Source organism: Ciconia boyciana, chromosome 4 (genome assembly GCF_034638445.1).
Source record: "Ciconia boyciana chromosome 4, ASM3463844v1, whole genome shotgun sequence".
Lineage (NCBI taxonomy): Eukaryota > Metazoa > Chordata > Aves > Ciconiiformes > Ciconiidae > Ciconia > Ciconia boyciana.
This window is the reverse complement of record NC_132937.1, coordinates 20,301,194-20,373,282: the sequence shown is the minus strand read 5'-3', so window position 1 is coordinate 20,373,282 and position 72,089 is coordinate 20,301,194.

Here is a 72,089-nt window from a genome sequence, read left to right as displayed (position 1 = left end):
CAATAAAGTTTAACTTAAAGGCATAACACTTGAGAGAGCTCAACTGTTTTATTGTGGTTAGATATAGCTATAGCTAGCAAGATAGATATATCTAAATGTATATTAATACATGCTTCTTGGGAAACAGACGGCATATGCATTCTTTGTCTGAATACTCTCAGAATAATGCTGTTGACTGTCATAGAAATTCAGAAAAACTCAGTTTATGGGACTAAAACTCTTTCTGATGCAGAATTGCAAGATTTTTTTTTCTCCTTTGTCTTTTGTTTGCATTAAAATTTAGCTGTCTTTTGCAGTGATGTTTGTGCAGAAGAAAACTTTCTTATCCCACATAGATTTCATCAATACAGGAAGACATGATTATTCTGCTGAAATTGAATCTGTGTTTGTCATTCTCTACTGTCCTTGATCCAGGGGAAGAGTATTAAACATGATTGTATGTCAGCACATGGTCAAAACTAAGCCTATGTTTAAGTATGGTCCTGATAAGAAATACCTTAAGTACGTGTTAATTGCTTTCGATGACCCTCGGTAATTAGCCTTAGTTATAGATCAACTAATGTTACCTAAAAAATTTCTCTGCCTCCTCACTGTTTACACTCTCTGGTGGCTCTGATGGCTCTGTGTATTTTTGTAGCTATTTTTCCCTTGGTTTTCACTGGGGATTAGGAATTCCCAAAGACATGATTCAGTTAAAATGTTTGACCAATTAAATGAACAAACAAACAAACAAAAAACCTCTCCAAACCTTTGTTTATGTAGATGTATTTGTAATTACTTATTTGAACAAAAAGGGTCTGATCTACAAGCTACCAATATCACTGGAAAAACACTTCAGCTAGGTTCAATCGCACCCTAAGACAACAATCAGACTTTTTATTTTCATTGCTGAAATTCAGAGTTCATAAATTATGCACATCTCTGATATAATGGACATTGCCTAATTTCTCACATTGGCTGCTTGATTGTCATTTTACTTTTAAATCACTAGGTTCCCCAATTACAAGGCAAACCAATTTATAAAATATTGAGGTCTTGAAGAGACCTGCTTGTAAGAGTTGAAGAAATGTGTGTCTAATTTTAATATGCCACTTTCCCCTTTCCTAAGAGCATGGACAGTACCAACAAAGACAAGCAAATGACTTTTTCATCCTTTGTTCTCATAAAAGGAAATATGAAGTTGTATCTGTGCCTGTATTAATTTTATATCTTATAAATAAAAATAGCAGTTATATTGGGCACTGTTAAAGACAATGTTTTTATAAATCAAAGTTAGCCTGTGGATCAAGTAAGATCAACCTTGATCTTACTCAACTTTGGGTAAGATCAAGGTTTCGCACTGGTAGTTGATTCATTTATTAGATTTAAAAGAGAAATAGTTTAGAATCTAGGCACTCAAAAAAAAATTAGGAATCAGGTTCAAAACATAAACAAAAGACATGGTTCTTCATAGGGCATGAAATTTACCAATGGATCTCTCTGGCATAAAATCCCTAAGTTTCCACAGACTCAAGGGAAAACTGGGCAAATTTCCAGCAGATAAATCTGTTGCAGGTTAAAAAAATACATAGAAACCATCTCTAGGTCAGGAAGTCCCCATGCCACAAGTTCTTCATTGCTGTGAGAATTTTCAGTGGTAGTATCATGTCTGCTTGCTTCATTTTTATATCTTACCCTTAGATATCTGCTTCTTGGGGCCACAGCCTACTTACAAAGCTAGATGGACTTCTCACTGATTCAGTACAGTAACCAACATGTTTCCATAGCAGAGGGAAACAAGTGTTAAGTTCAGAAAAAAAAGTATTGCTACTCTCAATTTGTTAAAACTGTCCCCAAGAATAGAGAAGGTAAATACTGAAGGTTAGTCAGTAGCTGTTAAAGTTTTTCAGCAGTTTTCATATCTCGCAGATAAAGGCAACAGGTACATGGATAGAATATAGCCGACCTCTCCAAAGTGTTTGATTTCATATTTATATAATTATTTCTCTAAAGTTTGCAATATATGAGATTTCCAGGGAATATATAGGATAGACCAAAACCTGTTTTGCATCTTAAGAGAGATCTTTTAAAGGGGAGAACTCAATGAGTACAGTTGTTTGCAATATGCTCCTACAGGGTTTGATTCTTCATCCTGTGAAATTTGGGTTTGTTTCATTGTTTATTTTTGATATCATTCTGTCCTGGTTTCAGCTAGGATAGAGTTATTTTTCTTCCTAGTAGCTGGTATAGTGCTGTGTTTTGGATTTTAGTATGAGAATAATATTGATAACACGCTGATGTTTTGGCTGTTGCTAAGTGGTGTTTACACTAGTCAAGGACTTTTCAGCTTCCCATGCTCTGCCAGGTGCACAAGAAAATGGGAGGGGGCACAGCCAGGATAGTTGATCCAAACTGACCAAAGGGCTATTCCATACCATATGATGTCATGCTCAGTATATAAACTGGGGGGAGTTGGCCGGGGGTAGCGGTCACTGCTCGGGGACTGGCTTGGCATTGGTCGGCGGGTGGTGAGCAGTTGTATCACTGTTTTTTTCCTCCCTTGGGTTTTGTTCCTCTCTCTCCCTTGTTGTTTTCCTTCTCATTACAGTTCATTATTACTATTTTTTTGTTCCAATTATTAAACTGTTCTTATCTCAACCCACGAGTTTTCTTACTTTTGCTCTTCCGATTCTCTCCCCCATCCCACGGGGGGGGAGTGAGTGAGTGGCTGCGTGGTGTTTAGTTGCTGGCTGGGCCTAAACTACAACACATTCTAAACAGTGACTACAAATCTTCACTCATAAAATTTATAAATGAAATTAAATTGTGAGACAAGCAGTGTTCAAAGTGAGAATTTTAAAACTTTAATATGAACATTTAAAAAATGCAGCATCAAAATGTTTAAGTCCCAATAAATTGTTTATTTTCAAGTTTCACTTTTGTGGAAAGTGCATCCATACCTCCTGAAGTAATGTACCATATATCAGCATTTACTGGCATGTTTTAACTGCTGCTAGCAAATTAGTATGGGACAGGCTACTCTTCAGAAGCAATCATTTTAAATGATCACAATACAATTTATGCAATTTAATACACTTCGATGAAAAATGCTGTGTTAGGAAATCAGGGAAGTAGACCATACTTCCAAGAAGCAAAGAATTATTCTATAAAACAGGGAACCCAGAAGAAAGTTTTAGGGTCCTGGGAGAGAATAATTTCAATAAAAGGTCTCCTTGTGATACAGTCAGATGTATCTGACAGTAAATAAGCTGTTAGATGTGAATTCTTTCTTTCCATCTGAATGGAAAAAAAAAATTCTATGAAGTACAGGCAAGACAGTGGCCTGTCTTTTCTGTATAGGATTTTTTTAATGGTTGACTTAGAATATGATGTCTACTTTTAGTGTTCATGGTTCAGGGATGCTGAAGTATCAAAAATAGTTCAGAAGTGCATATACATGCACAAAATAAAAACAGACAACAGACTGGAAAATGAAATCTACAGTATGACCACCAAGGACTCAACTTATTCAATGGCCTGAAAGAAGAGCAAGGAGGTGACTTACAATAACTTTCACACAGGTACTTAAAACTGGTAAATATCTGTGATTTAGTCAAGGGTAAGAGCAGCAAGCAGAGTCTGCCTATTTCTGATATGGGTAATATTGTCTTCAGGTCTAAAAAGACCCAGAGGAGTGTACTAATGCTTGCCCTGGGGTTCTCATATCATTGTAGAGATCAGAAAACTGCTGGACTATGCTAGGACTTTCATCTGACCTTTAGTTGGAAACCACAGTGTGTGAAGGAGCTACTGTACTCCTGAGTATCTCTCTGGGATGCAATGAGGATGTAGACAGGATGTGCACCTGGATGCAGGGACTCAGAAATGCAAAGTCAGTCCAGCAAGCAAATGCGTGAAACTTTAAAACAATGTCCCACTGAAAATGGTTGATGCATTATCACTTAAAGAACTGATGGTGATATCACATTATTATTTTATTTTTGCAGAAATAAATGCCTTGATCTCAGTTTTAAGATAAATTCATTATTTGTGGAGATGAGTGGGAGTCCCCTGTTCATCCACTGTTTCCATAGGTACTTGGGAGGACAAAAAAAAAAGTTTGCATTGTCTTTGGTAGGCTTTTAATACTCAGATTTCTGCATAAAGACGCTATTTATAAGCTAATACCACACTATAGACAAGTACTTGGCAGGGTCAGAAGGATTTTTTCCTCCAGTGCATCATATAATTTAAAAGCATGTATTTCACACACACACAAAAAAAGGCAAAAACCCCTCAGTCTGAGACTGGCCATGACTGGAAGTGTAATATAAGTAGTACGCAGTGACAGAGAATCCTTTTAGGCACTTGTCTAGCTTGTTGTGCTCAGGCTGAAACAGGGATCAGAGTCCTCATGTTGCAGGGACTCATATACCGACAGTGTTTTAGTCTCTCCTGCCCTTTACCTGTGATGTAGGCTTCCTTAAGGCTGACATATTCAGCCTCATTATCATTGGGTTTTATAAAAGTTTTTTTTTTTTTTGGGGGGGGACACACAACTAAAATCTAAAACAAACATACAAAGAAACTCTGTGAGCTTGGATATACAGAAAATGAGACTGAGATCAAATAGTTTCCTTTTGACTTTTTTGTGACTTGTAGTTGTGTGAGAGAGAAATTCTCTTTAACATATTGTCTAAAGCAGACAGATTCCAGCAGACATTGTATATCTGTGTCCTATAGTATATGGAGGGAAGGGAAGAAGGGGAAGAGGAAGGGGAAGAGGAAGGGGAAGGGGAAGGGGAAGAGGAAGAGGAAGAGGAAGAGGAAGAGGAAGAGGAAGAGGAAGAGGAAGAGGAGGAAGGCAGGAGAAGGGGAAAGTAAAAGGCAGGAGAAGGGAAAGGGAAATGGAATGGGGAAAAGGCAAGGGGGAAGGGGGAAGAAGAAAGAGGGAAGAGGGAAGAGGGAGGAGGGAAGAGGGAAGGGAAGGGAAGGGAAGGGAAGGGAAGGGAAGGGAAGGGAAGGGAAGGGAAGGGAAGGGAAGGGAAGGAAGGGAAGGGAAGGGAAGGGAAGGGAAGGGAAGGGAAGGGAAGGGAAGGGAAGGGAAGGGAAGGGAAGGGAAGGGAAGGGAAGGGAAGGGAAGGGAAGGGAAGGGAAGGGAAGGGATCTGTTTTTCTTCCAACCAGTGCATGTATAAGCACATAGAAGAATCCTATCATGCCCCATAGTGGTAGAAAAAGATTGTGATTTGGCTTTGTCTGTTTCTGCGTCGGGTAGTTAAGTGTCACTAACACCAGAACAGTGATGCTTTTAATGTCAGATGTCTCTTTAATAATGACAGCTCTCAAGCTGCACAGAGAGGCTGTGAAGTCTCCATCCAAGGAGATTTTCAAAATCCAATTTTATGTAAGCCCTGAGCAGCCTGTTCCATCCCCAGAGCTGACCCTGCTTTGGGCAGGAAGTTGGTGTACAGACTTCCTGAGGTCACTTCCAACCTCATGGACTTGTGAATCTGGGATCATATGGATGCACAATGACTTGATAACAAAGTTAATGAAAGATTGCCATTTGGAAGCCTCCTAACATGCCTACCTGTCTCCATTGATTCGTTAGGGGAGTAAGTATTTTAGACAAACAACTCCATTGGACATAGAGTTTAAATTTTAATTCAGAATACAGAGCCTAAGATGTGTAGGCTGGACCCCACCTGTCCTTAACAAAATAAACATTCATTGTTCTTTCTTTGTGTATGGAAAAATTTTATCCTTTTTCTGCAGAAAAGTTTCATCAAACTCTGTGAAAATTCTGATACCGATACATGGACTCCAGGTCTCCTGACTTCAGCAGCAGCAGCATTAAAATAATTTTGATTGCCCATATTAGCAATTTAGCATTACTTTGACCTCATCTGGCAGGCAGCAGCATAAGCTTCAATATTGGCTTTAAAGTTCTTCTGTGTCATTCACATTTTCTAGGGTCTCATCTATATGTACCTAGATAATATCTTGATATGATCTCTTCTAGCCTTTACGTACAGAAATTTTAGGTATAGCTTAATTGTTGTTTGGCTTGTTTTGCAAACTCTGCCAAATCATACTTCCACATCCAGAAATGCAAGAAATGCATGATTAAAGTCTAATCCTAGAATTTAGATGAAAACCAAAGATAGAATTCAGACTCCATAGATTACAGAATTTCAGCCCATTACTTTGTGATGAAGGATGTAGCACATTTTTAAGGTTCATTTATTTCTTTATGTACTGTTATGTTCAATCTCTGCATCAGTCTGAACTATTCTCTACCTTTGGTGTTCCTACTTTCAGTTTGTTTATAAATAGCTGCTTGATGTTCTTTTTTTCTTTTCCCTTGCCTAAGATTACATATACAAAAAAGTTTTCTCAACAATAAGAAAAGAAGTTAAACTCTGAAACAGATTGTCAAATGACATTGTGAGGTCTCTACCAGATTTTTAGAGAAGTTAAATAAACACCTGTTCAGATCAGTGGTGAGTTAATCCTTATTTTAGGATAGAGGGATAAACCTTATGTTCCCTGAAATTGTTTAGCTGTTTTTTTCTCCAACAGCACAGGCCCCACATGGTGACTGGTGTACTAATCTAATACAAACTAAAGACTAGAGAAAAACTGTTCAATTCTTTTCCTTTTGCATCACTCTGTATTTCATCCTGATGCTTCTTTTCTCTTCACACTTCTTTTCTTCTACTGATTGAATGTTATCTTCTCTGGGATTAATAAAGATACACTCCAAAGCTTATCTTTAATAGAAATCATATTTATAATAATAATTTAAGAGTTTTCTTCTGGGAAGAGAAAAGAATTAAAAAGCAGAGAAAGAAGGAGTTTTAATAAATAGGAGAGTGGGAAAGTGCTGATATTTCACTTTAATCTCTAACCTGGAAGCACAGATTCAATGAACTGTTTAATTAGTTATTATTTGTACAATGTTCTGTAATCAGAGAAGTAATATAATTGTAAGGACAAAAAGTAAGATGATCAGGAGTAGCAGAAAACATTTTTACTTCTCTAGCTCCAAGGTCCATTTGGTCTCTAGGCAAAGACTACCAAGAAGAGTGACAATTAATGGTAATTGCTATTCTGGATTTGGAGATGTCAGTGTTTGTCCATTAAGGCCTATAACTGGGAAGAAATTATTTTCTGATAAAGCTTTTCATTTCTCTGGAGTTAACCTGGTGCTAATAAAGATGACACAGAGGCAGGTTTAAAATTTCAAAAAAGACAACTGATGTGTGAATGCCTGAACACAAGGGTTAATTCTCGAGACACTCTTATGAGGAAGGTGATTGCCAGGATTTTTAAATATATTTCAAAATTAAAGCACCTCGTTTCACCAATTCCCCTTTGAAAAAATAGGTTTCGGTGTTGGTAAAATGAAGCAGGATTTTCAAAATTTTCTGATTATATTGATGTTAACTCCAGACAGCTATTCAGTTGCCTGCTACAATAGCAAACCCAGCCTTTTTCTCCTTGTTATCACCACTAGTTCTATTAACAATTACTGATTTTAGTGGGAACTCTTGGTGTGTAGTATCCAAAGAGGTGAACAGTCTGCTTTGAATAAGCAAGTGTTTCATGCTGTCGCGGATGGAGTGAGAGTGCACTTCACTCGCAAGAGAGAAGTAAAAATATAGTTTATTGATACAGAATAGGGAGTTAACAAAGTTCAATGCGACAGTGTTTTAACAAGATTCGATGGCGAGGCACACTTGATTATTTACTGCATAGAGGACAGGGTCAGACAAAACTGTCAGGGAGACCCTCCCGTTGAGTCATGAGGTTCGGAAAGGATCCCCTTGCTTTCTAAACTCCTTCTCAGAGAGGAGTCTAGGTGCGGCTAGATCCAGTCCTAGTCCCAGACTTGGTCAACGGTTTATATCTAAAGGATTATATGTGCGCAGTCAATCCTTTATATCACTTAGCTAAGATTTCAAAGTTTAGCATGCTGTTAGTCACTTACCGAGGATCTGTTGCGGCAAGGAATCTCTCAACCTCGAGGAGTAACCTTGAGAGGCGTCCCTGCCCAAGGGGAGATCCTGGCGTGCAGCCCGCTGCCGTGCAGGAGAGCTCAAAGGGCCCTGGGCTGTCCACTATTTAAGGAGTAAGATGATTGACTTATGGTCATATTTGCATATCAGCAAGAGGTTTAGATCCTTGCTTCAAAGCAGCCAATGGCTACTTTGTTGCCATTTGTCCTCAAGGTCCAGGATAAGCTGGACGCAGCTATCAGGATGACTCCCACTGATGGTTACTGCTTGTGCAGGGAGCTGGGGAGCTGGGGGGGGGGGGGAGCACACCGCCACACTCCACCCCGTGACTATAGTCAATTCATCTTACCTTCACAGAGTGGTGGTACGGTCACCTCTTGCCTCTGTGCCATAAATAGTATATTGATAGTTTGTGCGCTTATAGATCCATGGTAAGTAGACAGTGAAGCACTGCTATTTGTTATGCGTTAATTTGTATGTTTTGGGTGGTTGAAGTTGGGTTATCTGTTTTATCATGTGCCAAACCTTTATATACAATATAATTATAAGCAATAGACACACTAATGTTAGAGTTAGTAAAATGACAACTGGGTGAAGCATAAGATTGAACACTCCCGTTGCTGTCGGTGACCATCCAAGAAGAGTTTCCCACCAATGGTGTTCTCCATCCTTCTTCACTCTTTCCAAGACATGGTGTATTTCTTCTGCATCATGATGAACGGTGATTAGAGTTTTGTGTCCATTGTTTCGTATGCGTTCTAGCAGTTGACACAGGTCATCATGTTGTAGTAGTTTCTTCACCAATGTAAGATTCATTCCGATGGGGGTAGACAATAAATCTTGACTCAATGTGTAGTTAGATTGTAACAATTGATAAGACGTAACAGGAGCTGAATAATTGAAGTCACATCCCACAATTTTAGTAAAGTTACAAACACAAATATTTGAGCGATTGCTTGTATCTACAGTAACGTTATCTACAAATATAACATCACAAAGGGTTCTCATACAAACACATCCTTTTCCAGTATACACAAGTACAGTTTCAGGGGCTTCATCAGGTCGTATTTCAAAATGACAAACATTTTGTTCAGTGTCAAGACAGATGTCTTGGGCTTTGAGGGTGTTACTCTCACAAATAAATCCTTGTTGTTCCCGTACAACGCATGCATTAACATCAACAGTTTGCCATTTGTTTCCATTTTGGTGGGCCCATACTCTATGTTCTAATGGATAGAGTACAGTTCCATTGTGATTCAATCCCAGCGCAATGATTGGGTATATGGTGTATACCGAAGCATTGTGAATTGTTAAGACAAAAGCTGTGGCCTTATTGCTAATGGGGTCATAAGTGAAATTGACTAAATACCACCAGGACTGGAATTCTTTCTCAAATTTAGTTGCATTATCCCAAATTACCTTTCGAATTTCAGTGGGTAAGGTGCCCTCTTCACCTTCTCTTATAATTGCTGCTACCATAGATTGCATCCACAGTTGAGCTTGGATACAACTAAGAGCTAGAGAAACATTGGTTTGGGCTACACCAAGTGCATCCACAATCAGTTGGTGGTCCCTTTCATTAATTCTTTTCCACTGAGGTAATATATCAGATAAGAGCCATTGGTTAGTTCCCAATGCTAATAGAGAAGACCGTAATGGGTGTTCTAATTTGTTCAAATCACTTGTTGTTGTGCTCAGTTTGTTTACGAGTACTTCGGCATCGATACTATTTAAGACTCCCAATCCTGTCCCTATGATACCGGTCACATCTCTCCTTGTTCGTCTTGGAGAGGTGAGGGTTCGCCCATGTAACCATGCTAACCATCCTGCATAGGACGTACCTAGGAATGGTGAACAGGTCGGTTTGATTGCAGACATATTAATTTGCATTAGTAGTTCTACTCGTTTAAGAGACCATGATGGATTAAATAACACTTGTTGTTGGCCTGTATTTTTGATCACATACGGTCCAACTTCAGAAACCTGTGGGGATAGAATTGTCTCATCCTTTACAGTCAGGGCGGATGTTGTGCTAGGCTTAATAATGTCTATTTTAAATTTAAAGGATAATCCCACACGATGGTGAGCCCAGAGGCAGACTACAAAAACAGGTCGTACTAAGGTAAAATTGTACCAACAGTCCAGTTTTTCAAAGGCGCAAAGTTTCGTATCTTTGGCTATTGGTTTTGATGTAATGTTGTACACAGAAATCTGAGATGCCTTCTCATGGGTAGACCCATTGATCATCCAGCATCCTATTTTAATTTCTTTCCCTGCTGTTCCTCGGAGTCGGGGAACTTTATCATCTTTATCCCAGCTCCATTCATTTTCTAAGTATGTTTCAGTTCCGTGCATGACCACGGTGGAAAGCTTTAAATCCCCTTACTAGAGTGTATTCCCATACTTCCAGTGTACTTAACACGAGCTTGGGACCATGGCCATTCTAGGGTTCTTTGACCACAGGCTAAGAAGAGCAGCATTGTTAGGGTTTGGAATAGTAACATGAACACAGCATTTCCATCTGCCATCCTGTGGGGTGCTGTAAGAGAAAATAGAGACTTGTTTCGGTGGGGAGAGTCCGAACAGGTTACCCCATTAAGAAGAAGGAAAAATCCATCGTGAACTAATTCTGTGTTTTGCACCACTGCTATCAGTAGCTTCCCAGGCAAGTGGGCCACGAGGTTTAGTTAAAGTCATAGGCACAGTACCGATAGATGGCAAATTGACCATCACAGGCTGTCCTGGCTGTAATGTCATTGGATATTCTCTTTTCCTAGTAGGTGGAGCGCTAAGCTCAGTTTTTGCAAAGAATGCTCGGCTTACAGGGCTTCCAGTAGGCCCATACCGATTGTTTAATTGATGGAGTACTTTGGGAAGTCTCGTATCCCATTGAGCTTCCTGTGGTTTGAGACTCCTTTTCAACAAGCCATTAGCTCTTTCTACCATCCCATTTGATTGAGGGTAGTATGGGGTGTGGAAAACCCATCTAATTCCCTCTTGTTTTGCCCAATCTTGCACTTCCTTACAAGAAAAGTGTGAGCCATTATCACTCTGGATAACATCAGGAGTAGGTAGATTTGAGAACCAAAATGATAGCCCTCGCACTGTGTTTCGCCCATCGGCCTTCCGACATTTAGTCGCCATAAGCAAGCCGGAGACTACTTCCACTCCTGTAAGGATGTATCGATATCCTGCAGAGGATTTGAATGGTCCGATATAATCAATTTGCCATGTAGACCATAAAGTTTTCCCTTCATTGATATGTAAAGGTGGTGCTTTGGCAGGATGATCTGCTTGTAATTTCAATCTACACTGAGGACATTCTGTAAGAATAGTTTCACAAGTTTTTCTATTTATAGGCCAGCCTTTACTCTGTGCAGCAAAGTAAAGTGCTTCTTTACCTGTGTGGCCTAGGTTTTGATGTAACCATTCTCCCAGTCGATACCACTCAGGATTTAAGGTGATTTTCCTAATTTTAGTTAGCTCATCTACCTTTTGATTCCACTTTGTGGCTGGTTGATTATCTTTAGCATGAGCTTTTACCCATCCCATCTTGAAAGGTGTTTTCCTGGCTATATCTAGTAATAATTGCCAATCTTTGTTTCTCCAAACTGGGGATCTATTTACTTCCCAATTCAAGGTTTCCCATTGACAGAGCCACTGTGTGGCACCGGCCCACACAGCATAGGAGTCTACATATATGATTTTTGCTCCATTCTGTGCTGCCAAAACAACTGCTCTTATTTCTCCTACTTGTGCACTGCCTTCACCTTCTTCTACTACTTGTTTGCCAGTGGTAATGTCTAATGCAACAGCCTTATATTGCCATTTACCGTTTACCCTTTTTGCTGAAGCATCTGTAAACCAAATGTTTTCTGTTGGTGTACGCTCAGTGAGGGGTGGTGCATCCAGAATGGGTGAAGGTTTAAAAGGTTGTTGTAAAGCTAAAGGGTCTGTGTTTATGGGCATCTGCAATTTGGAAACCTTAGTGTGTCCTTCAGTTAGTTGCATATTTTCTGCAACTCCTGTTAGGTAGGCATACCATTTTTGGACAGTGGGTTTTTGTGCAACTCCTTCTGGGGAGCAGTCCCTTTTAGGATTGCTTCTAGTAAATTAAATGGTCCTCTAGTTTGCACAGGTTGTCCCTGATGTATTTTCTCAACTTGTTTAACTGCTCGGACTAAAGATAAAAGTCCCTTTTCCCATTCAGAGTATCGTTGTTCTGTTTCTTTAAATGCAGTTGAGCTAAACAATAAAGGTCTTTTTGGCCCATCGGGTCCAGTTTGGAACAGGTTACAGTAAGTAGCATGTTCGGCGAAACCCCATTCGGCTATAATAGGGTCGCGGGGTGTACTGGTCCCAGTGACTGATATGTTTTTAACTCTTCAGTTAGAGTTTTGACTGCCTCTTTATGTTCTAATTTCCACTCCCAGGGTTTGCCTTTCCGTAAGAGTGAGTATAAGGGACGGGAAATGATAGAAAATCCAGGCACATGTTTCCTCCAATATCCTAAAGTTCCCATTAATTGTTGTAACTCCTTCCTTGATTGGGGCATTTGCAGCTCTTCAATTTTTCTTAAGGTATCTGGAGGAATCACTGCACTGCCTGCTATCCACCAAGTACCTAAAAATTTTACTTCTTTACTTGGTCCCTGACATTTTCCGGGTGGAATCTCAATTTCTGCTTTATTTAGTGCTTGCCATACTGCTGCTGCTGCTTCCCCAACCTTTTCAGGGCAAGTTCCTCCAATCAGAATATCATCTATATATTGGTACAGTTTCACTTCTTGGGGGAGTAAGACTGTCTGTAAAAGTTCAGCAAGCGCAGCATGAGCAATCGTGGGTGAATGTTTATACCCCTGTGGGAGTCTGTTAAAGGTGTATTGTATTCCCTCCCAAGTGAAAGCAAACTTCTCTTTATCCTCCTCCTTTAAGGGAACCATAAAGAACATATCCTTTACATCTAGCGCTGCCATCCAGGGATGTGCAGCTGCTTGCAAAGTAGCTGTTAAGTTGGCAATGCTTGGCACAGCAGCTGTGAGCGGGGCTGTATTGGCGTTCAGGCGCCGATAATCGACAGTTAAACGCCACCTCCCGTCTGGTTTCCGGACGGGCCAGACAGGTGAGTTATATGGGGAGTGCGTTCTGGAGATAATTTGTCGTTTCTCCAAATCAGCTATGACTTCAGAAATTCCATTTCGTGCCGCAGCAGAAATGGGATATTGCGGTACGTTAGTGATTTTTGATTCTGGGAGCGCAGGGGCTGCGCGCAGTGCCCGCACTGCAGCCTCCTGATTTCTGCTGGGGTTGGGATCGATGTTCGAGCCGAAGGACCACGTGCTGCCGTTCGGCAGGCGCCAGGTTCGTCCGTTTAAAACATCGAAACCTAAAATATTTTCATGGTGATCTTTAATTGCAAAGCGGGTACTCGACATGCGCTTCTCGCCCGGGAGCCATAAATTGACCTTGGCAGTTTGGCACTGAACACTCACTCCGTTCACGCCGGTAATTTTAACTCTTTGCCGTCTGGGTCGTACACCCAGCTTCTCGGCATCTTGTTGTGTTAATAGTGAAATTTGTGCTCCCGTATCTATTAAAAACTTTACCAATTGTCTTTGAGGACCAACTGGAATTAGAATGTATGGGCCGTTATCATTTATCCACTGATAAGCCTCCACTTTCCGGACAGGCAGGCCCAATTGCCTTCCGGACACTACCCGTTTTTTGACTTCATGTCCTGCAGTTCCTCCCTAAGGGGGAGGAAGGGGTTATCTCCCCTTCTGGGGTCTGGTGCAGGAGGAGTTGAAATATGGTCCTTCCTTTCACCATTATCTCGTTTCTGGAATGCTTCAATTAGACTTAAAATAATGCCAGTAGGTTGACCTTGAATCGCAGCTCTGGGAATGCCTAAAGCTAATGCATTCCTCCACAACTCATTCCTCTGTTCTCGAGATTCTGTTTGGGGGTTTTTAAATTTGTTTCCCTTCGATCTAGTTTCTGTTCCCTGTTTTATGGGTCTTACTTTGTGATCTCCTCCCCGGGGCTTCAGGTTTTGTTTTTCAGCTGGTGCATCATCCCAGCCCATCTCACGGCTGTAGTTCACAATGCCGTGCATCAAATCTGCCCATGTAGGGAGCTGCTTGTGGGCATTTTGAGCGTTGTCACCTAGTCTCTCATTGTGTTCTGTGTCTTTCTTGATCTCATCTCGTTTTGCAACTAAATGGGATTTAAGAATTGCCGGGGCTCCTCTAATCAGTGGTTTTAACATTGCAAAATCTACTGTAGCAGACAGTGGGACATCATGGGACCCTCGTTTGTGCATGGCTTGTATACAGGCAGCTTTTGTGATGGCTGTAGAGAGCTCACTTAAAGATTTAATGGGAATTATGGAGGGTTCACCTCGCTCCATGCTGTCTATTCCTCCAGCCCAATAAGCTACTCGGCTGGTGATAGAATGAGGTGTATTTGTCGGGTCAGGCCCTAAATTTAAGAAAACTCCCGGACCCCAATAGCCGCTTGCTTCGTCCTCACTCAACATTATTCGGTCACCGCCACTGAGGCATACTCGCCACAAGTATTCCGTTTCAGTTTCACCTGGTTTTCTGCTATATCTCTCTTGCAAATTTGTCAATTGCAACGGATCCCAGGGGATGGTTCGCGTAGTATGTCGCGGATGAACACCCGAGGACCCACAGTTCTTTCTGTTTTAACAATGGGTCTGGCTTCGTACTCAGGAGGATTTGTGGGGAACAAAGGGTCGTCGTCTTCTGGCTCGCTATCATCGGGATCACCCCAGATGTCTCCATCCCAATCTTCAGGGGATACTATTAGTTTCCTAATCTGTACAATGTCGGGGGGGCGGGGAGCCTGTATAAGCATCATCTCGACCTTTTCTCCCAACTTTTGTCTTTTTCCTTTTCCTCCTGTAACTGTTTCTGCAGTTGTTCAATTTTAAAAGATAGTAACAACTCAGTTGCCTTTCTACCTTCTATTTCCTTCTCTAGGTCCTGCTCCCTTTTATTTCTGTTATCTCTTTCCTGATGTGCAGCTTCTAAACAGGCACCTAGCATCTTGCAGATAATTCCTTTCCCTTTTCCATCTTTTGTGTGGCCTCTAGTTACTTTTAGGTGTTCTTCAATGGCTTCCCAATTATGCCAATTGTCACGAGTCCATTCTGCTGAGAATTTGGGACTCGGATTCACTCCATGCCTCTGTAAATAATCAGTGATACTACTTGCCATCCTGCCGACTACGCCAATTTGTCGCGGATGGAGTGAGAGTGCACTTCACTCGTAAGAGAGAAGTAAAAATATAGTTTATTGATACAGAATAGGGAGTTAACAAAGTTCAATGCGACAGTGTTTTAACAAGATTCGATGGCGAGGCACACTTGATTATTTACTGCATAGAGGACAGGGTCAGACAAAACTGTCAGGGAGACCCTCCCGTTGAGTCATGAGGTTCGGAAAGGATCCCCTTGCTTTCTAAACTCCTTCTCAGAGAGGAGTCTAGGTGCGGCTAGATCCAGTCCTAGTCCCAGACTTGGTCAACGGTTTATATCTAAAGGATTATATGTGCGCAGTCAATCCTTTATATCACTTAGCTAAGATTTCAAAGTTTAGCATGCTGTTAGTCACTTACCGAGGATCTGTTGCGGCAAGGAATCTCTCAACCTCGAGGAGTAACCTTGAGAGGCGTCCCTGCTCAAGGGGAGATCCTGGCATGCAGCCCACTGCCATGCAGGAGAGCTCAAAGGGCTCTTGGGCTGCTCACTGTTTATGGGGGATAAGATGATTGACCCATAGTCATATTTGCATGCCGACCACAGGTTTTAGTTTCTTCGGTGGGCACATTGCACAATAGCCCTAGGCTATTGTGTTGTTATCTGTCTCCTGAATCCACTTTGAGCTGATGCAGCCATCGTGACCAGATGCATCCATTACAATCACCACTGGTGGTTATCACCTAAGCAGGGTTGCAGGAGATAAAGGTCGGGGGCAGGGGAAGCACGCAGTCACAATAATTAATTTGTGCTGATGGAATTCTGTTTTCAGGAGTTTATGTAATCTGGTTTATAGTGGTGGGAGAAGGGGGGATGATGGCATTTATATATTGTAATGATTTCTACAACAACAGTTGAGTCTCAGTGAGTCCCATAATTTATATTTCCATTGATAGAAAACATGTGTTTGGTTTGGTTTCAGACAGATGGCTTGACAATTCTTTGAGCTTTTCCTCTTGCTGTTTGGCCAACCCTTCACTTACTGAAGTCAGTGAAAGGATATTATAGATATCTAATTTAGGCACTATGGCTGCTGCTTTACACTGACCATAAAGAAGCCCAAAGCCCAGCTATCCTTAAAAGTAGGCAGAATCACTTAGTACTCTTATGACTGTTCCTGCTTGAAGGTGCCATTACAGCCACTACTGAGTCAGTGGTTAAACTTAGATTCCCTCTTAATCAGGCTTAATTTGAGCACAGGAATAATCTCACTGCAAGTAATGAACATGCCTTTGCATACCTGTTGGAAGCCAGGATAGAGTTGTAGTAGGCAATATTTCAGGAAAAAAAAATCTTATAGCTTTATTTTTTTATTCACTGCCTGCTGGATACAAGTCCATTTGACAGCTATGACCTAAACCCTAAACTGTTGTCAGTCCATCAGTCTAATGTGCATGTGTTCAGGCCTGCCCCATGCAGAGCCCCCTGTCTTTGGAGCTCTGCAAGTTTGTGAGAACCCATCTGTAGCAATCAGGTCTCACACAGTTAGGCTGTGAGCTTGGCTTGTTCACTTTCCTGCTCGAGTGCATTTCTCTCTCCATGCCACAGGGAGAGGAAATGCTTTTTTCATAAAGGGGCGAATATGTTAGTAAAACGACAAGAGCTTTGGGGAAGGAATACAAAGGAACATCTGAGCCTAATGTCAATTTAAAAAGGCTTTGAAATCAACACAGCAGCTTCTTATAAGAAAGAAAAATGCTGAACTGTTATGGGGATCTCAGAAATCCAACAGATACAGCATGGGATGTGCTGCAGCATTGGATCTTAAACTAATTATCACAGGTCCTAAGACCTCATGCCTGTGGGTCAGAAAAGTGAAGAGAACATGTATACTGGATAACAGGGGCTTTAATATACCACCATAACAGTGCAATCTCATTGACAAGATATGTGAGAAAATATCAAATACATATTTATCCATCCTTTGTATGGGCAAATAATTAGATTGGATAGATAATCAGATTGTTAATTGCAGTGCAATAATATCTTCTGCAAGGAATGGTAGAAAGGAGGGAGAAAGCAAGAAAAAGCTAACTCCTAAAAGATGAACCCAGGGGACAGACTGAGATTATTTTCTTAAGTGCTATGCTGAACACATTACTGTAGTCTTCTTGTAGCAAACAAACAAGTAAAATGAAGGCAGGCATTGCTTTTAGCAACCCAGATAAACCCTCACACACCTTGAACATGCCTAGTTTATTTCATACCAGTCCTTAAATTTGCTATTCAGGTTTTAAAATGTAATTTATGTTTTTAAATGCAGTTATTAAAAATAAATCTCTGCTAATCTGCTCAGATTCGTTTCCTGTACCTACCATCTTCTGAAGAGAGGGAGAAGGTAGTAGGTTCTGTCCTGAAGTAATCCTAGCATGAATAAAATGTTTTGAGTGCACAGCCACGGCTTTGGCTAACTAGAAATGCTTTCTAATGCTGGGTGAGGCATATTGTCTGGTGGCTTATGTAGTATTTTAATGTATTTACATATTTACTGATGAGGGAATAGTTGAAGGCATAGATACAAATATATTCACACACACAAACCAATATGGAAAAAAAAAAGACAAAAAACCCCCCAAACTTAAGTATACCACATGAACACACCATGTACACAGTATGGCATACCAGTAAAATATATTACACAGTAGGGAAACTGGACCAGTGCAGGCCATTTATTTTTCATTTTCCCATTAATTTTAATTATGGAATTCAAATGTATTATACTTGCTTTAAAATTTTATGTCATGAATGCATGCTGAGAGCTTTGCAAAAGCACATTTCAAACAATTCAATTTCCAAGATCTGTGTCTAACGAGCTACAGAGGAACTGGGACCATATCCTACCCAGGTTTAAATTATTAATATATTTTTCATAATTCTCCATTATCCTTCTTGGAAAACAGCACATTTCAAGTATTCTCAAGTGATGAGGGGTTTTTTTGCCTTCTAGATTCTGTTTTTACTTCCAAGTCCTACTTTTTCCCTGTTTCAGAAGTCTCTTTTTGCTGCTGACATTGACTGAGGACATTATTCACATATTTGTATATTGAAAGTGGAATATCTCTCTGAAGCCGAGAACCATCTTGTTTTTCCTTTTCTCACTTCTACACATACATGCAAACAGGAGTGGACAAAAATCAGAAATGTACATTTATCTACCCACACATGCATACCCTAAGGGTGAGCCAACATATGCAACCCACACCTGGGGATGCACCTACATGCTAATTCACACAACTTACACAAACGTGCTGGAAAGCTTCACACTTGCAAAGGCATGCCTGCATCTTCCTGAGCATCCAGCTCTGTTACGTTGGCTTTAATAGTATAAACAGAAAATGCAAATTCATACATACCCTTAATCACACAGACGAAGGGCCTCATTTGCATACCCTTCATAATTCAATTTAATTTTTTTTCTGTCAAGAGTTGTGAATGCTCCATGTTTGCTTTAATCAGAATGTTGACATTTACACTGAAGCCAATTTCTCTTTTTCTATTCCATGTTTTGTTTAACCACGACAAGTGACGCCAAACTGGAGGGAACAGACTTTTTAAATTGGCTCTTTGCCCGGAATGCATCATTTCTCTTGTAGTTGTTTCCCCACCACCCATCCCCTCTGTGCTAGGCATTGCAAAAAGAAATGTGAAAACATACTCTGTGAACACAGGAGTGAGGTGTTTGTGCTTTTAGATAAAGATTTGTGTTGTATTTTAAAACTAGATTGCTGTACAGTTTCAAGCTATTAGCAGGAACCTATTACACCATTGCTTTGGGTCCTTGGAGAGATGTGCTTAGTGTATTTCCATAATTCAAGGCAAATAGAAAACCTACATGTGAAAATATTTAATGGCAAAGGCACCAACTGCTCAAGGCTGCTGGAGGAAGGAGGCATGCTTTCTTTTAACTCTTGCCTTGGGTTTTTCAACGCAACAGCTTCTGCTACTCTCCCCAAAACTCTCAATAGGGCTCCAGCCCTTTGTGGATGTAGGAGACTACTGATGCTGAGCAAATTTTCTCTGACTTCTGCTGTGGCCTGTGTGCATGTAGTTATCTGCTCACCTACCCATAGCACTTCGGTCTGCTGTTAATATCTGTCAGCATTCAGACATTTCAAGGCTCATCCTGAAGGGAAGAAAAAATTTGTCTTTATCAGAAAAATGAAAGACAAAGAAATTAAATAACTTTAACACCCACCATGTCCCCCTGCCCCAATCTAATGGTAAATTCAAGCCTGGAAGCCAAGTTTCTTGGTTCTAGCTGCTATGGGTTTGCCCATTGCCCAATCCTTTAAATTGTCCATGGCACTGGGATAACATTCAAAACTTATACAGGGCAACTCAAAGGCTGTAATAGCAGGTCCTTTTCACAACATGACAACAGTCTTGATATTAGTGAGAGAATTTCTGGAAGATAAACAGAATTTACCACAAATACTTTTGCTGCTTTTTTTTTTCTTTTTTTTTTTTCCCCCAGAATGAAAACAGAGCAACTAGACAGCTCCATGTAAGAAGTCCTCCCCAGACTAGAATTTATGTCAGAGACTTTGCATAGACCTTGCAGAGAGCTTGCACTGGACTGACTTGCACAAGCCACTAAGTATGGAGGATTCCACATGACTGCTATAGCAGTGGTAAAAAGAACAGTCTTTTTGGAAGATGCAGAATCCAAATCAGTAAAATCCCTATTTCAAAGTGAGATCAGATCCTTCCATGAACCCTACCAAAACCTCAGTCCTGTGACACTGTTTCTGTCCACCGCCTATTGTAATGGGATCCCAATATATCAGGTACAAAACAGGAATACAGCATGTAGGGGACATTTAAGATGGTAGAGAGAAGGGGTAAGATATAAGGTGGAATACTCTCCATAATGTGGCTAAACGATTGATGGAAGAGTTCTCAGTGCTGTGAACATCACTTCCCATTTACTGTGGGTATAAAAGGTATGGAGCATACATAGCCCTCTGTATCACAATTGTCTGAGTGTCAGATGTATCTATTTTCCCTTGCTAAAACATATATATGTATTTAGATTAAAAATATACATACGATTTTTTAAAAATCTGCTTATTGAATTTTTCTGTAACAACCTTTACATATAAAAAGATAATGTACCTGACACATTATGACAGAGCTAGTAGAAAAAAAACAGACTAGGGGAAAACATGCTGTGTGTTAATCAAAGGAAACACCTGAAACTGACAAAATAATAAGAGCTAAAGCAACAAAATAAATAATAAACAAAACTAACAACAGCCAGGAAACCAGGGACCAAAGTGATCTTGCTTACATTAGGTGTGAGTCGGGAGAACACACGGCAATTATTCAATATCTATCCATTATATTTTTTTGCATTTGTAATATATCCATCTATGAGCTATGTACAATAAACTCAACATTTGCTTCTGAGCTAGGATTTTGCATGTGCTTAAGGAGAGCTGTGAGAGTTTAGATAGCTCAGGAGTTGAACCAGAGAGAATTAAATACCTGATCACTCTGTCTGTCTCTACCTGTCTGCCTATGTCAGCCTAACTGTTAGGCTTGTATGCTGAGTAGCATTCTGCTCTAAAAGAGAGTAGTGTTTGATCTTGAAAGGGAACCTAAATCCAGGATAGGGACTAGGGGTCCAGGATCATTATCTGGGGGCAAATATGGCCTAGAAAGAAGTGGGTGCATACATGTACGTACTTAACTCTCTTTTCCCTGGACCTGGTGCACAGGGTCAAACTGTGAGTGAGGAGGAATTATACTGTATGACCAATGTAATTAACCAGCATCAAGCACTGATAATGAATCATTCATAAGGTCTTTCAGACTAATAACTTGAATGCTTTTTGGGGTTTTTTGGTAGAAAAACAATAAATTAAAACATCTATAATCTGATCACACGCATTTCACAAAGGTGAAGAAAACCTACAATTAAAACAAGTGTTTCCAGATGAACAGATCACAGAATCATGGATTGGTTGAGGTTGGAAGGCACCTCTGGAGGTCCAATTCCCCTGCTCAGGCGGGGCCACCTATAGTAGGCTGCCCAGGACCATGCCTAGATGGCTTTTGAATATCTCCAAGGATGGAGACTCCACCACCTCCCTGGGCTACCTGTGCCCATGCTCAGTCACCCTCACAGTAAATAATTGTTTCCTGATGTTCAGAGGGAACCTCCTGTATTTCAGTTTGTGCCCGCTGACTCTTGTCCTGTCACTGGACACGGCCAGCTCTGTCCTCTTTACACTTTTCCTTCAGGTATTTATATATACATTAATGAGATCCCCCCTGAGCCTTCTCTTCTCTAGGCTAAACAGTCCCAGCTCTCTCAGCCTTTCCTCATACAAGAGATGCTCCAGTACCTTGATCATCCTAGTGGCCCTTTGCTGGACTCTCTCCAGTATGTCCATGTCTCTCTTGTACTGGGGAGCCCAGAAGTGGACACAGTACTCCAGGTGTGGCCTCACCAGTACTGAGCAGAGGGGAAGGATCTCCTCCCTCAACCTGCTGGAAATACTTTGTCTAATGCAGCCCAGGATACTATTAGCCTTCTTAGCAGCAAGGGCATATTGCTGCCTTATGTTCAACCAGGACCCCCGGGTCCTTTTCTGCCAAGCTGCTTTCCAGCTGGGTTGCCCCCAGCATATATTGGTGCATGGGGTTGTTCCTCCCCAGGTGCAGGACTTTTTGCACTTCTCCTTGTTGAACTTCATGAGGTTCCTGTCAGCCCATTTCTCCAGCCTGTCACATTCCCTCTGGATGGCAGAACAACCCTCTGGCGTATCAGCCCCTCCTCCCAGTTTTGTATCATCAGCAGCAAACTTGCTGAGGGTACGCTCTGCACCATCATCCAGACAACTGGACGATCACACAGCTTTGAACTGTTCTATGACAAGAGGGGAAGAAGTCTGTACACTGGTTCCCGTGGCTGAATGCTCACTGTGAAACCCAGTGACCATAGTCAAGATCTTTCTTTTTCTCTCCATATGAATGCCTTAAATATTAGACTGCAGATCATGTCCATGAGCTCCCTGGCCCAGTGGATAATTTTAGATGTAATGCAAAATTGAACTGATTGAACAGGAGGGATGGATCCAGGGTTAGAATATTTGTAGGGTTATAATGATAAATCAAAAAAGGTGTAAATATTATTTTATTTGGTAAACAGAGAGGCAGGCACACACAATTGCTTGCCATTCTGGGCAGAGCAATGGGAAGCAGATAAACTGTTCCTCCCAGATTAGAAAAAGGTGTATGCCATTCATTTATCAGGCTTTATTCACAAGCATATAGCTGGTCATATGCCAGGAAAGAGAAGTTTAAGTAAGTCCATTCAGGCAAAAGGGAAGCTGAATACTTCTGTAGTTCAGATAAGACCTGGGGCTGCCAGGCTGTTGCAGTGGGAGGGACTTCTGTTCTGAAACAAAGTAGTCTTCAATTTTTAAAAGAATAGCCTAAATTCAGGAAAGGGATTAAGGTTATTGGAAGCCCAGAATAATGTCCAGTATGCCTCAGTGTGATATGGGACTCATCCTCTCTTCTTAGCATCACCTATGGGATGCAGGGTCCTACCAGTCAGCACTGAATGCACTGAATTTCCTAACTAACTGACCCATTGAGTATAGGCAGCACTTAAGTCTTGTCAGTCACACAAGTGAGGCCAGACATCTGAGTCCCCCCGTGGACTTGGTTTGAAATAAATAATTCTCAATTCAGAAACTCTTTTCAGAAGGGCAACTGCTGCTTCCACGTGAAGAGTTATAAATCTCATCAAGAGAGCTGTGTAACAAGCTAAAAAATGCTCAGGCCCTCAAAAGACTCACACTTTTGTCCCTCTCTTTTGTTTCAAGTGTTAGCTTATTTCAGGTAATTAATTGCTGGAAAGTTGCCCATTAAATAAGTAGATAAATAAATATTGGGAAATATATCTTTCCCCTTAGATATTTAGTGTTATAGCTCTCATGAACAGCAATACTGTTTATGAGAAAATTGAGAAGATATGAAATATGTATTTTTCTCCTTTGTTATCATTAATTCAATATGGGTTTTCATGAGAGACACTAGCAGTTTACCCCAATTCCTTGTGCAAGCATGTGCTGACATGCCCATGGGATACAGCATGTACTCACTCACAGACAAGCAAACACACATCTAGTTTATTAGATGCCCAAAATTCCAGATGGGAAAATATTTTTCCTGGAAACTTGACTCGTTTGGAGATACGAAACTTCTGCAAGCCAAAAATGCTTCTGTTGTCAATTTCCCCCCCCTGCATATATTTAAGGAGGAGGGTTAGAAAATAATAATGGTAAAGGAGATGTGACTCTTGAATCTCTCAATTGGTGCATAAACATCTTATGCTGATAGAAGCTTTCCAAAAGGAGTGCAGCAGCAATTTTCAGTAAATGAGAAAGCTTTGGTTTCATAGGCACAAACAAGTGATTGCACAGTATAGGCAGTTTAGTAACATCCCATCCCATTAAATGAGCTTCTGTAACTGACCACTTATGTATTCTTCGCCTGTCATGACTATGCTATAAAATATATGAGCTTAATCCTATTCCACTGAAATTCTGGCAAAAATATTGTACCTAGAAATCAGAGTATACTGAGAACATGCAGAGTATGTTATAGCAGCTCAGCTAATGGAGTTATTTTGTAAAGTCGTACTTTAACATGTTTGATTGGTGCTCATCTTCAGAGATGAGAAATTGTTTTTATCCATGAGTTTTGCAAAGCATGTGGGGCTGCAGTTGCTTATTCCAATGTAAAAGAGCAATAATTTCATGCACAGGAGACTGCATGCAATGCCAAGTTTTGGTGACATTGTTTTCTAGCCTTTCAGAATCTGCCCAGCCCTTCATGTTTACTCGTGATCTAAAAATTAGCACAAATAGTGTCATTTTTCAACCTGTTCCCACTGTTGCCTGGGGTTATCTCTAGAATGTCAAGGCCTTATTCCCCCTGGCCCTGCAATTTGTGTCATCAGTGACATCCATGCAAAGGGAAATCCATCAATCTCTCAGTGAACAACTCAGTACAGTCACCAAGACACTTCAACTTCATTGTCTGATACCATTTTCTTGTTGGCATCATAGGAAAAGGTAAGTGAGGAGATGTAGCCAAAGCCATAGAGAGATTGGTACCTGCTCCCTCTGTCTTTATAGGGTGCAGGCTGTCTTTTTTCAGGATTTATCAAACTTCCCCTTCTTCTAGAGCTTGCCAGCCTTAAACAGCAAAAGCAGCAGCTAAAGAGATTCGTGTCTATTTGCTCTCATTTTGCATGCCTCTTGATCCACTCATATTAGGCCTCTGTAGTGCTCTCTAGCTAGAAATGTAAGTTGAAGAGAGAGTAAGAGAAGCCTGTCCATGGAAACCAAGAGAAAAAGTTATAAATAACTTTTTATTATCTTAAGTTCTGTGTGTGGGCATGATTCTTCAACCTTGACCTTGGTTTAAATAAAAATAAAATTAAAAAGAATCAGACATTTCTTTACAGCAGAGACTTATTATGTGCCATCTATAATGCTTATACAGTGCATGAAAGTAAATTTGAAAGGGAGTGAAGGAGACTTTAACAATGCAGAGCAGCTGAACAAATATATAACAATTCCTTGAATGAATGATTGGATGATACCTAATAGCAGGGAGTTTGCAATAGTACAAGATTATCCTCTGATAATTCTTCAGTTCTGACTGTGGTTGCCTGATAATCCCCGAAGCTTCTAATCTGCAGGATCTGAATCCATAAAGAATGACAAAAAAACTTTACAATCAATTATAGTTACTGCCAGAGAGCCATTAGTGAGCAGGTGAAACAAGTATGACCTTTTTAACTTCAAAGTCATGTCAGAAAGAAAAAGATATATATATCCAAACCCTCAATCCTCTTGGAATTTAAAATAAAATTGTGGAGGTTTTTAATCTAAAGTTTATTGCTTTTCAAATTCAGAATATAGTTTTCTTTTTTTTCCTGGGCTTTAATTTGTTTCATTTTGTCAGACAATCATATTAACTCCAAGCCTGCAACCAGAATCTGTTCATCTAATTGAAGGATGGATGAACGAATTCTAGCAAGATGGTGGGATGAGAGGGGGAAAGAGGGGCTTTGCCCCATCTTTTCAAACCCCATCTAAAGTCTTTTGCCTCAGTCACTTTTCCCAAACTCAAATTTAATCTTGAAAATCTTTGCTAACATTGTTTTTCAGAATATTTCTTCATTTATCTTACTCGCTTTCTTCTCCATGAGATGAATGGCTTTTGTTTTCTTGTTTTTACTTTCATGATCTACGTTTGATCACATCAAAGTAGCGTGCTCCTCATGAGGCTCTGACACTGCAGGCTATGTATGAATAAAAATAATTGCTATGTGCAAGGAAATTTCACTAAGTTTCACAAGTGACAAGGAAAGCCACTGTGAATAACCAAATTCTGTTAAGTAATGATATTAAAGGCACTGGGGACTGTACTGTGGGAAACAGCTGTGAAAAAAAAGTCAGGTGAAAATATCCATTCAGATTGGATCACATCAAGTAGCTTCTGATACAAATATAAGGACAAGAGTGAGAGATGTAGACCCAGCTAAAAATGTGATGAACAGACTAGTCACAAAGATTATAGATTCTGGATTTTGGTGACTTATATGCAAGTGGACGTGGTCACAGGTTATAAGCCTGAGTTATCACGTTGAGGGGAATTAGCTTACAGTAGGAAGTATTTTCCATTTTGGTTCTGTAACAGTGAAAATGGTGCAAAGAACCTCCCCTGTAGTAGGCTTCAGAAAACAAATCTAGAGTCAATAGACTGCAATTACTCCTGCAGTTACTGCTCTCTGACTCACTTTTCCACTTATGTAGCACAGAGTCTTGTAAAGCATTGGAGGTGCCAGTGAGGTATTAAGGATTTTTAGTTTGGGACTTGACGGTGGGAACTGAAGCTTCAGAACTCAAGAATTTAGGTAGAAGCACAATCTGTGCCTGCCTCAAAATGAAGGCTACACAACTGTATGGTAAATTTAGTTTAGTTGGTTAGTGCTTTGTCTTGTTATCTACCTTTGTTACATTATTTATTAACAAATGTCTGAATATCAGTTTAAATAACATATAGTTGAATAGAAATACCAGTTGCACATGCAGAACTGCATCATAATAAAGGCCAGACCTAAGATACTAAAATCATTGGGAGATAGGCATTTACATAATGGCAGTAACTGGACCTGGATGACTTGCTCAAAGTCAAACAAGACACCTATAGTGAGCAAAGGAAAATCCTAATTTTTGAGGTCTTAGATGAACATCCCAAGAACCTTGACTCTGCAGTGTGCAGCTATATCTAAACACAGCAGCCCAGTATCTGGATTAGAAACCCTTAACAGTGGGACACTTCATTTTAGCTGTTACCTATCAAAGTGGAAAGTTTCCATTTTTTTCTAACCCTTATTGTGGGAACAGAGAGTCTCATAAACTAACATTATTCACTACCATGGTTTGATTGTACCAATACTGCATTCACTTCACTGTTACAAAGGACTCTGGTTTACTATAGCTTGATAGAGATGCACACCAGAAAGGTGATGGACATTTTGTCCAACACACATCATTGCCTTGATTTGTATTCTGGCAGGGAATGAACAAGAAACTGGAGCTGGAGGAAAAAGGACAAAGATAGAGCAAAAGCTAACCCCTGGCCACCTCCCTGACAAGATGAGATAATCATGCTGTCCACAAGAAAAGCCCTTGAAATGAACAATAAGTTAAGTGCATTTCCTCCTTGAAGTCACCTTGGCATACTGAAATACTTAACTTCAAGAAGAACAAGACATCAAAGGACGCTCATTAGAAAATGTGACTCTTGGTGGATAATTTAAGTGACAAAGTAAAGTCAAGCGTTTGAAGCAGAGAGGTCTTGTCAACATAATGTTTTTCACAGCTACAGTAAAGCTCAAGACTATATTTTCTGGTAGCTGCAGAAACTTGTTTGTCAACAGTTGCCAATTCAGTTGACCAAATTCATTGTGGAATTGCTGCTTTTTATGAAAACATCCTGTCCTTCGGTCCAACAGGATCAGCACCCATTTGCAAGTTTACTGTACAGAAGGGTATGCACTAGGAAAAGGATAAAAAGCTGTCAGTGAGTTAGAGTTGTATTTTCATGGCAGGATGCTCCAGAGGATGTGGACTGGGTCAAACAGGCAAGAGTTCTTTCCAGCTTGCTGGTGCTTGTAACACTTGATAATCTGTTTAGTTCAATAGGGATAAAAGCGTTCCTTCTTTCAATAAAAAAATGTAATAAACCAAAAGTTTATGGGGGATAACATGTTTTTGTATAATAACTTTGTTTGGCATCTCTTTTAAGGTAATCCTTTTGGTTCCATCTGTAGATCTTGAAAAGAAAATCAATTTTATATGAGATTTTCCCATGTACTTGCCATGCCATTTTGAGAATGGATGTGTGACCTTACAGAAATGCTTCTTTCTCACTGATGATGCCAGAAGGATTCTAGACTATTATCTAGAAAGCTAATACAGATGGACAAAGCTTCAGTGAGTAAATTAATTTCATGTACTTATATTGAAACATTTTTCCTTTTATGATCTCTTTAATTCATTGAGTATACTTTGGTTACAGTCATTGATGCCTTGCAGTACTGTGAACTTATCAAAGTTGCTATGTGAGAAGTAGAAAGTGAAGTGACCTGCTGACAGAAACTGAAATTCACACAGCATTTTTTGTCTGTCTGCACTTAAGAAGCATGCTGGTAACACACTCTAGAAGTAAGTGATGCTCTCACCCACTGCTATTTGTAGAGGATCCCATCCTTGATTTCACTGAGTCAAATCACAATCCACTCACTTTGAAACAGAGCTGCCCACTGATGGCAAAAGACCCTAGATCAGACTTCAGAGTCAGCATAATCTTTCAGCCGGAGGACTGCTCAGACTCTTCTTTTCTGCTCCACCAGTTTTACCTGGGTCTTCCCATTTAGAGAATTCTTAGATAGCAAATGTCTTATGCTAAGCTCTGCACTCAAGAAACTAGGAGAGAATTTGAATAAAAGAAGTTCAGAAAATTAAACTGACCTTTCTATTTTTATTATGTGTAAGTGAAAAAAAAAAACATTCACAATGAAGTTCGTATCTGATGTTCATATTAATACGTGAAAGAAAAATGGATTTTTAAAGTGACTCTTTAAATTCTGACAATAACATCATGAAATCAGTTTGCATTGCAGATTAATTGAGCTCAGAAAATTGCTATCCATCATTCTGAGAATAATTTAATATGTTGAATTCCAAAGCTTAAAGTTGTTTTTAAAAATAACATACAAGTTTGGAAAAACTAAAGAGGCTGATTAAATATAGGAGAAAAATGAACAAAAAATAGAATAAAAAATGAGGAAGGAAATTAAAAAAATGCCTGCAGCTAAATTAATTTCATAAATCCTAAATCAAAGAAAGATACAGAGATACTTATGGGGAAAAAAAAAAACCAACTAAAAAACCCAACCTGCTAAAAACCCCAAAACCAACCAAACAAAACCCCCTCCTAAATGATGAAGTTTAAAATCCTATGTTTAAATGACTACTAGCACAGATACATAAAGAGCTACATAAAGAGGTAGTTCAACACTGTCGGCTAAACTGAAGAGCAAAGCCAAAAAAGCCCTTCTACACCTGAGCAGAAAAGTCTGAAACACTGTGCTGAGAATTTTCTCTTGAGTTCTTATTGCTTTGAAATAAAATGCAATAAATCCTAGGATTAAAAAAGAAGATGAGAACACTAGTGCCAATAAAATTTACAAACTCAAATAAAGGATTTCTCCATCCCTCTAAATATCCTACAATAAACTCATAAAAACCTAGTTTCTTAAACAAAAGGAAAGTGCTTTCATTTATCATACTCACTATGTAAAAGTCATTGTTTCAGAAGCTACACTCTTTGCTTCTGATAAGGTTATACTATTACTTTCCAGCTCAAGTCTTACCTGAGGCCCATAGTAATGCTTATTACATATACAATAGAGCCAAGGAATGAGCGAATTGGCTCAGTGAATGCCTGAATGAACTAGCTCAAGCCTTTAGACAAACTTTTAGATACATCAGGAGTCACTGCTCTTTCTCCTTGCTGAAACTTTTACACTTCCAAGTTCCAGAAAGCAGAAAATATTTAAAGATGTCCTCCCAGCTTGAAAACTTGATCATCCATATTTACTGCACTATCATTTTTTTTCCATATAAGCACCTTTGTAAGAAAAAATGCCAAAGGGCTCTTTAAGCTAGCAGAAAAGACTAGAAGATTAACCAAATTTGAAAGGTAAAGTCAGGTGAATTCAAATAAAAAATAAGCATACATTTTTAATGAAGAAAGAAAACTATCTACAAAAGTGGCTTATTCACCACACTGTTTGGGCCTCAGATCAATACTGAATGCCTTTCTCGAAAAGATGCTTTAATCAAAGACAAGTTATCAGGCTCAACACTGGAGTCAAGGGTGAAATTCTTTTGACTAGTGCTACACAGAAGGTTAAGCTAAACTGCTGTAATTATTTTTTTTTTCAGTTGCTGAATGAACCAACTAAGAGAGATGTTATGCTGGATACACTATTCAGATAAAGCAGAACTGGTCAGGAACATGAGAGTTGCAGCCTTGGCTGTGGTGACCATGAGGTAGCATTGAGGGAAGCAAGGAAGGTAACAACAGTGTAAAAACTCTGTGTTTCAGGAGAGTAGATTTTGGCTTGTTTAGGGAATTGGTACGTGCAAATCCTAGGAGGCTGCCCTGAAAGACAAAATCTTCAAGGGCAGCCTCCTGAAAGCACCAGAATGATCTATCTTGATCTACACGAAACAGGCAGGCATGGCCGGAGGCCAGCTTGGCTCAATGTGGAACTATGAGTAATAATACAGAAACATTGTCCAGGCATCCAAGGATTGAATTAAGAAGGCCATATCCCAGCTGGAGTTAAAACTGGTGAGAGATGTCAAGGCCAACGCTGTCAGCAAAAGGAATACTATCATCAGGAGGAAGACCAAGGAAAACATAACCCTGCTCCTGAATAGGACAGGAGTCCTTGTGCTGAAGACTACAGGAAAAGCTTAGGTACTCAATGTTTGCCTCAGTTGTTACTGGCAAAGACTACTCCCAGGTTTCTGTGCCTATTAGTAAAGTTTAAGAGAGAGAAGTACTACCCATAGTAAAATAGAACTGAGATAGAAGCAAATTAAATAAATGGGCTACATAAAAGTCCATGAGTTGTGACTGGACACATTCAAAGTGGCTGAGGGGACCTGGTTGATACCATTGTAAAGCTGCTCTCTAGTATCTTTGAAAGATTATGGCTATGACTGGAAAAAGGCAAATGTCATATCTTTGAAAAGGGTAAGAAAGAGGATTCAGGGAACTGCAGTTTCACCTACACCAGAGGAAAAAGTATGGAGCAAAACCCTCACAGAAGCTACTGCCAGTCATTTGAAGGACAAGAAGGTGATTGGGAACAGCTAGCACATATCTACAATGGGCAAATCATGCTTGACCAACTTGATTGCTTTTTATGATGAAATGACAGGCTCCCTGGTCAAGAGGAGAGCAGTGAATGCTATTTACCTTATAGCAAGGCTTTTGAAATATTTTCCTAAAGTTCCCCTTTGAAAGAGTTTCCTTCTAGACAAATTACAGAAATATGGGTTGGATAGCTTGATTACAAAGTGGGTGAAAAACTGGCAGAACTGTGGGAGTCAAAGATTGGTAGTCAGTAGTCTGAAGTCTGACAGGCAGACGGTTAGCGATGAACTTCCTCAGGGATCAGTACTGGCAGTTTAACACCTTTGTCATCAGTCTGAACTATAGGATAAACCGTGCCCTCATCAAAGCAAAATAACTGCATGCACTGGTACAGGCTGGGGAATGGCTAGTTAAGTAGGAGCTCTGCAGAAAAGGACGGAGACTCTTGCTAGTGCAAGTTAGCAGTGTATCCTCTTGATAACCCAGACTAACCACATAATGAGCTGCATTAACAAAAGCATAACCAGCAAGTCTTAGGAAGTGACTGTTACCCTTTACCTGGCACTCATGGTGTGCCGTCTAGTCTTGTGTCCAATTTTGCCCTTCCAGTACAAAAAAAGAGTGAGTTCAGAAGAGGATGACCAAAACAATTAGAAGGCTGGAGTATATTATATGTACATTACTCTGGAAAAGAGAAGGCTAAGGGGGAGTATTATTCCAGTCTTCAGCTACAGCCATGATAGAACCAGACCCCTCTCAGAGATACACAGAAAAAGAACAAGAGGCAATGGTCCCAAATTACAGCAAGGGAAATTTTCATTGGATATAAGAAAAAAAAAAACCATCACAGTAACAGTTGTTAAGCACTGGAACACCTTGCTGAGAGAGGTGAGAAGAGTCTTCATTCTCGGACATCTTCAAAACTTGTCTGAAAGAGAAGCTGAGCAATTTGATCTAGCTTTGCAACTCTCTGTGTTCAGCAGATGGTTGGATGATCTTCAAAGGTTACTTCAAGACAAATTTTTTGTATAATTCTGTGAGTTCTTTTGACCTTAAAATCCATGAATCTACATATCTTTCTGATGGACTAATGAAGAGTTTAGAGCATGTTGGACTGTTTTTATGGGGAAGGAGTTTGCATGTAAATATCAATATTTTCTGTTCTCACTGTTAGTGGACAAAACAGATATACATATTCACTGCACTTTAAGAAAATCAGTCTTTAGAAGTGCCTGCATCCATGAACTATTTAAGACAGGTACGACTACTTTTTTTTCCACTGTAAAGAATCTCAGTTAAGTGGGAATTTCAGTTGCGAGCTTAAGGTTAGTTGGGATAAATCAGAATGAGACTGAAAGGCAGACTAAATTAAAGGGGGGAAATTAGTTTCAGAATAAATGTTTGAGCTCATGTGTTTGATTAAAAGAATGGAGCTAGTACAATAAAAATAAAATTAAATAAAATAAATGGACTGTTATTAATAACAGCTAATTTTTTGTATGGCATCTTTCATTCACACATTTCTCAGCTGAGATCCAAAAGGGACTTTGTAATCTCTGTGTTCTGAGTAGCTGTACTGAACTTCTGTTTGAATAACTTCTGAAATGGAATCCACAATCCTAAATCAGGTGTTTATGCTCCTGAGAAGTGCCTTGAGAGACGTGTATCTCAGTATGACATTCACAAAAAGACACCTGCTAAGTGACTTCCTTGGATCCTATTTCTCCGCGTGATTTGTGAACCTTACTCATTACATTTAGAAGATATCTTCCTTAATGCAAGACTGTGTCTTAGAATTCCCTATTGAAGTTGAAGAGGGGTCACTTGAAGCTGGTTTTATGTAGTACCTCAAATATTTGAGCATTTGTGAAGAATAAAGCACAGACAGGTTACTCTAGAAAAGGTGCAAAGATATAGCTTTCCTGTTTCCAGACAGTATCCAACTTTTAAGTTACAGATAACTGTGATACACTTTCTTCAACATTTTCCTATTTCACCTGTATCAATATATTTCATAATTAATTAAGGGATGTGATAGCAGAAATTAAAAAATGTTAAGAATATACATATATAAAGCATTTTTATATATACATATATAAAGCATATATAATATATATAAAGCATCTCTAGTCTGGACACCACAAAGAGGTCTGCGTTCTTCAAGGATTCCTTCTTACCTGGGAGTGATAAGGTAAAATATATTTTTTAGTGTTGTGGTTGAAAAGCTTTCCAAAAAGAAACTTCTTCTAGTAATGAAGTTAGAGTGATTCTTACTCTCCTTTGTCTTTGTTCTCATGCTCATTCTTTAGTTAATCTTGAATTCTTTCATAAAAGAGAAAATACCAAAAAGGTGAGAGTACATGACTCTCCTTGTGTTTTGGTTTTTGTTTTTTTTTTCCTCAGAAATACTGACTACATCTCAGAGGAGAGAAGCAAAGGGATCAGTCCACCAAAGCTCCATATTGCTGTCCTAAGAAAATTCAATAAACTTAAATCACATGCTAGGTCTTGTTGACCCTATTGACTTTTTAGGTTTGAGTGATCCCCTTACAGTTTGTAGAGATCTAGTCACTAGAGTCAGAGAAGTCTGGAGAGTACTCAACAAACTGAATGTGAGTTTCTGTTTTTCTGGTGATGTTTGATGACACTTTGTATAGGAAAAAGTAGTCATTCAACTGCCTACACTGAATCAAGGTAATCTGACATTTAACCCTGTGCTTGTCCAGAGGGAAACAAGACTTTTGTGAAATTTTCTCAGAAAATTAAAATATCTTTAAACCATTAGATATGTACATTCAGGCAGCTGTATTCAACCTTCAGTCTGCAAGCTGGACTTCTACTTAAAATACAGTGGTCATTTATTTATTTAACTTTCCAACATACAGTAACAATAATGGCAGGTATGAATCACATGTTGCTATTACTATTTGAGCAGAACAGCCCTGTGCAGTCAGTTTATAGTAGAGATATTCAACCATTGTTTAGGCATTGATACAGTTTAGATGTAAATGATAGAACACTGGAATGGGAATTAGGAGATCTGGATTATATTTATGGCTCTGTTTATAACCTGCTAGATGACCCTTAGTAAATCACAATACCTTTTGTTACTGTATTTCTTTATCCATATTTATCTGTTTACTTCATTCAGAAGACAAGCTTCTTATGCAGGGAATATTCCTTGTTAATATTCTTCAATGCATATTTAGATATCTTATTAATTACTTTATTTCAATCATAGTAATTTAAGAAATAGTACCTGTGAACAGAGTGATTTTACACTATGCATAACCTATATAAATCTGGGACAGAGCTAGGGCTCTTTTAGTTAGGAGCTGTAGGAATACAGAGAAAATTGAGAATAAAAGGCAATATTGTACCTTCAGCAAAAACCAACCACACAGACTCAGGAATCACTAATAAATCCATTACTTTTAGAAAATGCTACAGTGACTGTGGTGAGATGATAGCTTAATAGTCAGGTCAGGAAAAAGAAGATAATTTCACTTTGAATACAGTTTACTGAAGGAGCCACAGCCACTTAGGGGATTTTAGCTGTATCTGAATTTCAAATGTCTCTAAATTTCAGCTCTGATTCTATACAACATAAGCTTCAGCATGACCCCACCCTTAGTTTCACTGTATCAAGCATTCTTTTGATCTGATTCTTCATCCCCATTTTGTTATGGGTGTTTATGCAAGAAGCAAGTATACAGTGAATGAAAATCATGACCTAAGCATAAATAGCATATTTTATATCTGAAACTATATTTATTTTGCTTTGGGTCAAATGGCAGACCAAGATATAAAGAAAAGCAAAAGCATGAATATGGGACTAGATCTAAAAGAGCCAATGAAGTAAGTAAAAGCAAGGCTCATTTAAAAAATATGAAAAGTTTGCCTAATTTTATCAACCCAAATTTCAGTTCAATTCTAGGTAGCATATTAGGTTTTCACTTCTGGAGATACAAGATCTGTTCCACATTAGGTAAATCACATGTTAAATATATTTCATAAATCTTTCATCCTTCCTATTCTGTTCATCATAAAAACAGCAGCACCCAGTCCAGTCTGTAAATGAAAACTATAATTCAAAAATAGCAGTGAGTAGAGGGATTGCAGATCAGGATTGATTTAAATGGATTGATGTAAATGGACCTTCATCAGGTCCTGATTCAGCAAAGCACTCGAACATATGCATAGCATTTAGTGTTTGATCAGTTCCATTGCTTTCCTGAAGTAGAGCTTTAGATGCATTATAGCTGGTTCAGACCAGTAATGTGAGTCTCTTACTAGCAGGGAAAGAACTATTCATAAACATTAGCTGAGGTTTGCTCTTGTGCAGAAATCGGACAGCAACTTTTGAAGTGCAAAGCCAGACCATAGACTATAAATATATAACAGCTGATGTTGAGAGGCTGTGGATAGGCTGGTTTATAAAAGGGAGAAAATTGCAACATGTCAGACAGTGCACTCTGCTAATCTGTCTGGCACTACAAGTTTTCAAAAAGTGATTCTACAAATAAGAAATTCTCATAATACAAGTGGGAGGAAAGAAAAAAACAACTCAGAAGATTAGAATGAAATTCAATCACAACAACGTTTGTTTAGGGTTTTGGGGTTTTTTTTGGTTGGTTGGTTGGTTGTTTTTCCTCCAGCAACTAATTAAATTATTTTTTCATCATGTTCCAAGTTTCTCATAAACCTAGTGCCTGGTGCCACGAGATCAAGACTTTCAAAAGTTCTCAAACAAATGGTGGAGTGGTAAAAGGTATAATCAGTTTAAATTTGGGATCAACATAATGTTCAGGTGTACCTGAAGTTATGATGATCTATATATATTTATGCAAGAAAAAAAATTAAGATGCTATTTTTGATATTGAACCAGGGTTTTCCATTGTGCCACAGACTCCTGCATGACATTGTTAGGATTAATAAATTGGGTAAAACTAGATTAGTGAAAAGTAGTTCAGGATTTCTGTTTCTAAGTGGTAAGTGCTCTGACCATATAGAAATTGATGACCTGGAGTTAGGCAGTTTTGATTCCTACATAGTACTAGTGTGTGACCTACAAGCTACAAAGACTTTTCTTAATTTTTTTCTTCCAAAATTGTTCCATTTTCTATAAAATGTTAAAACATTTACTACTTTTATTCCTAAGGTTCTGAGAATGATTCCACAGAGTAGGTCTACAGTAGTAATTTTTTTGAAGTCCAGATTCTTTTTCTTATTTGCTATAGATGTCTTACCTCCCTGTTGCCCTCCAGTTCCAGGGAATGGTAATTATTAAAAAAAAAAACAACAAAAAACCCCCTCAAAAACAATGATTTTGTCTCTGTTTTAATGCAAAGCAGCCAGTGAATCTGGGCTTCCTATGTTCTAAATGAGTGTTGCAAGCACTGGATTACAAAGGCAAAACCATTCACAGCTACCAATGTGACTACATTGCAGGGAGAGTGAGCTCAGCAGTATGCTCAGAGTTCCTGGTCCCCTGATCATCCAGGTTGAGGGATCAGGGGGATACCATCTCCCATCTCTTTCTATGCACCGAAGTGACCAGAATGCACAATCTTCCACATGGCTGGTATGGGCATCTAAGACCCCTGGCTGTGGGGTGCATCACAAGTACATCTCTTCTGTAATGAAGACACAGCTTGCCTCCTTCTCCTGCCACCCCTAAACATATGCACAGAGCTTAGCGTTGTGCTGAATGCAGCCTGGAAGCAGGTTCTGGGAATTACAGCAGGTACAGGCTCTGCAGGTAACATAAGCAATTAAACTCTTAGGGTCTGAATACTGATGGACCATAAGTACTGACATATGTTGGACAGTTGTGCAACAGACCTCAGCAGTGAAAGTTGGGATGTCTAAACACACTGGCTTATCTGGAGCTAACTCTGGTATATCTGATCAGTGCTCTACTAGATGGTGAACTTGTGGCTGAACCACATGGACATCTTGTAGGGTTTGGTAGCCACAGCAGTAACTTTAGTGCATCTAGGATTATCCATTTGATCTGAAGCTGAGTAGCATGGAATAAGCTTTCTTTGTACTACTAAACAATCTTAACTTTCAAAAGAGAAAGGCCATATCCAGACTACCTACTGGAATGTGTTTCTTGCCTGTGGTCTTCCCATTGTCTGGAAGAATGCTAATTGAGATACAACAAATCCCTGCCAAGGAGCACACTAACAATTTAATAGTACAGAAAATTGAGCTTTTGTGCCTGGGAACATCCCCTAGCACTGTTTAATTTGCTAGTGTAGATGTAATCAAAGCGGGTGTATATAGTTGCCTTGAAGTTTGGATTGCTAAAATTTCAACACAGTGCTTCAGTTCTGTTGTCACTTCAGTCATCCATCTCTGTACATGGATCATGCTGAAGTCCAAACCTGTCTCATGTTGACCCATACTTTTCATTAAAAATGAGGTGTGACCTTCGCAAGAAGACTCATCCTGTACTACCTTTATTGTCAACGCAAATGCATATTCATCCTCAGCGTGGACAAGGTGGACACATTGGTTGGAAGCTTTTCCTCACTTGACTTTATCTGGCTAACAGTAGGTGTTTAGCTATCTAAAATAAGTTAGAGGAATTATGTGCTAAAATTGCCTACCACTCACCACTGCTTCTAGTGAGGGTTTAAGATGGTGAGTTTGCACATCTATATTATCTTAAGTTAGGTGAAGGGAATTTAATCTGCTGTACTTAATTGGTACCTCTTTTTATCTCCTCTACTGTTTTGGCAGTGTTTCACAACCAGGGAAGTTCTCTAAAGTGGACCCCAGCATTGCCAAGTGGGATTTGTAAAAGTAGAGCTCCAGGATTTGAACAGATACACTGACACGCTGACAGATACACTACACGCAGGAATAGGTCTATGTACTGAGTCTAGCTGGGATGGAGTTAATTTTCTTCACAGCTGCTTGTATGGTGCTGTTCTAGGTTTGTGACCAAAATGATGATGATAACATACTAATGTTTTAGCTATTGCTGAACAGTATTTGCACAACATCTAAGTCTTCTCTGTTTCTCACTCTTCCCCCCCAGTAAATAGATCTGAGATCCCCTCCTTATTTGCACAGGAGGCTGGGAGGGGACACAACCAGGCAGATGACCCGAACTAACCAGAGGGGTATTCCATGCCATATAATGTAACGCTCAGCAATAAAATAGAGAGGTGGGAGGTTTGAGTAGGCCATCTTTTGCTTGGGAACTGGCTGGGCTTTGGTTTACACAGGGAAGATAGTGAATGATTGTCTTTGCATCACTTGGGTTTTTTTGTTTTCTTTCTCTCTTCTTCCACTTCTCCACTTACTAAACTATTTTTATCATGACCCATGAGTTTTCTTGATTTTACTCTTCCTTTCCTCTTCCTCTGTCCCACTGGGGGTAGGAAGAAGTGAGGAAGTGGCTGTGGGGTGCTTAGCTGTCTACTAGGGTTAACCCACAACAGCCTGGAAGATCTGCTGCAGTAAACATCCTGAGCAGTATGAACATTCCCTCTTAGTAACCACACCCTGTCTTGCACAACAACACCTTCTCCATAACTTAACGACATATTCTGCATTTACAGGCTTCAGGTTCTCCCACAATATTTGGTTATAGTGCAACTAGTGCTTACATATGCCTTTCCTGTATTTAACCTTTTATCCTACATGATGATATAATCAAAATCACTATTCATCCACAGTATTTTGCCCAAATGAAGATATTCTTCTCCAATAAAGTACCATAATTAAAATATATATCCTATATCTGTGATGGTGTGCTTCCCCTGCCCCCGACCTTTATCTCCTGCAACCCTGCTTAGGTGATAACTACCAGTGATGGTTGTAATGGCTGCATCTGGCTCAAAGTGTATTCAGGAGACAGATAACAACACAATAGCCAAGGGCTATTGTGCAATGTGCCCACCTAACCACAGTGAAGAAACTAAAATCTGTGGTTGGCATGCAAATATGAGTCAATCATCTTACCCCCATAAATAGTTAGCAGCCCAAGAGCCCTTTGAGCTCTCCTGCATGGCAGTGGGCTGCATGCCAGGATCTCCCCTTGAGTAGGGATGCCTCTTAAGGCTACTCCTGGAGGTTGAGAGATTCCTTGCTGCAACAGATCCTCAGTAAGTGACTAATAGCATGCTAAACTTTGAAATCTTAGCTAAGTGATATAAAGGATTAATTGTGCGTATATAATCCTTCAGACATAAACTGTTGACCAAGTCTGGGACTAGGATTGGATCTAGCTGCACCTAGACTCCTCTTTGAGAAGGAGTTTAGAAAGCAAGGGGCTCCTTTCTGAACCTCATGAGTCAACGGGAGGGTCTCCCTGACAGTTTTGTCTGACCCTGTCCTCTATGCAGTAAATAATCAAGTGTACCTTGCCATTGAATCTTGTTAAATCACTGTCTCATTGAACTTTGTTCACTCCCTTTTCTATATCAATAAAGTATATTTTTGCTTCTCTCTTACGAGTGAAGTGCATTCTCACTCCGAATCTGTGACAACATCATAAATAAGAACACTATAATTTCCTCTTGTTATGGCAAACCATAATGCAATGACTCATGTTACTTTACATAAGCATTTCTGTACTAAATAACAAGAAATGGAAGAAAAACTTATATTAATTTATTTGTACTCTAATGAACATACCAGATCATTATGCTCTCTTTTATCCTTCCTTCCTTTCTTTCTCTTTCTTTTCAGAATTTTTCTCCCAATTGTCTCTCTTTATTTTTCCTTTTTTTTTTTTTTTGTTTCTTCCTAAAGGGACACTTGAATAGAACTATCTGGTTTAGAAGATGAGGCTGACTGATTACTGTAATTCATAGGGCCTTAATTAGCTGCACAAACCATTAGCTACAATTAGACTATTATAAAACACTTGATGTGCTGTGTCAACCATGGGGGCTCATTTATTCTTGTGGTGGGGAAGGGAGGGGGGAAGGGGAAAAGAGAGCACTGTACAGCTGAGTATGCTAATAAAGAATGATTTTTTATTTAAGATGTTGCTGATAGTGCCTCAAAATTAATCTCAATAGCTGTCTAATTTGTGTCGGTGGATGGTATATTTATTGTAAAATGACACCAAAGCTAAATGAGTTACCTGAAGCAGGACTGCTAATGTCAGCGCCTGGAGACGCAACTCCATATGCCATAATACAGCAAGGCACTGGGGCTGAATACTCCCAGCGGAGCACTTTGCTTCATCTGTCTCTGAAAATGTAGCAACCTGACTTCCACTTTATGATCCTTAAATAATAATAATAAAAAAAACAGATATGAGAAACAAATTTCAGAACAGCTTTCAAAGGTTAGGGGGCTTACAAAGGCATGGTACGGTTGAAAACCTTGTTGAAATTGGGTTGGGTGTTAGCATATGTAAAAGTGGAAATTATGAGATTCATCTTTGAAGTGAAAACAGAGAGGAAATAGTACAGATGAGGAGGATATTTCTAATGGGCTTAACACAGTGAGAAAGTAAGAATGACATTCTTTAACTTAGAGATGCTTTTTTTGTTTGTTTTCCGATTGTATTTTCTAATTCATAGTGTATTGATCTAACTTTCTAGTTGCAAATTTCTGGAAATACATTTATAGATTCCTTTAATTTTTGTTTTTACCCTTGATTAATTTCCTGCTTAGCCCCTTTGCAATAGAAAGTCAGGAACTTAAAAAAGGAGAGATTGGTTCAATAATACATGGCACTTGGTCTTTTCTGTACCATGTATGAAAGTATAAAAGCACAGAGGGGAAGAAAGCAGAATCTGTAGTTAATATGTTAGACTGGGACTCAGAGACCTGAATTCTGTTCCTGTTGTGCCCTACATGACCTTGGGCAAATCCATTTCTCTGTGCTTTTGTGTAACACAGGGACAGTCATACTTTCTCTCCTATTAGGCTTTGTTTCTTTCAACTCTGGGGCCTAGATTCATGAAGGTAAATCAAGGTAATTTATATTGATGGACTAGAAAGTAAGAGCTGAATTACCTTTGTGGATCAGGGTCTGAGCTGTTTGGGGCAAGGATTGCCTATTGGTTTGGGAAAATACAGCACTTAGCATCAGGGACCAAATGTTATTTAGAAACTCTAAATCTTCTTGGAAAAAAAAAATGCCGCTAATAGGATGGAGTTGTTACACTGCATACACTGTGATTAACTAACTGATGATCTTCATTGATGCTGCAGCTGCCAATACACTTTGTACAATCCTCAGCCATTAATATCTCAGCAGAAACAGAGCTCAGATTGTCCAGCTCCAAAATTACAAGCCTCTGTTGCTGGAGCCAAAGGAAGGTGAGTCACTGATTAATTGCAGTTTAGTGTCCCGTCTCTCACTCAGGATGCTAAACACTATTTCTCCTCAAGGAATCAGAGACAAAGAATTTGGGCATGACCCTTATCTCTCTACTTACACAGTAAAATGCAAATGCGAGATGAGAGATAAGCCTTACTTGCCTTTGATATAGAGGTAGCAGCCACCATTTCCCATGTGTGGAAGTCCCCTAGAGCAGTTTGGCATCTTATTGTCTCTTTCTGTGTCTGGCCTGACTGTTCAAGAGCTGAGCAGGTATCACTGTGTGTGCATCTGGAAAGTGGCAGCCCTAACCTCTCTCCCTTTATTGCAGTCATGAAAAATAAGTTTTCTTCTTTTCTTATCTAAGTGCCGAAGTACAATATTGACATAACTTTATCATTATAGTTTAAATGAATGTATAGGTGTATACAGTCATCAACATGTCAATTTTTCATTAGTCTCATGTGGAAAACTTTGGCTCCCTTGAGAGGAAAAACAAACAAACAAAACCCCACAAGAGACTGTGGAATGGAAAAGGCCACAGAAAAAAACAAAATATTAAAACCAACCAAACAAAAACAAACAAAGCATTTTGTCCTACATGCATATGTGACTGCATGTACACATGCATGGATGCATATAATAGATATATACATGGATGTAGGCATTTATAAAGAAAATTTTCATATAACTAATAAATTATCTTCCATCCAAAAATCTAAAAAAAAACCTGTTACACTTTTCAGTCAGTCTGTTCAAAATGCAATAATTTATATATGGGCATGGAGCTATGGTAAAGTTTGGTGTCAGAGAGAATTCAGTAATTAGTAGTTAATTGTAAAAAGGAATTTATTTAGATAGGGTTGCCATTTCATAATTATGTTGGAAGATGAAAAAGGATTTTCTGGATGATGAAGGAAGGATCAGTCAAGGATGACCAAGAGCTCTATTCAATCTAGTAGCATGACTGCAATTAACAATCACACTCATGAATAGTACTCCACTGGGACTTGAGGAAATACCCTGGCCTTATAGAAAAAAAAAAGGTTAAGTCCTGCTGTAGACTGATGAGGAGGGACAGCTGGTATTTGTAAAAGGAAGAAATTAAGTCTTTTGCTTTAGGACTAATTATAAACATCTCTTCAAAAGAATCCATGGACTACACAAATGACTGCAGGGATATTCTAAATAAATTGACTTCAAGTTCTTTGTTAGACAACATCAGGAAACAGCCTGGAGGAAATAGGTGTGGTGGGTGGCTTCTCTGACAGAAAAATAACTCTCATGAGATGGAGAAGTATATTCAAAGTCTGCGGTCTTATGAAATTTATTAAACATTCATTCAGTGATTATTGAAAATCAGTGTTCAAGCAGCAGTTTGTTCAGTTTCCAGGCAGTCACCTTCCAATAATGATGACAGAAGACATGGCTGCCTCAGGAGATGTCCCTTGGGGAGCTTTTCTCAAGCCCCCCAAAACAGGATGCTTAGGTAGCAAGAAGATTGCAATCCCAGGCAGTGGCTTTCTTCTCTTAACAGTAACAGAGCAGTAAGAGAAGGCAGAAACAATCCTAACCTACTCTTTTTCAATGCCACATGAAATGACTTAATAGCTTCTCTGAGTATTTAGACTCCTTTCCATGATTCCTCAGGTTTTGGATTTACATTTCTGAAGCAGTGTTTGTTTGACTTGAATAACCCCTTCAACACAGTCATTTACATTTTCCCTCCCTCCTTCCTTTCACGTCAAAGGGTACGTAGGTCTTCTATAACTTTGTTATGGCTATGGTACATTTACATGAAAAGGAGATGAAGAATTTCAGGAGGATGTTTTCAAAGGTTCAAATGGCAGGCAGGCATGAGATTCCTATTAAGGATCTAAGTGTGCTGAGGGCCTTCAAAAATCTTGCCTTTAATTTCCTGGCTTCTGGAGTTAGCATCACCCTGCTTTCCGTTTTCTTTCCTTTTTCTCCTAACTTTCCATTCAATAGTTTAAACTTACAATGTTATTTTTAGTAGGGTTTTGTTTGTTTGTTTTTACTACCCCTGGGATGTCAAACATATTGTAGACAGTATTACTTAGTGATTCATCTATAGTTCCTTCTTGAACCAATTCCTGCTTGTTGCTTAGGACTTACAGATGTTTTTTACAGATACTGTAAAAAGCAAAGAGTTCTCAGCCTCCAACAGTACAGGTTTTAAAGTCATAAACCATCCAGCTTCTGAGCAAAGAATGGAGCACTTGCACAAAGAGAGCAGGTGGGAGGGGGAAAGATTAAGAAGAGGTAGAAAAATACCACCTTTTTTATTTACTAGGTTTGGCTTAGACTCATAAGTTTCCTTTAATGTAATGTTATAATTTTTTCTTGTTCCAAAGGAAAAAAAAGGTCTTTCAGACCGAAATTTATCTCAGTCAAAATAAAAAAAAATGTAACAGACCAGCACAAAACATTTAACATCAACAGTTAATAATGTATACAATAAAATATTGCACTAATATATTGACAAATACAGCAATAACGTATTAATGTGATTATGCTTCATCAGTGCAACAGCCATTCTTCCTTGCCTTTCAAAGAGTTTGTATAAAGCCTCTCCCCCCATCAACAATTTCACCATAATCCTTTAAAAACAAACAACAAACAAACAAAATGGAATTTAAAATAAGGATCCCCAAACTGATTTTCCTATGACATCTGATACGTATACAAACTAAGGTAGCAGGAATTTATTCTTGGTTTACACCAAGGTAAGTTAAATGAGAACTTACTCCATAGCAGCTTAATTAAGAAGACACTGTAACTGTAGTTCTTTTATATTTATTTTCACCACTCCGGGGAAAAAGGTAAGTGCTACTGTCACCATTTTTCACATGCTGACAGAAGCATGGAGAGAGGAAGGGTCTAATCTATAAATGAGACTCACTGTCAATGTGGCAATGCTCAGCTCTGTGCTGTAATGTCTGAAGGCAGCCAGACACCTGAGATGGTCATAGGCTCCTGAGGACAAGTATGGGTAAGAGTGAGGCACCTAAAACTGCAATTCGTAACAGACAGTATTTAGAAATCTCTTCAAAGTCATCTCAGAGACAGAATCTGACTCTGGGCTGCTGGAGGTCCCTCTCAGCTACAAATCCTCTCCTATAATTAAACAAGCCAGGTCAGTTCTTTTTCATATCAACAAGAAAAGGTTCATAAGGTTAAAGCACTCTCATAGTCTGTGTCTGCTCACAATTCAAGCCTCCATTTTCTCTGAACATCTAAGAAACCATGCATATACGAGGTTCTATTTAATTGATGGAACATAAAGGGTAAAGCAGATAACTGAGAACCCCTTCTTTCAAACATTTTAATTATTATTTTAATATGAGCTCTATATCACCAGATCTTATCAGCAACTACTTCATATGTCCTAGCTGTCTTATGGAATTGAAATGTTCAGGGAGGATAAGCCCCCTTAAAAGTACTGTTTCTTCAGTCGTATTTCCTGCTTTGGACTCAGAAGATCCTGGCATGTTGTTTCAGACGGATGAACCAAATGGAATCTGGTGCCACAATTGCAGGTATATGTGTGTTCTGGTGTGTATAGCATACTCACACTCATGTCATTGCTAAAGCTAGATTTGGCTTTCCAATACAGAAGGCCAGTTTTCAACCTATATTTAATTCATATGTAGATAAAGATTGCATCACCCCATGCTTTGTGAAAAGGACACTTCAGACATCTCTCCTGAAAAGATATATAAGAATTTAGATTTGTGTTTCTAAAACATCAGTGGCTGCTCAAGCAATAGAAAAGTTGCATGTAGCAAAAATGATAGTCGTCTCTTTAGGTTTGTGAGAGGCTCAGATAATGTTGTTTAACGGCTTTCATACGTGTTTGGAATTAATCCCTAGCATCTGTTTGTCATCTTTTTCAGATTTAATGACTTGAAGCTTTTCTGGGTAAACACTGAGGCTCTCTTACTCTTACATACTACTTAGAGCAGTGTGCATAGCCGTAAAATGAAAAGGTGGCTAGACAGAAAACTGTATTTGCTATGACTTTGTTATGACTTTTTTTCAGGCCAAATTCCAGTTCAACATGAGTCATAGCAGTCTGATGTACAGTTGCAGGTATTGAATCTGCTCCTGCACAGCCCAGGAAAGAAACAGGAATTCTTGTAGCTAAATGTAGACATCAACAGTACAGAAACCTATATCTTAGCTACTCACTTGTCTTCCTTTATACTCAGTGAAGACCAATAGACACTTCCAGGTCACAATTCATCTGATCTCATTTAGATGTCTACTTTGGTATAAGATGAACTGCATCCTAGAAATGCTAACTGACTCTGAAGAGACCCTAAGGTGATATCTACATTGTAGACATCTACAATTAATCATTTGAATTCCTCTATAGGTTTAAAGGTGGTGGAAAGCAAAATTAATATTGGAAGTCCCTCTCCATTCCTTATGTTAAAGTCACTATAGCCCTGCTGCTCCATAAGGAAGAAAGCTTTCCCTGATAATTACAGCAGATAACTCCTTTCATAGATAGAAAAGACCACTTTAATGGAAAAAAATAAATGTTGTGAGAGTGAAACAAATGCAGGAAACAAAACAGTCTAAATTGATACTGATTGGTATTGATTCTATTCTATTCTTCTTCTACTTGATACTGGCTGCTGGAAAATTAGATATCATACCAGACCTTTGGCCAAAACAGCCAGAACTGGAAATGTCTCAAATGCCTTCTATATTGCTTGCTTGCATAACACAGGAGATTTGTTCTGCTTCTGTCTTTCACTGGAATCCTCAGAGTGAGGGAGGCAGGTTCATAAAACATGACATTTTCTAGCTCTGCCTCCTACAGAAACCTGCTGTCGATGAATACCAGCAGCCATCAAGCTGAATGTCTTTAGTGGCTCCTGCTGTTGTGTGGGCAGCTCTCATGCATGCCACATATATAGATGTATTTGTATGTTGTTGCCTTTGCAGGTTCAGCATGAAGATCTGGGTCAGTCCCTCTGCAATGCTGTGGCTGTGAGTCTGGAATTCTGCTATTCATTCCCAAACTAACCAGAAACCTCACAGGCTATTCAAAGACCTTCCATCTTATTTTCCCAGCCTATGCTCCCACCCTCCTCTGGGACTGAAAAACAACTAGCATACAAAATCAAACTGAGAGAATATCTATATGTAACAGAAAATGCACTTCAGTGAAGAAAATGAGAATATTTGTTTGAGTGTAAAACCAGAAGGTTTTGACAATTCTGAATTTCCCATCCCTATTCCCAAAAATTGAAATGTCAAAATTGCCATAAAAAATAATCCTGTCTTCAGAATGCTTTTGGTTTTAATGAATCAACATTTTAACTGTCTGGGTTTTGTTGTTGGGGTTTTTTTGTTTGTTTGTTTCTTTGTTTTGCCAAAACATCTCTACCTCAGATTTAAATGCTGTCCCTTAAGACAAGTTTACAAAGTGATAAGGACTGTATTGGCCCATGTCCTCGCAAAAATAATTTTTATGTATTCCAAGCATGATAAAAAATATTGGCTATATTTGTTCCATTCTATCAGGTCAATATGTATATGTGCAGTTTCTTTAAAACAATTACTTATTTACTCAGGAGACCAGAACAGCTGTTCTGCCAGGTAAATACATTTTGAGGCACCTTTTTAAAATGTGTATTATGTTAGATCTATTTCCACTTAAATGCATTTTTTTATAATGCAAATTCTTTTAAAAGGCAAAATCTATTATCTTCAGAGCCATTCTCTTCTATGATGTAAACATAGATTTGGGGGTCATGCTTTGCATAATAAAATTGCGCCAGCAAGATTCTTTGAAAAGTCATTCTTGCTTGATCTTGTGGGCCAGATTCTGATGAGTTCATTTGTAAGAGGAACAACAATGTTTACTGATTTTAGTTTTGCATACGTACATAGCAATGCAGTTTACTGCATAGTAATGTAACATATGTGAGTGTGTTAGCATAAGTAACATAAGTAGACGTACAGGACTTGCACCCTTACTCCAGAAAAAGATTGTGTGTGCTGAAACACTGGTCTGTGTCTCAGCATTCAGTCTGCATTGCAAGTAGAAAACTCAGAAAGTGATTCCTTCATCAGAGCTAACCTTTACCACCTGTTCTAGAGATGGAAATGCCTTTGGATCTAGGGATGTCTTCTTCAGTTTTAGTTCACAGGCTTTCTAAGAACAATTTGACTCCTTTCCAGATGAGTTAGATTATCAAACAGGGTGGTATGTTTGGTTTTTGAAGGTGATTTTTCTCTTAATCACTTTGTGAAAAGCAATTTCTAAAATTTAGCTTTCCTAAGTTACTTTTCTGCTCATTTTCTTTAAAAGTAACTGGGGACTATCACCATGGCTATCAGTATTAAATATATTATACCATGTTTAGGAGTAACAGTATTCTTGTGCTTGTGGTAGTCAAAGGTAAAGATCAGTAGCAAAAGAAATCAACTTTATTACACCAATCAATATCCTTCTTCTCTAGATCTCATGTGCTCAAAAGCTTGTTCTTTTTTTTTTCCTCATTTTTTCTAATAAAAATATTTGTTCAGCTTTCTCTTCCTACAGATCTCACCCTTCTAGTACCAGTAACTTTAACCTTATACCTTACTTTATTAGATGTTGCACAAAGGGATTCCAAAAAGAGGAGCCCAAAAGAGGTTCATCTTGGAAGCACTGGTCACCTGATGCTGATTTTATATAGTCATTAACAGATTAATTTGAAGTATTACAAGCTCTTTGAGTTATTAACCATTTTCCACTAATCTAAATTTTGTAAGAAAATGGTGTGTGATGTAAGGATAGGGATACTTATTTAGGTCAGTTGCAAGTGATTGCTGAAGAGAGTACTTTGATAGTTAACATGGGAAGAAGCCCTGAAAGTTTTTTAATTTCAAAACTGGGTGGAAAGAGTCTCAGAAAAATTGATTCCCATAACCTTTCAAGGGCTCCTGTTTTGACAAGTTAGAAGTACTTTATAGATAGCTGATAAAGATGGTATAACTCCAGTGACGTTAGTGATGGTATCTGACATTTATGTTTTGATTGGTGTAAGCATGTGTTTAACTGTGAGCAAGTAGGTGGATGTCAACAGACAAACAAATTAAAATTGCTGAACTCTACAGCTAACAATGTGTAAAAAAAAAAAAAAAAAAAAATCTCCCCCAAAATGCTGTTCCACATATTCTAATCTCACCCAGAAGGTTCTGTCTGAAAGCTGAACAACGTTTGAGACATTCCTCCTTCCATTTGAAATACCTTGCTCATCCATCTGAACAACTTTAATAATAACTCAGCATCATGTCTTTTGCCATTCTCCCTCCACTTTTTCTCTTTTTTCTGTTGGGCTACTATGAGAAGTTAAATGATCCAACAACTTTGTCTTTTGTTGCCTGGGAGTGCTGCAAATTTTATTTGGTGGAATCAAGGCATTGGAAAGATACTGTAAGTGAAACACCAGGATAAATTGATACTCCCCAAATATGTTATGTTCAAGTTGGTTTTCCCAAACTATCGGTCTTTTCTCAAATAACAGGTATTGGATCAACAAATCATTGCTCATCTACAGTGGGTGAAGTTTGAAACTTTCTGTCTTTTCACCAACATTCTCCTAAACTGTTTAATGTAAGACTTCTTTCTGCAGTTAGTAGAGCATTTCAAACAAAGTAATTCATTTGGTTTTATATATAAGTGGAATGACATCTCTGTCACTTTCCTGAAGACCAACATTCATTTGCTCATATTAATGCTTTAAGAATGTTTTAATAGTTTGATCATGTACTGTGGTTCGACATGGTTTACAGCTATGTAAACCTTCCCATTATTCTAGATCACAAAATTGGTCTTTATTATCCAGGCTCCCATCTTTGACATTAGCCAGTATCTGATGCTTCAGTAGAAAAGTTAAGAAATCACTAACTGTTTAATTATATAACAGTGTGCTTCTAAACTGTATTTCTTCCTAATCCCATCAGATAGAGATGCGTTATGCATTGAAGCATCTTAGCCTATATGTCAGATTTTCAAATACATTTAGCTGCCTAAGCTTCCATTAATTTCAATGGAAGATATAGTATCAAAAAAAAGGTTATGTGTGTAAAATCTGTTGAGGAATCTCTATTCCCACCACCTTCCTGCCCCATTTAATTTAAGTTTGCATATTTCCTTTGTATATACAATATCTAAAGGCTCTGTTAGAGAAGATCTGTAAAACCTTGCTTCAGTAGTTTAAGATACTACAATCTCTTGCTGTCTTCCCCTCTAGCTGTCTTCCCCCTTCCTAGACCTATAGCAAAGCTGGCAAAAGGCTACATGTGATTAGACTTCAGCTGCACCATTGGGAAGACTAGCATCTTCATTTAAATTTGAAGTAAAACTTCCAATCTGGAACACCTCAGGGAAGAGTATATTTTTCTTTTACTGACTGCTTCGGGGTGCTGTGACTTGCAGAGTAGGGGCAAGGTGAACTTCCAAGCAGGGCAGAGCCATAAACACTGAGAGATTTGCCGGAGATCATTTGTCAGCTTCCTAAGCCTTTCCTGAAGTTTTGCTTCCCAAGTTATCTTAAGGGAACAAGCTCCACAGAAGAGTTAGTGTTAGTTTTAAAATATACATGAGTATAGAAGTATGTGTATATATAGAGATATTTTCTTCAGTATTATTTCCTGGATAGATAGAGAAATCATAATAATACACTTGAAGTATTATTTTTATGTCTACAGAGTTGAGTGTAAAGTACACTATTTACCTTGTAAGAAAAAGAACAAGAATTTATGGACTTGAATGAATGGAGTTTAAAAATAAGAGCAGAATGTTGTCATTTTTTTGTTTGGTTTTGTTTGTTTGTTTGGTTGGTTTTTTTAAGGAATGAGTATAGTTCTGTTCACTATTCATTTTAAATATTCATGTTGCATTGTTCCTTTTTGCTAGTGTTTAAAAAATGACTACCATAAATTCTTATGTTCCTGTCCTTTAAAATGTTTATTTATGTTTAAAATGTTTAAAAATAAATCAATCAGAAGTGTTAAGACACAGTCTTTTAATTTGGTTAATAATTGCTTTTCTAGAAATAGGCTTTTTTTTTGTCATACCAAAGAATTCAGGATTAGAGACAAGCAAAGGTTAAAAATAATTTTTAAGTTCAGCTACAGAAAGCCTGAGTGATTCATATAGTTTCAATTCTTCCTGTGAATTTGTCCTTTGCTTTCAATTGTTCTTATTTACATATAGCCGAGTTTCAGAGCAGAGACCTTTTAAACACATCGATAAGTCAATAAATCTATGCTTTTAATAGGGATGTACTTTTTTCCATCCTTTATTTTGGAGCGTTTCATTATACGCTGTCCTGCATGACTATACACTGCTGAACATGAAATGTTTGCATCCAATTGATTGGTTCTTTCAACACATTTGATTATCAGAAAGTGCAAAAGGGTGTTTTGAAGGTTTATAAAGACATATGTTGACCTTTCTTTGTGAATATAAAAACCTAATTCTATTGCCATTATCCCCTCTGCAGAGGGGACATGGTACAATGCCTGGGAACATATAAACTCTCACAGCAGAACGGAGAAGTAACATTTCCAAGGACACATGACTTAAGGACATGCTTCTATTATGGATGCAGACTTTCCTTCTTCTTTCTGATGCCTTCTTCCAGCTGCCTTTGCAAATCATACATAAACTGCAAACATGGTCCAGAGACTCACATCTAGTAACATCAACCTCTGTTTAAACACAGAATAACTGTCTGAACTTTGAGGCACTGCTCTCAGAAAGGAGTCCAAGGCATATTACATATAATCATGCCTCACTTCGCGTCCTGCCTTATTGCCTGTACACAGCTATCTCACAAACACCTATCACAGCAGCGTACCTGTCAGCTACGTGTGTCCTGTTTTCGGCTGGGATAGAGTTAATTTTCAGATTCTCTCCCCCATCCCACAGGGAGGGGGGAGGGTGAGCCAGTGGCTACTTGGTGCTTAGTTGCAGACTGGGGTTAAACCACAACAGTGTGCCCAAGCAAACAGGTTACCTTATGCCCTGGGGATCACGTTCCTTTCAACCAGGACTGCTTTTGCAGGGCCACCATCTGTGAATCCAGTGGGCTTGGTGGAGCTGCATGGGGTCAACAAGCTCAAAATCTTTCAGGCTAAGACTCTCAGGTGTGTTAAGGCACCAGCTTCTACTGAAATAAAAAATGTTTAAAGGTCTGTCTTTACACATCTCTGTAAGGAAATGAATTTCCAGTGGCACCTTACAGATGGTACAAATTACTCCTGTGATTGTTATGACCTTCCCTATATGTAAGGGGAATACCCATTATGACACAACTTGAGACAATGGTAGAAAACTCTCCAAGCATAAGAAATGGGATCTAAGCACTCTTGCAGAGGAGCAGACGGGCAGGGGAAGAGATGAATCTATAGAGTTCCCAGTATTTTCCTCCACAGTTAAAAGGATAGCAGGGTCAGCAAACAGAATGGAGAACTAGTTATCCTTATCATGATGCTCTTCATCCTGTCTTGTAGTTATATCCAAAGGCAGATTCACAGTAGCTATAACTTCCCTTCTGCCTCCCACTTCATGACATGACTATGACCATGGGATGGTTCTGCCCATGGACACTGTGGCTGTACCTGCTTTGGCCTGTGCTGCCTATGATCAAATCATTGACCTACTTAGTGTCTCAGAGTCCATAATGTTCCAGAGTGCAGCTACTTTGTACGCTTAATGACAGCAAGAGTTAGTGTGAAGGGTACTGGAAGGACCTCTCTGGCTCTCTTCTACTTGGTCATACTTGCACCAAGCAGCTAAGGGGAGTATCCAGTCAAGAAGTTTCTGATTTTTTTCAAGGGAAGTCATGTGGCTAAAATCCGTATTAAGAAACATAACAAAGCACAGCATAACCCTGTGAAAAGTGTTTCTAAAACACCACTGATTTCCATAAGTGAAAATTACCGTCTTCTTTAATACCTGGGACTGAAATAGGAAAATCAGTGTAGGAATCATTTCATGTTGGATTATAGCAAATAAACCAACAAAAATCAGATTCTGTACTTTGAAGCTGCACAAGCTCTATTCCTTTTCTAATTAGGAACAAAAGGCAAGCCAATAGACGATTCCTTTTTCCCCAATTTGGGACAATAATTTGTCTGTTTTGCCTTCTGCATTGCAGATCTTAGGCTGGCTCCCTCTCTCTCCCTACTTCTTTCAGTTTTCAGACTCCTTGTACTACTAAAAGCTGGACAATTAACAGGTGAGCTGTGTTGTGCTGTAGCACAGCAGAACTTCAGCAGGTCAAAGGAGTTCTGTCGTCTTTCGTATTGTCATTGTCCAATTTGTCTCACAAGTGTTATATTCTGTATTCTGGGATACTGTTCCTCAGTCAGTCTATTCTCCTAGGTTTATTTTTATATCAGATCGTCATCAAGTGGTCTCCGTTGTACAAGGCACTATTCTCAAAAGTGGCTATTATAATTCAGCATACAGTGATGAACACAATTACTTTTAGGTTCATTTAAAAAAAGATGAAAAAAAGAAGAAGAAAAAATTAGAAATGCATCTGAACAAAGAAAGTCTTTGTAGAAAGGTCAATTGGGTAAAGGTACAGTTGTTAAAAAAAAGACACATTGATCTAAGCTTCAGAAGTAGTAAAAAATATACAAAAAAAGGATAGCTCTGGCTCATATATAAACGAAGGCAGAATTATCTGATGCTTTTGAAGGAGTAAAACAAGATGGGGACTAATATGCTTTTGAGTGACTGGATCTGTATATGGGTGCAAGTGGGATTTTAAAGAGGCATTCTCAATAAGAAATAAGTTGGATATTTCTTTAGCCCAGTTATTAGGCTAAATTTCCATATTTGGTATGGAAATGCCAGTACCTCCATTTCACAGATGAGGAATAGAGAGATGGGGTATATGAGTTATCCACTCAAGGTTGCAGGGAAATGTCGTTACACCGAATCAGTGCTCAGAGCACTGGATCACATGCTTTCTCCTCTCTTAAGGATGGTCAAACAGGATAGAATTACACTTCATTATTTATTTTCTTAAAGGGGAAGGTTCAAATTGCAAAACAAACTTTAAAACTGTGTACAGTACTTTTTCTACCATATGCAGAAGTCTGGACAGCAATCTGGGAATGACAAACTGTCCCTAGCAACACACGGCCCAGAAAACTCACTGCTTTTAAATTTTGACTCTTGTCCTAAAAAATATCTATCTCTCTGTCTACTAATTCAACATCAGCCACTTCATACTCAGCCAAACTTACATGGTACAAGGGGATGACTTACTCTGGAGCATTTGTTCCATTTATGGACAACAGGAAATCTTGTGGATTGAAGCTGACCTATAGGATCAGCTTTCATATTCAACCTTATGCAAATAAATAAATAAATAAATAAAAATACCACAAAGTCCACCCACACCATGGGAACCTATTTTAAAGTGCCTAATCACTCATAATATCTTGTGCTCCTGATTTTTCAGTCACTGGTGGCTTTCCTTTGGATTTAACAGAACTATTTGAGTGAGTAAAGATAAATTCCTGTAGGAAAAAGCAAGACATCAGGCTCTCCTTTTGTTGCAAAGTTATCTTGTAACAGAAATGTAATAAATTTCCTTAAAACTTACAAAGATCTGGAAGCCCACAAAACCTGCTCTGTAGGATCAGCCTTCTTTCTGTTTCGTTGCTAACAACAGTCAATATAATGTCAGATCAAATGTAAAAGGGTGTTTCCATAATAAACAGTGTTTCCCACAGGAAACCTACAGCAATATTTTTCCCACAGTTGAAGTGCCAGAGTTCCAAAAGTCCTGGAGATCCAGATCCACCAGGAATTTAAAAGTTTCCTTCAGAATTGGCTGATAGTCCGTCTGACCAAAAAGTTTTTGAATAATGGGGCTCAATGAAATCTTATTTTTTTAAATAAATGCAGTTTCACTGGAAAAATTCTGGCCTGCTCTATCCTGTTATTCTTATCTCTGCATTTTCATTCAAAGCAGAAAAGCACAGTGCATTCTGTTTTGCAGAAATGTTAGGCTAGAAGTAGGGGGTGTCTGTTCCTGTTGTTGTTTTTATCTTTCCTCATTTTTATTGGTAAACTATCAAGAAGGATGTTCCCCCCTCCTGGTTTTAAACAGCTTAAACTCATTGTATTTCAAAAAAATGCAGGTGCCTATATCTTTTATAGGAAGAAAGTAATTAAATTTTGTAAATGTTAGAAAAAAAGAAACTGTGAATGATATTCTGGAAAGTGATGGCATTGTAAAATATGCACAATCTGGTCAAGTTCCAATTAAAAAAAATGTGTGAGCATAAACAACCTTTAAAAATAGCAATGTAAAATTTACGAGTGCAGAGTGGATTTGGAAGTTGTAGCCACGCCCAACCACATTTTCTGTTCTCATCAACCTGGTTTCTAATTCTGCATACATTTTACATTTGCTGACATTTTCGTATACAAAGAAACTTTCAGCAGTTGATGTGGAGAAGCATCGAGCCCTACACAGCACAGAAAAAGGATTTTTCAGTGGTAAGAACATTACGCTGACACTTCCATCTTAATCTGGATAATATTTCCTTTCACTTTTGTTACTTGTTGCTACTACATCTTCCAACCGCTTGGAAATCAGTTATAAAGGATGAACCTTTAGAGAGTGTTTAATTATTCATGTTTAAATACCTAACAAAGGGAAGCTAGGGGAGGTATCTACTAAACGCAAGGCTTTCTATCAACACATCTTCCTTGACTGGCTGCTCCCTTGTGAGCATTTTTTGAGGCAAAGGATAGCTAAGCCTTTAGGAGTTGGTGGATTTGTTTTTCAGTCCTCTCAGGTGTCATGAAAGTTCCCAATCACTTTAACTCAAACCCTCAAATTAATGTCTGTCACTATAATTAAATTTAACTGAACTTTGAACACCTTTTCATTCTCAAAACTCTTTGTCCAACTGCTGTGTAGCCCTAAAGTTCCCTAGAGCATACAGATTTCTAACTTATAAACACTTAGGTTTCTCTGGCACCTGAAGCTTTAATTCTGGGTGTCTGTGTGTGGTCAAGTGTTAAGAATATTTCAATTGCCATTCATCAACATGTTCCTGCATTACTGAGTTATTCCAGAAAGACTTTCCTATCCTAAGATGGGAGACACCCAGGGCTATCAAAAACTTTAGCTAGCCAAAATTAAGCCATCACTTAAATTCATTCAGCCTAATGTGGAGAGACTAAAGCTGTTCTGTGTAATATGGAAAAATCAGTCATTTAGGCAGAGTAAGGGAGTACAAATAAGAAAACTATGAAACATACCTCCCAATGGCTAGAGCACTCATCTGAGAGGGCAAAACCCCTGAGCCCTGAACTAAAGAAACATCTGAATTTTACATGAAGCAGTCACTGGAAAAAAACTGTTAGTCATTGAAGTGCAGACTTGAATCCATGACTCTCCTTCCCAAATGAGTGCACTAACCACTAGGCAGTCTTTTCTCTTATATTTTGACTCTAATGAACTATATTAAAAAATGTCAGCAAAACTGTACTTCTTCACATGAAATACTGATTCTGCTCATCTTTCTCCTGAGAGATGAGTTTCAATGCTTTTGCCCATTTCTCTCCAAGACTGTGTAAGTACAGTAACAGCTGGACTAGTTTTACCTCTTCCCAGTTACTGAAAGAAGAGGTTCAAGTACTTAGTTTAAGGCAGATCTGCAGTCTGTCAGTGCCTACTGAAGGGAAGGGTCTTACTCATAGTGGAAAGGGGAGGATGATCCCTCCCCTCTCCATGCATTTCCCTCCTCATTGGATTATACAAGTCCCAGTAATACTCAGGAGATATTTGGACCAGAAAAAACAAATACTTTTCTGCAAATACCTTGAGCCTGGATTTCTGTCTTCTGCTGTTTCCTATGCAGTCAAGTATATGATGGTGAAGAATGTTGTGGTTTAGCCCCAGTTGGTAATTAAGTACCATACAGCCGCTTGTCACCCTCCCCTCTGGTGGGATGGGGGAGAGAATCGGTAGAGCAAAAGTAAGAAAACTCGTGGGTTGAGATAAGAACAGTTTAATAATTGGAACAAAAAATAATATAAATAATAAATTGTAATGAGAAAGAAAACAACAAGAGAGCAAGAGAGGAACAAAACCCAAGGAAAAAACAAGTGATACAACCACTCACCACCCACCGACCGACGCCCAGCCAGTCCCCAAGAAGCGATCACTACTCCCTGGCCAACTCCCCCCTAGTTTCTATATTGAGCATGACACCATATGGTATGGAATAGCCCTTTGGCCAGTTTGGATCAACTATCTTGGCTGTGGCCCCCCGCAGCTTCTTGTGCACCCGGCAGAGCATGGGAAGCTGAAAAGTCCTTGACCAGTGTAAACATTACTTAGCAACAACTAAAACATCAGTGTGTTATCAATATTATTCTCATACTAAAATCCCAAACACAGCACTGTACCAGCTACTAGGAAGAAAATTAACTCTATCCCAGCCGAAACCAGGACAAACACATGTAAGAATACTTTATTTACATACATATAAACATTAATCCTGTATGAAGAGGGTGTTTCATAAAGCACTTTTTTTTTCCCTGTAAGTTTTAACTCCATTGAAGTTAGTTTAACATATTTCCTTGGTTTCTTGATTTAACAGCAACACTAAAAAAATAAATATTAACTTTTTAGATCATGATGAAAATCCAGTGAAGTAGCCATTGGAAGTTGGTAGGATGGTAAATAAGAGTCTGGTCAGATTTTCAGTTGGTACACAAGTGATGGTAATCAGAATTTGATTTGGACTATGAATGGTCATTGATTTCTTTCCAAAATGTCCTCTGAAGCAAACTAAGCCAAAATATATTGATTTGTTAATTCAACACGTTTATGAACTGCTTTGGCTGACCCAGATTTTTATGTTCTGACAAATCAGCTATTAATTAGAGAAATATTGGACTTTTCTCTTGCCAAATGAAGTCAGTATCTGCCTCACCTTTGCTATCCATAGTTGAAGGGAAAGACAAAGACAAAAACAAAGAGGTATTGACTGCTGAACAGAAGCTGTTCTTCAAAAGATGCAAGGTTATATCTTTTCTACTACATAGTTATGCCCCATCTTCACCCCCAGATCCTCCTTTTTTTTTGTTCCCATTTACCTCATTACCTAATATACCATTTTGTCTTTCTATCCACCTCTTCATTGAAAGGATAAAAAAAATCAGAGAACACTGCTAACCAAGAGATCTGTGTTTATAACTAAATAAATGAAGATTCCAAAGAGAGCCTGCTAGGAAACACTGCAGCTCTCAGTGGCGGAATGTTTTGCTGCCTCCTCACTTGATGAGAGAAATCACATTTTGAAGAATACTGTCCATGCAAGACATTTTTCTTCCTATCCTCTTCATTCCCACCACCTGCTTCAGGAAATATATATTTTCTACATACTGCTCAAATGAACTAATCTATTTTCACTATGTGTCCTTTTTGGCAAAATATCTACAGTATTTTCTTTCATAAAGACAAATTCTGTTCTTTTGGTACTTTTCTCCTTCCTTTTTCTTTTTTATTAATAAAAAAATATGATCCCTTATTTCCTCCTCAGGGGAAAAAAAAAAAAAAAAGAAAAAGAAGAAAAAGAAAAAAGACAGCAAGAGAAAGAGCAAGGAAAAAGTAAACAAAAAAGAGACCATATTGAAGCCTGGAGAAATTAAAAATTTAGGGCCAGAACCCCAACTATCTTCAAATGGCATAGCTTCATTGAAAACCTGTCTGTGAATATTTAATTGTTTAGTGTCTTTTGCAATGACATTTCTGCAGATGGCAGCATGAAGGAAAAACTGCCGTTTTTTTATCATTTGGACTGAAACTGCCAATACTGCATCAGCTAGGAAAGATGAATTATTCTATTCAGCTTCTACTGAGGGTGCTTAAGTAGAGCTAGGTCCATGGGAGACCCAGTTTCCCAAACAAAACTACATTTCTTACCAATGCAGAAGCTATTTTGCAACAAGACATCTACTATCAGTATGTGCAATTATCTATCCATCTTTCCAAGCATTCTTTGTTTTTTTCTGGGAAAAAATCCTTCCAGGTGAAGAATCTGTTTGTAACATTCAAGGCAGATTTTAGTCTTTTTTTTTTTTTTTTTATTTTAATCCCCCTCTTTTTTCCAGGTTCTAGATGTCTTTTGATCTCCTTTCTGCTGATTCCTGGTCTTAAGTGACAGAAGGATGCCTTAGTCCTATGACACTTCTCTGATTTTCAGCTCTTCCATACACTTTATGAGTTTCATCTGAATATCTAAAACAAATTCATTAAGCTCAATAGTAAAGAGATATATCTGTGAGGGGGTTTTTTTGTTGGGGTGTTTTCGGTTTTGGGGTTTTTTGATTTGTTTTTGGGTTTTTTTGGTTTTTGATTTTTGGGGATTTTTTTTTTTTTTTTTTGCTTTAGCTATCCTTCTTCTGAAAAAGGAAACCAAGGCCTAGGTAGTCCAGCTCTCTAGTCCTGTTTCATATACTTCTCCTAAGTTACAAAGAGATAGCCTCCAACTCATTCCAGTTACTGTGCTCTGTTTGACACATTACCTTTCTGTGAATGTTTCAAAATCCCCAAAACTAGTGCCAGGGATTTAAAGACCTCTTTGTAATGTCCTGAGTTGTTTTATTTTTTTCTTAGTAATCTGTGGATATTTGATATTTATTTTCAAGGGCTGACCCCTAATATACTCAGCGTCAATATGGAGAAGACACCAAAAGTAGAATTCATAGTGGTCTGAAAATATGTATGTGAAGGACAAAAAGGCATAAGCTTTTCATCACTCAAGGAGAAATCGCATGCAATAATTACACTAAGCACATCATCTGACATTAAAATGTCAGATATATTAGTAGAGAACCCAGAGAAGGAACTTCTATTAAGTGCTGGACTCATGATTTTGTCTTTCAAGGACTAAATTGCCATATACTTGGGTTTGTCATGCACCATTTCTTTAGTCTCCTGATTTCTACTGGTATCAGAATTTCATCTTGTCCAGTTTAAGAAGCAAAGCCTAAGATTTCTTCTTATTAAAATGAATTTCTGCTACCTTTATCTTTATTTAAGTCCTTTATTTTCTTCCAGCTTTCATTTGTTTTCTTTGTCCTCAGGTTAGCAACAGAGGGAAGATACAGATTGTAAATGCTGTTTGATTTACTTTCTAAATAGGTGTGTTACCATAAGACATTTCTGTTGAAATAGAAGCAGGGCAGAGCAGTGGTAGCTTAAAAGGTGAAAAAGCCCAAAGGTGTAGCTATCTGTAGGGAATGGCCAGTTGTTACAAGCATGGATCTGTGATTTTGTACATTTGAGTTAAGTCTCTTTTCTAAAAGGCACTGGCAATAGTTAATGTCTGAGCTGGATCCGGTTTAATACCTTGCAGACACCTTTTCAGACAGCATCTGTCTTCCCCTGCAGGATGCCAGTAAAACAGGTAGACAGCCTCACTTCTGAAGCAAAAAGAACACCTCAGTTTTTTTACTATTGCCTTCAGAAAGACAGATCTTCTGACACTAGAATTTACCCATTGAAAAAGGGCATGGAAAAACATATGATTTTGTCCGCCACTGAGTAATACTATTGGCCATGACTATTGGTCATTACAAATGTATGAGCGCTTTCCACAGAAGAACACTAGGAATAAAGATGCCAAGGGAATTTAAGGATGCTAATGTTTCTCTCATTTGGTGACCAGTACTGTGCCTCTCAAACTGTTTTGAGGGATTGGAGTTGGTTGAGGTTGTGGCTAGAAATGGATATCCACATTTACAACACTGTTTTTTATTGGTTTTGGTTTTGTTTTTTTCAGGCAGAAGGACAGTTTCATATGTTAATGATGATGCTGTAGTACAAGTCTGTGAGGGCTACAGTCAGAAGCATGTGTACCTGGAGGGTCAAATTTTATCTTTCATTGTTGATGTGTTAAAAGGATGTTGAAAGCAGGAGGCACAGCACTCTGCATCTGATACCTTCCAAAAATCCAGTGAGACACAAAGGTAAAGAGTCACTGAGTGCTAAGTGAGCATTCTCAATATACTGTGTAAAGTTCAGCTATGGACAGCTTCCCTCTTTTTGGACACAGATCTCAGTGAAAGCACACTAAAATCCGTGAGAGCCTTTCTCCTGCCTTCAGAGTTCTTGGGATACTTGAGGACGTGCCTTTAAATATTATTAATGATGCGAATGGGCCTAATATCACTTCCCGACATGAGCCATTAAAATAGTCTGGGCAAGAGCAAGGATAGCTAATATAATGAGAAATGTTTTCTTTCACATAAGAACAATGGGAATATCTGTCATGGATTACATGAGTCTCTAAGGACAAGAAATATCAGAAGGATGCACTAAGGAATATATAGTACTAGGAAACTGTAAGGCATAGATAAAGCATGCTTCCTGCACTTCCATACAGTAATCCTTTCTTCCCCCCACCTTACTTCTCACCCCATCTTCTTTGTTCCAAAACCAGATGTGAAAAAAAGAAAAGGGGAAAGACCTGAACCATCACTAAGGAGAGGCGCTCATGAACACAACTCTGCTGGGCAATAAACAGTAGCGTGGGTTATTATGCCCATGTCCTAGCCAAAGGCAGGAAGGAACATCAGATTTCATGCTGATACAGGGCAGGACAAAAACTTGGCAATAGAGAAGATGCAGCTCATAGGAAGACCAAGGATGGGACTGTCTTGGATCGAGCTCAACAAAGCAGATGAAGAATTGTGCCTGATTGCTGTATTTGGTTGTTGAAAAGCATGAATGGCTTTAGGAAAAATTGGTTGTCCTTGGTTAAAGAGTAGGAAAAGCTGCCAGCAATGCTTTTGTATTCTAGAAGGAGCAAAATGTAGAGAATTTCCAGAAGCCAATTTTAATTTTTTGAGTTATGTATTAGATATTATTACCTGTTTTGGGTTTGCCCAATAATGGTGTAAATACTTATGCTGCATTAAAAGTTCAACATGCCTAATATTTAAACTCTTACTGAAGTTGAAAGTTTCCTTCCTTGGAAATTAAGGGTGATGAAAACATAAATAGGATCAAAAAAGCAATGAGATCTGAAAAATCTGGGATTGTCTGTGTCCTTTCTGTGAAAATAAAAACTGTGAACTCTCCCACAAAAGTTATTTGACATATTTGGCAGGGGCTATAGGCAATGCATATCCTCCATTATTCAATGTGAGTCATACCAGACTTGAATGTGACATGATTCAGGTCCTTCTGAATGGACCAACGTCTCCCACAAAATTTTCAGTTGTGATTTGCTGCTGTTCATTTTTTTGAAGGAAATGGAAAGCTCATATTAAGCAAGATTGGGAGTAAAAGGGAAAAATACAGATGCAGGGGCCTTCATCTGCTGTGGATAACTTATGTATCTCAGGGTCCACATTTTAAGTAAATGTTCACTGCATCATTACATTTGGGCATTTACAGTACAAAACAAAAATAGAAACTTTGTTCAGCCAGAGAAGGCAAAGATTTGCAAGGCAGGGTGTAAAATGGTACAATTCCATTGATTTCCATGGAGATGCAGCAATTTACATCAGCTGGGACTATGGCCCACAATCTCCTCAACAAAAATTAAAGTCAGACTGTGAATGTGGAAAAGCAGGAATCTGCCTAACTTCTTTTGACTTTGAGAAGGTTACAGAGAAGGTTGACAGTGTCAATGCATACAGCATGATTTATCTGGAGTTTCAGAAAGCCCTCAATAAAGTTCCACATGACAGGCCTCTGTTTAAGTTAAAAGCTACAGGGATCCAGGATAAGACATGGAAGTGAATAAAGAAATAGTTAAAAAAACAGAACACAAAGGCTACCTGCATGATGAGCTAGACTGCTTCCCCAACAAGGTTGATAATGGCAATGTTTTTGACATAATTTTGTTAGTTCTTGTAGTTGCAGGAGACATCTGAAAATGGATAAAGAATAAAGGATAAAGAAGGCAAAAGGATAAAGAAGAGGGGAAAAAAAAAGAAAAAAAAAAAAAGGAAAGGAAGATAGGGGAAGAGAAAAGTTGCTAAATAACCTGAGCAAGACTAATTTCTATTTAAACTGACCCTAGACTTGCCTTTGTTTTACAGATTGTTGCAGCTTGTGATCAAGAAGGGCAGTAGAAAATAAACACTTGTAATGAAGCAGGAAACCAGTTCTCCAGTAGCTGAGTGGAATGCAGCTGCTTAAATGCAGCCAAACTACAATCAGCTCCAAGTTGAGAGCTTGTTATAGTGGAGGGAGGGGGATACGATCAGGCTGGATCAGTAGGGAGAGCAGACTCCCCTTTGATCTTCATTTAGCTTTCATGCATGTATAAAAAATGCAAATAAAATAGACCCACCATTTTCTGCAAATTAAAGGAATTTTCCCCCCCTTGAATTATCAAGCCATATTTTTTTCCATGTGCTTTCAAACAAATGAAAACAGCTTGAAAAAAAGAGACTTAAATATATTGAATGCATAAAAGTGGGAGTTCTACATAATCAGCTTCCAAGAGTTCTTAAATCTCTGTATATAAACTGTTTAGAAGTAAATTAAAATGATTCCTTAATGAAATACAAATCTGAAGTCACTTGAATAACTAATCGTTTTATGACCCATGCAGTGAATTTTTAATATGTGCCTCTACCTGATTATTTTAGATATGTCTGTGTTGTAAATTAAAAGCTACATAAATCATTAATGTGTTGATACAGATCAGCAAGCTGACTACACTGTATCTGATTCCTCAGGACATACAGTGTCTGATTCACTTCACTCCTATTTTATGGAGTCCAGATTTATTCCACATTTGTTCTTGGTTAAAATCTTATTTGAAGAATTTGAATGGACCTTGTATAGGATTTACAGCACTGAGGTTATCCATACCTTATAGACCTGTAGTTTGCAAAAAACCTACCACAGGTAAAGAGGCTATTATTTCTATGACAATTACCATGTACTTGCAGAAAACATTTTATCCATCGTACTCAAACTGCTTTGCAACCATTAATTAAGTCTTATAGTTCACAAAACCCTTTTGAGGTAGGTAACTATTAGGATTTCTATCTACAGCCTGGTAAACAAGGACAGAGGCATTGACCACTGTCCTTGACCACATAGGAATAGATTTGGGTATAGGAGCCAGGTGTCCTGACTTTTAGTTACCTACTGTAATGGCTAGAAAAAAAAAAACTCCCGTAAGAATAAAAAGCACATTTTAAAAGTACAAGCTGAGTCCCTGAAGTGAAGGAAAAAAAAAAAGAGATCTGTAAAATATTTAAAACTCATGGACTATTGAAGTTGGCACATGTTTGTATGTGGGAATTTGCTGAAAGGAGAGAAACAAGCCCAGTGGAATAGCATTTTACCTTTACCTGGACCAGTAACAGGGGTTTGCCCTGTCTTATCGGGTCCCATGATTCTCTTGCATTAATGAGCAATCAGGTGGCTCCACTACTGCTGCAGTGGAAGTGCTGCTGCTATTCTTTTGCTTTAACTGCTGCCATGATTGGTTGCCTTGAACTGTAAAAGCATAGCTTCTGAATCATATTGGCTTGGTTTTTTTTCTCTGATCTTTCCTTCCAACTTCCATAAATGAGCTTTGTTTCTTGACAAAGTACTCCATTTGCTGAGTACAGTTAAACAGCCACAGTTTAACTGAAAATCTGAGGTTGGTATTCAGGTGCATTTTTGCTTTTTATCAGCATGTGCCTCTGGGATAAATTAGAGCCCAATATAATGAATGCTTGTGATGGAATAGGGCACACTATGGAACAATTGCATTGACGTGTGGGAGAGTATTTATGTGTGATCTTACTGCCAGATGAAGTTTTTACAAGACCAAATCCTTTGTCATTGAAATACATTCTGGTTTTACTAAAAAATAAATGAAAATAAGTCATTTTACACCATGTGAAGATATGGCTCGTGAACATTAAAAGATGCAGTCATACAGAAAAGTCCACTCACATCACCTTTTGGCCTTTTCTGTACTGATAATTTAAAAATGAGGAGAGTATTTGTAGTAGAGAAGATACTGTAGATATTTGAGAATGGATGAAAGGCTGAATACTTCAATCAGGTCAAAATATATTTACTCTCACTTACACCTGTGTAAATCCAGAATGACTTCACTGGAGTCAACAGTGTTACCTTGGATTTTAAGAGAGTTATTGAGACTGGAATCTGTTCCATTATATTATCAATATGGAAACCTGCAATTGCCTCTCTAAAAGATAACAAAGAGCCTGTCAATTCTCTTTCTTTATCCTTGTTTGATCTGAATTGCTGATGTGCTTTTTTTTGCAGCATCTGATGTATGTTAATTTACAGAGTATGTTTGTGATTTCTGTTGATAAGGACTCATTTACTTTTGTTTGGTTCCTTGTAAACTGACCAAGGGGGGTGTTGTGGTTTAGCCCCAGTCGGCAATTAAGTACCACACAGCCGCTCGCTCACCCTCCTCCCTCCCACGGGGATGGGGGAGAGAATCGGAAGAGCAAAAGTAAGAAAACTCGTGGGTTGAGATAAGAACAGTTTAATAATTGGAACAAAAAAATAATAATAAATTGTAATGAGAAGGAAAACAACAAGAGAGCGAGACAGGAACAAAACCTAGGAAAAAAACAAGTGATACAACTGCTCACCGACCAACACCTAGCCAGTCCCCGAGCAGTGACCGCTACCCCCCAGCCAACTTCCCCCAGTTTATATATTGAGCATGACGTCATGTGGTATGGAATAGCCCTTTGGTCAGGTTGGATCAACTATCCTGGCTGTGCCCCCTCCCAGCTTCTTGTGCGCCTGGCAGAGCATGGGAAGCTGAAAAGTCCTTGAGTAGTATAAGCACTACTTAGCAACAACTAAAACATCAGCGTGTTATCAATATTATTCCCATACTAAAATCCAAAACACAGCACTATACCAGCTACTAGGAAGAAAATTAACTCTATCCCAGATTAAACCAGGACAGGGGGAAAAGCCTCTTTAACCCATTTTACACATGTATTGCACACTGTGTTAATGGTGGTATTGTAATAAAAAGCAAGCCATAAAGACTTGCAGACAGAAGAAAAGGAAAAGTCCTTCATGTGTTTGAAGTTGATAGCTTATTTTTTTTCAATTATCAGTGGTGTCCCAACCTTTTTAGGTTCATGTGATGAAATCTGTATGTATCAGGCAATTACGCTGAAGTCCATAATGCAAATGCCTACTGATATCCATAGGAGAAACAATTCACTACTTTTAAAACAAGAAGGGATAGTTACATGATCTGTTTTCGCCTCCTGGATAAAGTTAACTGTAGATTTTTACCCGGTGATCCATTGTCCTGGTTTCAGCTGGGATAGAGTTAATTTTGTTCCTAGTAGCTGGTATAGTGCTGTGTTTTGGATTTTAGTATGAGAATAATATTGATAACATGCTGATGTTTTGGCTGTTGCTAAGTGGTGTTTACACTAGTCAAGGACTTTTCAGCTTCCCATGCTCTGCCAGGGGCACAAGAAGCTGGGAGGGGGCACAGCCAGGATAGTTGATCCAAAATGACCAAAGGGCTATTCCATACCATATGATGTCATGCTCAGTATATAAACTGGGGGACTTGGCCAGGGGGTAGCGATCGCTGCTCGGGGACTGGCTGGGCGTCGATTGGCAGGTGGTGAGTGGTTGTATCTTTTTTTTTTTTTTCCCCACTTTTCCCCTCCCTTGGGTTTTGTTCCTCTCTCTCTCTCGTTGTTTTCCTTCTCATTACAATTCATTATTATTATTACTATTATTTTGTTCCAATTATTAAACTGTTCTCATCTCAACCCACGAGTTCTCTTACTTTTGCTCTTCCGATTCTCTCCCCCATCCCACCGGGGGGGAGTGAGCGAGCAGCTGCGTGGTGCTTAGCTGCCGCCTGGGGCTAAACCACGACAGTCCTTTTTGGCGCCCAACGTGGGGCACGAAGGGTTTGAGATAATAACAGATTAACCAGAGCGTATTAAGGAATTTAGATCTGTTAGTAGTTATGGGCCATGATATTGATTCATCTGTTCTCAGCATTGGTTTACCTGATCTGCACCATGCTCATTTTTTTGCTGTACATGTTAAAGATCAGTGTTGGTTTTTGCAGTTTGCTGTACTCTGCAGTGATTAGTGATGTTTTGCCTGTGAGATTTGTTATTAAAACAGTGACCTTGGGTTTATTTTGGTATCTAAGTGCTGTACTGAAACCGTTATTGTATGTCGGGTATTACCTTATGGAGATAATTCGCAATTATACCTCTTCCTCTGAGAGGTTTTTTATGGAGGAAATGCAGAATTGTACCTTCACTACTTTCTTCTACAATGTTTCCTCCTTCATGACAATAACTTCTCAGTACCTTGAACATCCTTGGGTAGTTAAGATACATCTATTGGCATTGCTTGGGAATACTGTTTTGATCTTGTCCAAGATTAGTAAGCGATTTAAGAATATCATCCAGAGATCTGCCCCAAGGCCGGATAGTTATGAGTGGCAGGGTGTGTGGCATAGCATGGGCAAATGCCTAAGTTATTGGGCAACTCCAGTGTTTTGGAACTTTACCCCTGACCAAGTGCAGAATCCTGAAAAATTAGTAGAATATTTGGAAAAAGTATGTCGTCACCCTGCCAATTCTAGGGAGACACAAATCACTGCAATGTGCTGGGGCCAAGCCCATGCCTACCGAGCCCTGTTTAACACTATTCAGAACACTCAAGGATCTGGTGACAAAATGACAGGCACTGTGGCTACTCCAGCCACTCCTGCGACAGGCACTGTGGCTGCTCAAGCCTCCCTCTGTGACAGGCACTGCGGCTGCTCCAGCTCTCGCTGCAACAGGCACTGCGGCTGATCCGGACAACTCTGTTACAAGCACTGCGGTCACACCAGCCCCTCCTGTGACAGATGATGCAGTTCAACCAGGGAACCAACCCGTGTCAGTATCAGTCGCCCCTATACACAAGAAGAAATCCTGGAAGCGAAAGTCAGGTCGTTTAGAAAGGGAAGATGAAAGAGCAGGGCCATCACAGGGAGAGGAGGAGGAAGAGGAAGAACTCGTAAATGAGATGGAAACCACCCGATCCCTATCCCTGAGTGAGCTGCGAGATATGCGAAAAGATTTCAGCCGTCGTCCAGGTGAGCACATTGTCACCTGGCTGCTCCAATGCTGGGATAGTGGGGCCAGTAGCCTGGAATTAGAGGGTAAGGAAGCCAAGCAGCTGGGATCCCTTTCTAGGGAAGGGGGCATTGACAAAGCAATTGGAAAAGGGGAACCAGCCCGCAGCCTCTGGAGGCAACTACTGTCAGCTATGAAGGAAAGATATCCCTTCAAGGAAGATGTTGTATATCGCCCTGGGAAATGGACCACCATGGAGAGAGGTATCCAGTACCTGAGGGAATTAGCCGTGCTGCAAGTGATTTATGGTGACCTGGATGATGTGCGGTCACCCACAGATCCAGATGAGGTCCAGTGCACAAGACCTATGTGGCAGAAGTTGGTACGGAACGCACCACCGTCGTGTGCCAACTCATTGGCAATACTGACCTGGAAAGACGGAGAGGGTCCAACAGTGAATGAAGCTGCTAGTAACCTCCGGGAATACGAAGAAAGTATCTCTTCCTCCCTTGTCTCAGCTGTGGAGAAACTGTCCCGGGAGTTCCAATGGTTCAAAGAAGATATGTCCTACTCCCCACCTGTACGGAGCAGTGTCTCAGCTATTAGGAGTCAGCGTTCCTCTGCTCAAGAGAGAGGATATAGAGGGTACACACCACGGGGCACCCTATGGTTTTACCTGGGTGACCGCGGAGAGGACATGAGGAAGTGGGATGGAAAACCTACCTCGACCCTAGAGGCACGGGTACGTGAGTTGCAAGGAAAAACAATCACCAAAGGGGGTTCTTCCAGGAAAATTGCTGCTCCGGTTTCCAGTGGACAGTTCCCCAGACAGAGTAAAAGGGCTGATCTTACTCCTGATTTTAATGAAGGAACTCCTGACTCATATAAACAAGAAATGGGTAATGAATATTATGACCAGGATTACGGGGGCCCTGCCTCCAGCCAGGTGGAGGAAAGGGACAACAGGGTTTACTGGACTGTGTGGATCCGATGGCCTGGCACATCAGACCCCCAGGAGTATAAGGCTCCAGTAGACACCGGTGCACAGTGTACCCTAATGCCATCAAGCTACATAGAGGCAGAATCCATCTGTATTTCTGGAGTGACAGGGGGATCCCAGCAGCTGACTGTATTGGAGGCCGAAGTGAGCCTAACTGGGAATGAGTGGCAAAAGCACCCCATTGTGACTGGCCCAGAGGCTCCGTGCATCCTTGACATAGACTACCTCAGGAGAGGGTATTTCAAGGACCCAAAAGGGTACCGGTGGGCTTTTGGTATAGCTGCCTTGGAGACGGAGGAAATTAAACAGCTGTCTACCTTTCCTGGTCTTTTGGAGGACCCTTCTGTTGTGGGGTTGCTGAGGGTTGAAGAACAACAGGTGCCAATCGCTACCACAACAGTGCACTGGAGGCAATATCGCACCAACCGAGACTCCCTGATTCCCATCCATACACTGATTCGTCAACCGGAGAGCCAAGGAGTGATCAGTAAGACTCGTTCACCTTTTGACAGTCCTATATGGCCAGTGCAAAAGTCTAATGGAGAGTGGAGACTAACAGTAGACTATCGAGGCCTGAATGAAGTCACGCTGCCCCTGAGTGCTGCTGTGCCGGACATGCTGGAACTTCAATACGAACTGGAGTCAAAAGCAGCCAAATGGTATGCTACAATTGATATTGCTAATGTGTTTTTCTCAATCCCTTTGGCAGCAGAGTGCAGGCCACAGGTTGCTTTCACTTGGAGGGGCGTTCAGTACACCTGGAATCGACTGCCCCAGGGGTGGAAACACAGCCCTACCATTTGCCATGGACTGATCCAGATGGCACTGGAACAGGGTGAAGCTCCAGAACATCTGCAATACATTGATGACATTATCGTGTGGGGCAATACAGCAGAGGAAGTTTTTGAGAAAGGGAAGAAAATAGTCCAGATCCTCCTGAAAGCTGGCTTTGCCATAAAACAAAGTAAGGTCAAGGGACCTGCACAGGAGATCCAGTTTTTAGGAATAAAATGGCAAGATGGACGTCGTCAGATCCCAATGGATGTGATTAACAAAATAACAGCCATGTCTCCACCAACTAGCAAAAAGGAAACACAAGCTTTCTTAGGCGTTGTGGGTTTTTGGAGAATGCATATTCCAAATTACAGTCTGATCGTAAGCCCTCTCTACCAAGTGACCCGGAAGAAGAACGATTTCCAGTGGGGCCCTGAGCAACAACAAGCCTTTGAACAAATTAAACGGGAGATAGTTCATGCAGTAGCCCTTGGGCCAGTCCAGGCAGGGCACGATGTAAACAATGTGCTCTACACCACAGCCGGGGAGAATGGCCCTACCTGGAGCCTCTGGCAGAAAGCACCAGGGGAGACTCGAGGTCGACCCCTAGGGTTTTGGAGTCGGGGATACAGAGGATCTGAGGCGCACTATACTCCAATTGAAAAAGAGATCTTGGCAGCATATGAAGGGGTTCGAGCTGCTTCAGAAGTGGTTGGCACTGAAGCACAGCTCCTCCTGGCACCCCATACTGCCGGTGCTGGGCTGGATGTTCAAAGGGAGTGTCCCCTCTACACATGCAACTGATGCTACGTGGAGTAAGTGGGTTGCACTGATCACACAACAGGCTCGAATAGGAAACCCCAATCGCCCAGGAATCTTGGAAGTAATTATGGACTGGCCAGAAGGCAAAGATTTCAGAATATCGCCAGAGGAGGAGGTGACGCGTGCTGAGGAGGCCCCACTGTACAATCAACTACCAGAAAATGAGAAGCAATATGCCCTGTTCACTGATGGGTCCTGTCATATTGTAGGGAAACATCAGAGATGGAAAGCTGCTGTACAGTGTCCTATACGACAAGCGGTAGAAACTGCTGAAGGAGAAGGTGAATCGAGCCAATTTGCAGAAGTAAAAGCCATTCAGCTGGCTTTAGACATTGCTGAATGAGAAAAGTGGCCAGTGCTCTATCTCTATACTGACTCATGGATGGTAGCGAATGCCCTGTGGGAGTGGTTACAGCAATGGAAGCAGAACAATTGGCAGCGCAGAGGTAAACCCATCTGGGCTGCAGCATTGTGGCAAGATATTGCTGCCCGGGTAGAAAACCTGGTTGTCAAAGTACAACACGTAGATGCTCACGTACCCAAGAGTCAGGCCACTGAGGAACATCAAAACAACCAGCAGGTGGATCAGGCTGCTCAGATGGAAGTGGCTCAGGTGGATCTGGACTGGCAACATAAGGGTGAATTATTTATAGCCTGGTGGGCCCATGACACCTCAGGCCATCAAGGAAGAGATGCAACATATAGATGGGCTCGTGATCGAGGGGTGGACTTGACCATGGACACTATTGCACAGGTTATCCATGAATGTGAAACATGCGCTGCAATTAAACAAGCCAAGCGGTTAAAGCCTCTGTGGTATGGAGGGTGATGGCTGAAATATCAATATGGGGAGGCCTGGCAGATCGATTCTATCACACTCCCACAAACCCGCCGAGGCAAGCACTATGTGCTTACAATGGTGGAAGCAACCACCGGATGGCTGGAAACATATCCTGTGCCCCATGCCACTGCCTGGAACACTATCCTGGGCCTTGAAAAGCAAGTCCTATGGCGACATGGCACCCCAGAGAGAAATGGCACTGCAGAGACAACGGAACTCATTTTCCAAACAACCTCATAGACACCTGGGCCAAAGAGCATGGCATTGAGTGGGTATATCACATCCGCTATCATGCACCAGCCTCCGGGAAAATCGAATGATACAATGGACTGTTAAAGACTACACTGAGAGCAATGGGTGGTGGGACATTCAAACATTGGGATACACATTTAGCAAAGGCCACCTGGTTAGTCAACACTAGGGGATCTGTCAATCGAGCTGGCCCTGCCCAATCAAAACTTTTACACACTGTAGAAGGGGATAAGGTCCCTGTAGGGCACATAAAAAACATGCTGGGGAAGACAGTCTGGGTTACTCCTGCCTCAGGCAAAGGCAAGCCCATTCATGGGAATGCTTTTGCTCGAGGACCCGGGTGCACTTGTTGGGTAATGTGAAAGGATGGGGAAGTCCGCTGTGTACCTCAAGGGGATTTGATTTTGGGTGAGAATAGCCAATGAACTGAATGGTATGATGTTAATTGCTATATAATACTGTATGTCATCACTTTTATGGTTACTGTACACCATATCAATGGCATTTCAGTAAGGATCACCCAGATTAATGAAGAATGAACTTTAATGAAACCAAGCAAAGGGCAGCAGTGATGGACCCAGAACTGGCTTCAGCATGCAACAATCCAACACCACACACCATCTCTCCTGCCCTGAAGGACTGTTATGACAGATGGAGCCCAAAGTCATGGACTAAATGAACTTAACAAACATTTTAGAAGGATGGCACATAGACCAAGGGAATGACATCTGTGTGTACATATATATCAAGAGACAGGAAAAGTGGTGGTGATTAATTGGAATGTATTAGAAAGGGTAGAACCTGGGCATGTCGTAGATGGTATAGAATAAGGGGTGGATACTGTCCTGGTTTCGGCTGGGATAGAGTTAATTTTCTTCCTAGTAGCTGGTATAGTGCTGTGTTTTGGATTTTAGTATGAGAATAATATCGATAACACGCTGATGTTTTGGCTGTCGCTAAGTGGTGTTTACACTACTCAAGGCCTTTTCAGCTTCCCATGCTCTGCCATTTGCAGAAGAAACTGGGAGGGGGCACAGCCAGGATAGTTGATCCAAAATGACCAAAGGGCTATTCCATACCATATGATGTCATGCCCAGTACATAAACTGGGGGAGTTGGCCAGGGGGTAGCGATCGCTGCTTGGGGACTGGCTGGGCGTCAGTCGGCGGGTGGTGAGCG